The 70530-nt window shown below is 44.9% G+C and overlaps 3 protein-coding genes across 5 annotated transcripts in view; 1 reads left to right on the top strand and 2 right to left on the bottom strand.

Annotated features, from left to right (window-relative positions):
• Window positions 1-9937, bottom strand: part of COQ5 (coenzyme Q5, methyltransferase) — a 15028-nt gene extending 5091 nt beyond the window's left edge. Inside the window, exons 1-3 of one of the 3 annotated variants that reach the window (XM_013970739.2) lie at window positions 9685-9937; window positions 6636-6785; window positions 3682-3903 (exon numbers count right to left, since the gene is read on the bottom strand). In XM_013970739.2, coding sequence (XP_013826193.1) covers window positions 3682-3903; window positions 6636-6785; window positions 9685-9895 — 583 coding nt within the window. In that variant the 5' untranslated portion in view covers window positions 9896-9937. Of the gene's footprint in view, window positions 1-3681; window positions 3904-6635; window positions 6786-9264; window positions 9662-9684 lie in introns of those variants that run through there. The other 2 variants (XM_005691568.2, XM_005691569.3) reach the window with 2 other exon arrangements.
• On the top strand, window positions 13140-47922 carry RNF10 (ring finger protein 10). Its single transcript, XM_018061127.1, has 17 exons — window positions 13140-13781; window positions 24641-24837; window positions 30041-30240; window positions 31274-31364; window positions 33336-33520; window positions 33600-33736; window positions 36400-36560; window positions 38118-38243; window positions 38503-38776; window positions 38986-39119; window positions 40104-40221; window positions 40455-40556; window positions 41512-41667; window positions 43388-43488; window positions 46054-46111; window positions 46209-46367; window positions 46962-47922. Exons 1-17 carry the CDS (start codon window positions 13625-13627, stop codon window positions 47036-47038), a joined length of 2433 nt encoding a protein of 810 aa, XP_017916616.1. The 5' UTR covers window positions 13140-13624; the 3' UTR covers window positions 47039-47922.
• Window positions 48999-51239, bottom strand: POP5 (POP5 homolog, ribonuclease P/MRP subunit). Its single transcript, XM_005691570.3, has 5 exons — window positions 51130-51239; window positions 50906-51048; window positions 49742-49891; window positions 49485-49568; window positions 48999-49386 (listed from the first exon to the last, which is right to left on the bottom strand). The coding sequence occupies exons 1-5, from the start codon at window positions 51147-51149 to the stop codon at window positions 49271-49273; spliced, it is 513 nt and encodes a 170-aa protein (XP_005691627.2). The 5' UTR covers window positions 51150-51239; the 3' UTR covers window positions 48999-49270.

Genomic DNA, 70530 nt, shown 5'->3' with positions numbered 1-70530 from the left:
GCTTCTTTCAGCCCAGCGTTTCTCATGATGTACTCTGCATAGAAGTTAAATAGGCAGGGTGACAATATACAGCCTTGATGTATTCCTTTTCCTATTTGGAACCAGTCTGTTGTTCCATGTCCAGTTCTAACTGTTGCTTCCTGACCTGCATACAGGTTTCTCAAGTGGCAGGTCAGGTGGTCTGGTATTCCCATCTCTTTCAGAATTTTCCACAGTTTATTGTGATCCACACAGTCAAAGGCTTTGGCATAGTCAATAAAGCAGAAATAGATGTTTTTCTGGAACTCTCTTGCTTTTTCCGTGATCCAGTGGATATTGGCAATTTGATCTCTGGTTCTTCTGCCTTTTCTAAAACCAGCTTGAACATCTGGAAGTTCATGGTTCACGTATTGCTGTAGCCTGGCTTGGAGAATTTTGAGCATTACTTTACTAGCGTGCGAGATGAGTACAATTGTGTGGTAGTTTGAGCATTCTTTGGCATTACCTTTCTTTGGGATTGGAATGAAAACTGACCTTTTCCAGTCCTGCGGCCATTGCTGAGTTTTCCAAATTTGCTGGCATAATGAGTGCAGCACTTTCACAGCATCATCTTTCAGGATTTGAAATAGCTCCACTGGAATTCCATCACCTCCACTAGCTTTGTTCATAGTGATGCTTCCTAAGGCCCACTTGACTTCATATTCCAGGATGTCTGGCTCTAGGTGAGTGATCACACTACCGTGATTATCTGGGTCATGAAGATCTTTTTTGTACAGTTCTTCTGTGTATTCTTGACACCTCTTCTTAATATCTTCTGCTTCTGTTAGGTCCATACCATTTCTGTCCTTTATTGTGCCCATCTTTGCATGAAATGTTCCCTTGGTATGTCTAATATTCTTGAAGAGATCTCTAGTCTTTCCTATTCTGTTGTTTTCCTCTATTTCTTTGCATTGATCTCTGAGAAAGGCTTTTTTATTTCTTCTTACTATTCTTTGGAACTCTGCATTCAGATAATTATATCTTTCCTTTTCTCCTTTGCTTTTTGCTTCTCTTCTTTTCACAGCTATTTGTAAGGCCTCCTCAGACTTCATAGGAGGCTTCATAGAGGAAGGTAAATGTAAATAATCTTCCTATGAGGCACACTAACAGTATTTAACAAGAGCCTCAGCAATGAGCATGCCCTTTAACATAGCCATTTGTTTTTTCAGAGGAAGACATTAACAACATTATCATCAAAGCTACTGCTTACTAAGCCCACGATGACGATGACGAGGTCTATGTAATCACTTCACATACATTAGCTTCTACAGGCCCTCTGCAGTGAGAATGTAGAGTCCTAACCACTGGACCACTGGAATTCCCAGGAATTTTTCTTTTTAAGACTTTTTTTTTTAATGTGGACCATTTCTAAAGTCTTTATTGAATTTGGTTACAATATTGGTTCTGTTTTATGCTTTGGTTTTTTTGACTGTGAGGGGTATGAGGGAATCTTAGCTCCCTGACCATGGATCGAACTCCTACCTCGTGCATTGGAAGGCAGTGTGTTAACCCTGGACTACCAGGGCAGTCTCCAGAAATTTTTAATAACATGGAAAAATTTGTTTAATTCAACAAAGCAGAATACTAAATTGTATCTCCAAGATGTTGCCAATATTATAAAAAGGAAATGAATAGGAAAAAGCTAGGGAGCAAATATACTAAAATACTGATGGTCATCTCTGGATGCTGGAACTATGGTTAATATTAACCTCTTCATAATGTAATTCTTCAAATGTTTGATTTCTAACATCCCAAATTTTCCCAAATATATCACTTTTATAACCCATCAAATCTTTTTAAGGGTTCTGCCCTCCAAGCTTCTACTTTGGGAGGAAGTGCTACATGTAAATAAAACACATAAAAGTGCTACGCACAAAAATGCCTTCATACATTAACTTTTATAATTATTAAATCATTTGTAGGATCCTTCTACTTCGTTTCAACTTTATTTTGGCATGGTATGTGTTGTAAAGGCATTATTATTGGAGACTGGCACCTGGTAACTCAGCTGGTAAAGAATTTGCCTGCAATGCAGGAGAGCCTGGTTCAATTCCTGGGTCGGGAAGATCCCCTGGAGAAGGGAAAGGCTACCTACTCCAGTATTCTGGCCTGGAGAATTCCAAGGACTCCATGGGGTTGCAAAGAGTTGGATATGACTGAGTGACTTTCCTTTCACTTTCAAAGCAAGGAGGAAAAATAAAACCAAACTCTGCAGCACCTAATGATTCCTACAACAGGTGGATCTGTCTTGGCTGTTAGGAGAGCCTGAAAGGCAAGCTATGCTATGGCAGAGATGATTCTAGAAGTGGAACGTTACCCATCATTCCCATCTTTGTTCTCCACTCTTCGTAGCTGGGCGCCAGAGAGAAGGGAAACACGTTTCTCAGTAGGAGTAAGAACACAGTGCCTTTGTCTAGAAACACTAGTGACTGTTGGCCTTCTGATCAGTGTTGATGGTTAACAAAAGAGCCCTTCATCTGGGGGGCCAAGTGGGCTGCAGTTCGTCTAGGCAGCTCGTTCTGGGGGTGGAAGTAGGAGGAGGAAGAATTAAGCTAAAATAACCGTAGACACTCGTGGTAGGGAGGTGGTGGGGGAGGAGAGAAGTGCTGATGTTGACCCGAGGGACGTGGGTTTTTTGTTGGGTGCCACTGCTTCTCACCGGGGCTGCCTGCAGTGCTCGACCAGTGTGGAAGAGGGCAGTACAGTGGCTCTGAAAAGCTGGGTAAACATGCTGCAGCTGCCAGATCAGTACATCTACTGAGGCAAAACACTGGGGCAAAAGTATTTCAAAATATTGAAAGAGAAAGCCAAATGTAAAACGTGTGTCTTTAAGCTAGAGCAGAAACTGTCCATCTGGGAGCTGCAGCAGCTGCCTGGAGATACCCAGTCACTTTCCCCTTGGCTGAACAGCAGACTGTGCGAGGGAAGTTTGAAGAGTACCATTTACGGGTGATTCTTCAACTGCATCAGCTGTGCCCTCTGAGAAACCCATGCTGAAATAGAGGTAGGAGAGCAGTTTCATTTTCTGGGAGGTGGGGGGGTGGTGGTTGGGGGGGAGGGGAGACATCCAGAATAAAAATAAAAAGAAGAGGAAGCAAGGATGTGTGGGAAGAGCCATGAGACCTTGATGCAGACCTGAGAAAGCCCCAGCCAACCCAACAGGGGGTTCTGGAACAAAGACTGCCTGTGAAGAGAGCCCCACGTGGCATATGTTCAGGCCCGGGAGCACCATGGATCCTTGGTCATTGGCTGGGTGCCGCCAGGTTGGAAAGCTGAGGCAGAGCTTAGTTTTGGGAGAGGGATGAAATGGCTCAAGAATTGGGGTCATCAGAGAGCTGCTGGGAATTGAAAGCCAAACTTCTGTCTCAGGGTCCAAGAGCTGAGACCCAAAGAGTCAGTCCACATTTCGGCTCTGCCATTTAAACTGTGTGACTTGAATAAGATACTTAACCTCTCTGGGTCTGGGTTGTCTCCCCTGTGACTTGAGGCTGATAACTGGTTGCTGAAATAACACATGCAATAGTATACATGCTGGGCCCGACAAATTATCTCCCACTCCTATGTATCTATAAGTTTTTGAAATCTGGAAGAGAAAGCACTTCAGCATTGTACACGTTCCATCTTACAAACATCTCCTCCAGGCCCACTTTCTGCAGGACTTACCAGCTTTGTATCCTTGAGCATGGGCTTTCTGTTTTCCAATCTTTAGCATCTCCTTGTTGATGTCACAGACCATGACACGAGAACCACCCAAGGAATCCTCTTCATTCTGGTACTTCCTGGCAATTTCTTCCCAGGATAAATTTTGTTGGGCCCTTAACTGCCTCTTCTGCTTTCTCTGATGCTGCGCCTGAACATAATTAAGGAAGCGGAATGCGATGTCACCTGCGGGAAGCCAACAGGAGGAAAGATCAAACACAAACACAACTGCAGCATTTCTTAGACCCAGCACGAGCAGCAAAGGTACAGGGGCTGAGGAGTCTGTGAAAACTGAAAGGCTGTACTCATTTCAATAGTTCATTTTTTTTTAACAGCAATTTTTTAACTGCTAAGATTCTTTAAATTAAAAAACCTTTAAAACCTGTATATGTAATGCATGGACACATTCTTACTCTAAAAGGCTCAATACTTAAATATATAGACTAAAACATGAAAGTTGCCATATCCACACTCTCCAGACATAACAAGTGGGAAGAGCTGAGTGTACTGCTTCCTAGTCTTTTTCTAATAATTTTTGTGACGGTAACATGAAGGTACACTCATAAGCAACAACAACTCACTGCCCCACCACTTCCCATAACCAGCTCAGTTCCCCACAGACCATCTTTCCCAATCCCTTTAGCGGTTTCTTCTGTTGGTTACAGCTATTTCTTTCCTCAAAAAATTTATAGAGCTATCCTGCCCCCATCTCTGCTTGCCTCTGTCCTCCCAATATATTTATATCACTTTTAATAGTTCCTCACAGATAGCTGTGTAACCTGGAGTAATAAACTAATCTAGATTTTCTTTTTTTTAATTTTAATTTTTTAATTAGGAGTACAGTTGATTTACAACGTTTCAGGTATATAGCAAGACGACTCAATTGCACGTATATTTTCATTTTCCGAGTCTTTTCCATTATGGCTTATTACAAGATATTGACTATAGTTCCTTGTGCTATATAGAAGGTCCTTGTTGCTTATTTTATATGTAGAGGAATATATCTGTTAATCCCATTCCAAGTTTATCCCTCTCACCTTGTTTTATTATTCCATCAACTATAGATAGTATCTTTTGATTCCTTTCAACCTTCCATTATATATATATGTGCGTGTGTGTGTGTATATATATATATGTATGTGTGTGTGTATATGTTCTGTCAAGCCTGATAACATTGTATTTGTTCTATAGCTCTATGTTTTCTGTGCTTTGTTGATGGTTTGAGTTTAAAAGCAGAAAATCAAGTGTTTACATTATTGTGACCACGTCATAAATATTGTTTAGGTAAAGCCAGTGCTTTCAGGATCATATTTCCCTTTTTATAATGCTGTTTCCTTGTCTTTGTTTTCTTCTTACACTGTTTGTAAGAAATACAGCCTTAGGTTTTCCATTTTCTCCATCCAATTAGGTATTCTTCAGTCACTTTCCTATAAATTTAAATATAATTATATGTACTCACATGAAACAACTTAAAAACATAAATGAAGGTTATATTATATCCAGTGTATATAACTTTTCTTTTTTTCCCTTTTTTCCCATTTAATATGTCCTTGATACTGTTCTATCAGTATTCATAGGCTTTTCTCATTCTTTTAAATAGCTACCTAATATTAATATTTTATAGTATTGATGTATCTTAAAGTCATTTCTTCGCTGAGGTAGAAATAGGTTACTTCCGACTTTTCACTGTTACTAAAAATTATGCAGTGTGAGCATATTTGTTACTGTATGTTTTAAATGTCTTTTTAAATATATTGGCTTACTTTTTAATTGCATTTTCTAAATGGGCAGTTGTTGGCATGTGGTAATGTTACTGGCTGGGGTGCACTGGAGATGGTGGCAGCTCTGACTGAAACTTTTCTGTAGCTATATCTCTGTGCAAGTTTGTTTTCTTTTTTCAGATTAAATGTCTAGAATTGGAATTGTGGGGCCCTAGACTAAAAAGCATTTTAGATTTTGATAGATTCTGCTAATGTCCTCTACCTCACTGCCCTCTGTGCTTCCTTTTAGGAAGAGGATCACACCAGCAAAGCCAAACATAAACATGAACATTATTCTATTGCAGTTTATTATTATACATTATCCTATTAGTATAGATTATTATATTATATGACATTTTTCTCTCCAAATGCCTAGAGTGCACCAAGAAACAAAGGACCATGCATAAAAAGAGGCTTTTTTTCCCCAATAAAAGAGCTTTTGATATCTGATATGATAGCAGATTAGGCAGAAAAGGCTGCCTTGAAAATTTAGATGATAAAAGCCCCTCCCTTCCTCAGCAAAGAAAGAGGGCAAGTGGGCTAAAGGTTAAACAGAAAGCAAAAATAGTTGTTTAGAAAGGACACTGGAGGAAAAAAATTGGTCAGTTTACTTTGTAATCTTCTGAATTTTAGAAAAATGACAGGCACAAAGTTGATATTCTGTGTTTTTGATTGGCATTCAGTAGGGCTTCCTGGTGGCTTAGTGGTAAAGAATCCACCTGCCAGCAGACAAGAGTTCACTCCCTGATCCCGGAAGATCCCACATGCTGTGGAGCAACTAAGCCACAACTATTGAGCCCACGCTGTAGAGCCAGGGAGCCGCAACTGCTGAGCCCACGTGCTATAACTACTGAAGTCTGTGCACCCTGGAGCTTGTGCTCTGCAACAAGAGAAGCCACCACAGTGAGAAGTCCATGCCCACAACTAGAGAGTAGCCCCTGCTCGCTACAATTAAAGAAAAGCCTGAGCTTCAGGGAAGACCCAGCACAACCTAAATAAATAAAATTAAAAAAAGAAAAAAGTAAATCTTTCTGAGAAGTGTATTGATTTTCAATCACCATGTTCAGCCTTATGGAAGATGAGCTAGCTCATTACAACAAGAGAAACTAGTTTTTATAAAAGGAGCTCAGTGTTACCCAAGGACAAACTGGACATTACCTGTGCCTCCAGCAACATCCAACAGCTGGGTGCCAGGAAACGGGCGCATCTTCCAGAGCAGCAAATCCTTCCAAACACGATGGATACCAAGACTCATCATATCATTCATCACATCATACTTCTTGGCCACACTTTCAAACACCTGATAGACTTGACATGAGAGAAATACAACATGACTGGGCTACTAATATTAACCTGGAAAAGTCCTAAATGTAAGAAAGTTCCCCGTTCCCCCCATAAAATTAACTATCTGCAAGGTGGAGCCAAGACATAATGCTTGATGCCCAAATCTGCACGTTACCGATTTTAAAAAAAGGCTTAACTAGGGACTTCCCTGGTGGTCTAGTGGCTAGGACTCCACACTCCCAATGCAGGGCACCCTTGTTTGATCCATGATTGGGGAACTACATCCCACATGCCACAACTAAGAGTTTGCATACTACAAGGAAGATGGAAGATCCTGCCTGCCACAACTAAGACCCAGGGTATCCAAATAAATAAAGAATTTAAAAAGGCTTAAATTGCTTCAAGTAAGAAATAAGTCAACCTCTTTTCTGTTATCTTAGCTTCACATAGGACCATTACCTTGCAGTAATGCCATGCACATACCTAGTAGTAAATCACTTTCTTTTTTGGCCACACTACATGGCTTGCGGGATCTTAGTTCCCTAACCAAGGATGAGACTCAAGCTGAGTCCTAACCACTGGACCACCAGGGAGTTCCCTGATTTCTATTTCTTAGAGGAAGGGGTGGGGGGATTGGAGTTTTTCTAAAAGTATCATCATTAAAGACAACAAAATCCATTAGAAAGACATGAAAAATGGATGGGAAGACCTCAGCTCATCTCTGCCTGTGTCACTGAGAAAAACCTCAGGTTCAACTTGGTGGGCAGATGAATGGTAGGATGTGAGTCAGGGCCAAGTTGAATTGTAGAGGGTTCTCGTGACTCCACAGGACCAAGGAAGAATGTGGAATATGGACTGGCTGAAGAGTTAAGGAATTTACTATCTAAGATGCTTCAAAGCACAGGCTACATTTAACTTCTTTGCATCTCCATTTCTGTTCATGAGATAACACTATCAGTGCGAGCCTCCTACCTACCTGCCAAAAGGACTGAATCAGGTAAAGAAGGGGAGATATGTTGAGTTCCTCAGATGAAATGTGCTGCTAAGACCCAAAACATTACTGTCCTCTGCTGAATCAGCAGACAATAGAGCCCTCCTCCTTCCACTCAATCTTGAATATCTATTCTCAACCCTGGGATCCTATAAGCTTGCTCTTTGCTTTGGAACATCTGGGATATTTAGAGAGATACTGAGGCTCAACTCACTGAGTATAAGCCCTTCTTGCTTTATGTGGTTCTAATATGTAAGAAGTTTGGTTATTGTGGTTTAGTTCAATAACACCAGTCCTCTAGCAACATCATTCAGTACAATGGTATATTAACTGTGAGTAACTGCATAAAGTACAAATCTTGCTAGTAGTCCTTCAGTCCATAAATCATGCATAAATAAGAGATATGCATCACGATCAGAAACCAATTATGTCACTTCTCTCACAGTTGTAGGGGGTTGGTCACTATACATCCCTTATTCACATGCAGACAGCAAAGCATGTAGCTGTGTTGCCTTCTGATCCCAGCTGGGAATCTCTGTGGCATTTTGCAAACCAGATAACTGAAAGAGGAAGCTGGACTACAAAAATGAAAGTGCAACAAAATAATGAAAAGGGATAACCTTAGAGGTGAAATTTGAACAGAACGTCAATGGAATCATAGGAGACACATGACCACGGGGATGTTGATACTGCCACCCCAGACATTTTGGAATTGCAGCCACAGGAACTTTGGGAAGATGAACTTATGGAATTTACTATCATTTTACCTGGCTCCACTTACTTCACCCCACAACCAGTTATCAAGCTCCTAATGTGCATCAAATGCTGAGAACACAGTTATGAATGAGTCTTAACTTTCTGGGGATTCACAATGAAATGTGTTAATTTAAATTTGATATTCAAGGAATTATAGTAGAGCTCTGTATTTAGTAAGGTTGAGGTGAAAGGTAATACAATATACTAGCCTATAAGAGGATAAAAAATTCAATTGTAGGCTCTTTTTCTTATTTCCTGGGTGACTACAGGCCAAGTTAAGCAACCTCTCAGAGCCTCACCTTATCTATCTGTAATGTGACCATAATACCTTTCTCATTACAAATGGTACAGCTGGAATTTTAAAACAGGTCTTTTCTTTTCCCAAGTCTTATGCTGAAAACCAAGAAAGTGCTGAACAATATCTAACACTTATTGAGCAATTATGAAGTGCCAGGCGTTATTCAAAATTCCTTAGTGTATGAAGTAATGTAATCTTCACAAGAACTCTATGAAAGAAATTACTATCTTCCCTACCTGGCAAATTTGGAAGCTGAGGCACATAATTAATAGAAAATAGTCTCCTCCTTTCTTTCTATAAAGAAATCCCTTTAGCAAGAGATTAACAATATGGGCTCAGTAGTCAGACCGAACTAGGTTGGAATAGTAGTGCCACCACTTACTACGTTAAACTGGGCAAGGTTTTGCTTAACCTTTGTCTCTATTTCCTCATGAGTAAGATGGAATAAAAATACTCACCATCAGGAAGTTGAAATGAGAATTGTAAATAATGTCTGCACATCATAAATGCTCAATTGATCGGGTTCTGTGATAATTACTTGAAAAGAGGAGGCTCTAAGTTTGGCAGCGACAGACTAAGGGTACTCCTTGGAGGTCAGGACTGCACAAGTTAATGCATCAGAGGCGCGTGCGTGCGCGCTAAGTGGCTTGAAGCAGTCGTGTCCGCCTGCCAGGCTCTTCTGCCCACGGGGATTCTCCAGACAATAATACTGGAGTGGGTTGCCCTGCTCTCCTCCAGGGGATCTTCCCGACCCAGTGGATTCTTCACCACTAGCGCCACCTGGGAAGCCCTTCAGCGGAGCTCACAGTACGGTAAATCAACCCTTGGTTTCGGCAGAAGAAACTAGACGGTCAGATCCTCCCCATTCACCCTCTCACCCCTTTCACCTTTGCCCCCCTTCTCCTCTTCCGACACAGTCTCAAATCCAAAGTGCGTTTCGGTTGCCTCCTTCTCTTGGGACAAGAGCCGTGCACCCAGGGGGCCCCTGGGCGAGGAGCTACGAAGCCCGGGGAGCCTGTAGCCCGACACTGCCCGCGACCACCCACGGCCGCAGAAGCTCCATAGAGCCCAGCTTCTGGGGGCTGCCATCTTGACAGTCGGGTGACCGCTGTCAGACAGGACGCAGCGTTGCATCACGGCTGACGGCGGCCGACCGGAGACATTATTAGCTGAACGCGTCTTGAACCCTGATGTTAAGTAGCTCTGCAGGATCTCTGGGATCCTGAGGCTGTTTCGTCTTTGAGTACGCGAAATCCCTTTCTCTCCGTCTTCAAATTAAATATAGAATTCACAAGGAATCAACGGACCTTAGGGAGAGCCCCTAGTCACTCCAGATGCCAGGTCTCTGAATCCTGCCAATCTGTAGTGTGTGTTAGTGTCGTGTTCGACTCAGCGATCCCACGGACTGTAGTCCGCCAGGCTCCTCTGTCTATGGAATTCTCTAGGCGAGAATACTGGGTAGCCATTCCCTTCTCCAGGGGATTTTCCTAATCCAGGGATCATACCCCGATCTCTTACATGTCCGGATCGAATCCGCGTCTCTTGCGTCTCCTGTATTACAGGCGGATTCTTTACCATCTGAGCCATCAAGGAATCTCTAATCGGTAGTACTAACTCCGGAGATACCAGGTAGCTCCCTTTTTCCGGTGCGGAAGAGGGCAAAAGGAGCTTTTGAATCAGTAAATGATACTGAGAATGGATTCTAGGAATCTTTTTGATCGAAATTCTCTGGTGATTTGTATGAAAGGGATGTGCAGAATAATCTTGAGAAATTTATGCTAGATTACTCTGAATGATAGACATAGGAAAGACAGTTCTCTGGTCTTTCCATCTTATGAACCTAGGAAGTTCACAAATGGGAAGGAAAGCTCTGGTATGTATTTAACCTACTTTTATTTATTTACTTTTTTGGCTACGCCCTGCAGCACGCAGGATCTTAGTTCCTGGACCTGGGATCCAATCTGTGCCACCTGCAATGGAAGCTGGATTCTTAACCACTGGACCACCAGGGAAGTCCTTCTGGTATCCATCTATTTAGTAAGTCACAACTAAGCACCATTCAGCCTGTCTCCTACTATTACAAAACTACATTTCTAGCTCCAGCTGGCACAGAATGAGTGCTTTACTTTAACCTCAGACTTTCCCATTATTTTCTATGGAAAGGGTAATGTAGACCATCTTGCGGAAAAGAGGATGGAGGTGGTGAGTTTTATTTGGATTTCTGTGTGTTTTTGCTTTACTTCTCTGTAAATATGTTTCCTGTAAATGAGAAACATAGGAGAATGAGAAACTTTCTCACAAGGAGAAAGTGCCAAGGCCCCTGAGAAACTACTTTGAAAGTGAAAAATCTTTTCTTGGCTTAATGTAGCCTAACAGATGGACACCTACTGCTTTATTTGGGAAGAACTGCACAGGGCTTTCTCTCTTTTTCTAACTTTTAAGAGTGATAGAAGAAAGAAATGATTTACCCAGGTCATCAGAGTTCCCACACCTTTGTTAAAGGAGATAAAAAATCACCTAGGAATCTTAGTGTATCTTCCAAATCTGGTCATACATAAAAATGGACTTTTAGGATTTTCTAGACTTAATTTGATGTATTATGTAGCCATTCTCTCATTTCAGTATGATTTGTGGGGGAAAAAACTGAAAAAGAAAGATAAGGGCTGGTGGAGGGCATTTAAGAAACGTTAGAAAATATGAGATTAGTATCTAATTTCTTTTATCCCAGCTAAAACTGTTAAGTTCAAGAAATTGACTTCTATATACTTATTAATGTTTTGTATAACATATGATGATTAAAAAGAAACCCCAAAGGGCCTAATTAGGAGATGTCTAGGATTTTGTCTGTTTATTAATTTGTTCATGTATGACTGCTGAAATTCCACTCATCTTTCTATGCTCAGCTCAAATAACATCACCTCTGGGGAAGTCCTCCTTTACTCCTCCTTTTTGTACTTCTCTCCTTTAGGCCTCTCCTCTGGACAGCATTTTGTGTTAACTTTATTATAGTCCTTATCACATTCTCCCATTAATGTATTTTGGAATTCTTTGTTCTCAGCACAGCGCCTGGCATATAATAGGTTTCAAACTAGCTAAGGTTAACCTTATTTACTGTTATAAGAATTATTTATCTTTTTCACAGTGTTTTCCTGTGATCCTTTGAATCTCAAACTGCTATGGTTGGAAGGAATCATTTATAATGTTTCAAAGTATGGATGGGTGTCATATAATTTCTAAAATACCTATATCATTTTCTAAGTCTCAGTGTCCTTATCTGTAAAAGGGAGAATTGCTTATCTTACAGGTAGTTGAGAACATCATTTATTAGCTGTGTGATCCCATTTCCTCATCTTTGAGTTATTGTGAGGAAAGATGTGATACTTCATATAAACTGCACAGAGCAGTGTCTGCTAATAAGAAGCACTCATTAATAACTATTAGGGCTTCTCTGGTGGCTCAGGTAGTAAAGTGTCTGCCTGCAATGAGGGAGACCCGGTTTCAATCCCTGGGTTAGGAAGATCCCCAGAGAAGGGAATGGCAACCCACTCCAGTACCCTTGCCTGGAAAATCCCATGGACAGAGGAGCTTGGTAGGCCACAGTCCATGGAGTCCCAAAGAGTTGGATAACTATTATTATTAACGACGAAATTAAATATTAACAATGATTTATATTAATAAGTGACAACAATAAAATGAAGTAATTGTATGAGGAAGTGATATTAAATGTAAAGTATTGTCATTATTGTCACTATTATCATTATTATTAGGAGATTGAATAAGAGCCATAAATAAATTGATATTAATATTAGAATAAGGACTATAAAATAATGAGTCAGTAAAGGAATTCCACAGGTAGTCCGATGTTTGGATGCTTTATTATAAGGACTGATGCTGAAGCTGAAGCTCCAATACTTTGGCCACCTGATGCAAAGAACTGACTCATTAGAAAAGACCCTGATGTTGGAAAAGATTGAAGGCAGGAGGAGAAGGGGACGACAGAGGGTGAGATGGTTGGATGGCATCACCGACTTGACGGACATGAGTTTGAGCAAGCTCCGGGAGTTGGTGATGGACAGGAAAGCCTGGCGTGCTGCAGCCCATGGGGTCGCAGAGTCGGACACGACTGAGCGACTGAACTGAACTGATTAGTAGTTTATATTATTATTACGTGCATTAGTGTAATAAGACTAAAACCTGGACTGCAAGTCCAATCACTCTAAGCTCTCTCACACTTTGAGAAAGGAAGAAGGAAAAAAAAAAAAAAGCACTGGACCCGGATGTAGACAGAAAACTACATCTCCCAGCATGCTTCACTCTCACACCTCCACTATATATATAGTCCATCCGGGTTCTTCGAGATGCTGTTTGGCGACTCGTCGCCATTCCCGGAGCAGCTCGGCCTCGGCCCAGAGGCGAGTGTCGGTAGCTGTGTCGGAGACATCTGTCCCCGACACCAAGACAGCCAGCCCTCTCCGCTGCCCCGCGGCGGGAGAGCGTGTCCGGCCGGCCGGCGGGGCTCGCGCACCCTCCCTCCTCGCCTCCCCTTCCCCCGCAGCCTCCGCCCCGCCAGGCCCGGCCCGGACCTCCGAGCCCCGGCCTCCTCCTCCTTCTTGGTCCCCGCCGCCGTTGGGCTCAACAGCCCCTCCAGCCGCTTCTCCTTCCAGTTTGAGAAGCCGAGAAAGGAAACAGGGAAAAATGTCGCCATGAAGACCGAGAACCGCTGCCGCCGCCGACCCCCGCCGGCCCCGAACGCCATGAGCCTGGGTCCCCGCCGCGCCCGCTCCGCTCCGACCGCCGCCGCCGCCAAGGCCCCTGTTGATGCCGCAGAGCTCTCCCAGCGCCGCCGCCACCGCCTCCGACATGGACAAGAACAGCGGCTCCAGCAGCTCCTCCGCCTCTTCGGGCAGCAGCAAAGGGCAACAGCCGCCTCGCTCCGCCTCGGCGGGGCCGGCCGGCGAGTCTAAACCCAAGAGCGGTAAGGGCGGGTTCCCAAGGCGGTGGGCGGGGGGCGACTGCCCCTAATACTGGGGTGGGGGTGCGGAATCTTTCCTCGGATGTCTGCTGGGTCACCCAGGGACAGGCTCCGCTTTTTACTATTCTGGTCTCTTTTCCATGGTTTCCATTACTTCCAGTTAACATTTAATGAGAACTGCCTGGTTTATATAAATCCTTGCATTAAAGTTGGAAACACCTCGGGGATGTAGTTGCTGTTTCTGTTCCCATTTTGCGTATGAGTGAACTGAGGTTCAGAAAAGGTGAGGTTACCCAGCTAATCTGTACAGCCAGGCCCGAAGACCGGTTTGTCTGACGCATCAGTGTACAACTCCTAAAACCACCAAGTTGATCTACCCTTTAATGTTAAGTTAGCATTGGATAATATTCAAGTATAAACACAGGAGGCTGGCCTAAATATTTGTTAAACTCAGGTTTTCATGTTGAATAACGACCCCAGATTCCGCTCAGACGAAGAGGACTCATCTTGGAATGGCTTTGTTTAGTATGGAGTAGGTAAGAGTACAGGCTCTGGATTCAGTCTTTTTAGGTTTAGACCTTGAGTGAATGTCTCAGTTTTCTTACGTGTAAGTTGGAGATGGTGAGAAAATAAATTAGCCAGCAAATGAACTAACTGATGGCTCAGGAGAGTACCTGATGCCTGGTATGCACCAAATGTGCATGGACACAACCTGTTAGGCTAGAGTTGTGTCCTTTTAGGGGAAATGTTTTGTCATTTCTGTAACCATGTCTCTCAATACTGAATTTCGATCATCATGATCGTTATAGCTACCATTTATTGAGGGCTTGCCTTGTGCCAAGTGCTGGACTAGGCTTTTACTTGTGTTCTCCAATACTCCAGTCACTAACCTGTCCATCAGGGTGGAGTTGTTCACATCTAAAGAAGGAAAAAGGTGAGAGGCCAGGAGTTGGCAGAGTCTGGAGTTGAATATTCTCTGCTTTACTTCAAAGGCAGAGACACTTGTCTGCTTTTTTGTATTTCTGATTATATTAGCAGTAATAGGAAAATTTTTCCGTGGGAATAGGTGGGATGTGTGGCAGAGAGGGGAACATTTGGAGCCCTAAAATGTGGAACTCCAGTTGTTTAAAGTGTAAAAAGATTAAGAAAAAACTTAGAAACCACATAAACAGCCGTAATGCTGACTTTGGTTCAGAGTTAATCCACTCGGTAGAGCAAACTTGTTTACCTGGTATGTTGAGGGTTTGTAGAGCTTGCTTTTGGAACTCAGGTAGAAACCCTAAGAAATGAATGCTTTTAATATCTTAAGCAGAGATTAGTGTAGACTCTCGGGCCACGTCAGGCAGTATTATGGAGACTACGTTTGGAATTTTGCACATGTGTAGGTTTATCACAGATCCCGCAAGATCTAGAGATTTGCCGGTCCTCTTGGCCCATGTTGGAGCTGGTTTAGAGTGAATGGTCTGTCTATTTTTCAGCGTAGTTGATAAATTACTTTTGCATTCTGCTCTTAGATGTTAAAGATTCTGGTTCTATAGCTATCTGAATTCTCAAGTAATTTTTCGGGGGGCTCCTGTTTAAGCCACTAACATAGGTCATGAGTCAGTTGCAATAAATGCCTGAAGTTGTTCAGTTCAGTAAATAAATGCCTGAAGTTGTTCAGTGAGGCAGCAGGTGAAAGTGTGCCAGAACCTAGACAAAGTAAACTGGAGAAGGAAATGGCAACCCCCTCCAGTACCCTTGCCTGGAAAATCCTGTGGACAGAGGAGCCTCGTAGGCTACAGTCCATGGGGTCGCAAAGAGTCAAACAGGACTGAGCGACTTCACTTTCTGACAAAATAGCAACAAAAAACTGAGGCATGTAAGACATTTCCCTCATGTGATCTCTGACTTTGTGACTGTGTTGACTAGTCCAACTGTCGTTAACCAATAGGATAATGACAGTTTTGTTGTGGTTTAACCAAAGCAGGTATTTGTCAGACTTGTACAGAGTAAATATAAGTTGTTGGGTTCATTCTGACTAAAGTGAATTTTTTTTTTTAACAAATACATAAAGAGACTTCCCTGACTGTCCAGCGGTTAAGACACTGCTTCAGTTGCAGGGGCACGGATTTGATCCCTGGTCTGGGAACTAAGATCCTGCATGCCATGTGGCACAGCCAAAAATAAAAAAACTGCCGCCCCCCCCCAAAAAAAATACTCTATAAAATGCTCTTAAAACACTATTCAGGTTATTATTTGAAAGCTTCTGAGGAAGGAAGTAGAAACTCAGTTCAAGGAGTTCTTTGCTGGGTTTTATGCAATACACAGGTGTCCCCCTGTAGCATTAGTTTTTGTTTAATGTGTTTGTGAGAGAGCTTGAATGTTTGCCATTGCTATTGCCTACTTTTCTGACTACTCTTATTTATTAATATATTCCCTTAGCAAAAAGGAAGGATAGGTCTGTAGCTAAATAGAATTCTTCATAGCATATTCTGCCTTAAGAACATTGCAGCAAAGACCAGTGCTACCACAGCAGATACCACTCAGAGCCTCTTACTCAGTGACTTCTAGGTGGCCACTCTAACAAAACACTAGATTCAAATTCAGCATAATTCTGAAAAGGATTTCTGTAGGATTTCAAAAGCTGATTCAACACTTGATGTACTTTATTCAGCCGGAAATTGTTGAAAGGAACTCTTGAGTTTAAGAGTACTAGGTTGAAGGAAGAAAAGGGAAAGGTGAAAAGACATAACTTGTCTTTCTGTCACTAAAGTAATGAGAACAAGTTTTTCAGTTTTTAACTATTTAATTCCCTTTTCCGCTTCCCTTTCCCTGCTTGCCATGAGAAAAAAAAACAACTTTGGTTTCTAGTCTCTAAACCATGCCTGTCATAAATGGTTATTTGCTTCCTAGTTACGTGATTAATATACTTGAGGTTTTGTTCCAGTGATTGGCTTAAGTTTGTCCTTCATGTACACAGGAAATAAGTCAGTTTGGCTACCAGGATTTACTTGATCTTTCTGGCCAGATTGGCATACCAGTTTCTTTGCTTTGATTAATTGCTTCAAACAGTCACATAATACTTCTTTTCTTGGCTCTCTTCCTACAATTTTGTTCCAGTAGGGTTAAGAATGTAGTTCTAAGAACGTTCCACAGTGAATATCCCAGTAATGTGGCCCAGAGGAGAGAGGTGGGTTAGAGTTTGGGGAAGGTTGTTTAGAAAGAGCAAAGAAAGCAAAAAAAGGCGAGAGAGAGACCTGGCTCTCTATGGGCAAACGATGGACCCTGGCCCAGAGCCAGGTTCTTGCTCCATCCTCCTGGGTGGGGGATGGTACTGCCATGGAGGTTAAAGGAAGGTCAGGTATTATGAAGCAGTTATTTTGAGGTTGGCGATATGAAGCACTGTCCTGACCCTCTTCCTCTTGTTCTGGTACCAGAAGCCAGGTGGCTGGTGGTAATCTACCTTGAAGAAAGCCTTTGAGCTGTAAATGGACCTGGAGGTTTAGATGGATTTGAAAATTGAGGTGACCTGAAACCTTCAGTAAACACCATTTAGGGAAGTTACAAGAGTTTGCAAGCTGTAACAGTAGGCTTTCCAAAAAAAAAACAGGGAAGACTTTCAAATGACAGTAGCAACTGTGTGCCAGCCACCATGGTAGGCATTTTACAGAAGTTTTCTCTTAATCCTTACACCCAATGAGGAGGGAGGAAAGAGGATTAACCCTATTTTAACTGATAAGAAAACCAGGGCTTAGTTAGAGTGCTTGTCGAAGTAAGTTCCTAGGAAATCCCAGGCAATATTCCTGAATACACTTAGCAGGCATGTGACTTACTGGCATATGCATATTCCTGATATCTGCCCCGCCCCCTTCCTTTCATTCAGAATGACTAATTTCAGCTGGAGTCAGTTTGTTATCAGTGGATTCTGTAGTAAACCATATGCTGCCCCTCTGGAGGTGCTTGTCAGCCACTCTGGATGATGGGTAAGCAGTCTGCTTGTGGCTACAGTATGAATCAGCAGCAGAAACTTCCTGGCTGGTATTCTGACCTGTAGGTTGTGCCACCTGTTACAACTAGGAATGCTGATAATGCCAATTTTTTTCACTGAAAACTTTATGGGTTGTGATTTGGTAATGGGGAAGAGACTGAGATACGCTTCCTTTTACCTGAAGAGACCTTTCTCGGAGGGAAATGTGGAACAGCTGAGACACACCGATTAAGTTTTCAAGTCTCTTGTTGACTCTGGGATCCTGAGTGCTGAATTTGAGCCATTTAACTAATGGTCCGGTTTGGAATGTGTCTCGACAGTAGTTTTTGGCAGTTCTCAGCTCTGGGTATGCATTAGAATCTCCTAAGGACCTTTTTTTTTTTTTTTTTTTTAAGTATATGTGGGAATATTCTGTAGCAATTCTTTCTGATTCTTACGTCTAGGTTGGGCCCTGACATCCATAGTTTTAAAAGTTTCTGCAGGTGATTTCTCTTATGCAGCCAGGACTGAGAACAGCCGCTTTGAAATCTAAAACTTTCAACAGAGAATATGTTTGTCCTAGGAGCTTTAGTTTGACTGTTTTCCAAAATCTAAAGCAGATCACCTCGTTGCTATCTCCTATCATAGAAGGGAGGCCAAGTTCAACCCCCAAGTTATTCACATGAAGATTCTGGCAAGTTGCCTATAGGACACCTCAAAAACAACACTCTTGAGTTTTATCTCTGGGGCCCAGGCCTGACTGTTCACCTTCAATCTTTAGCTGCCTGTAGCCTGGCTCTAGAGATAAGAGCCAGCCTCTCACTATAGATGTCTGACTTCATTGTTGTTGTTCAGTCATTCAGTCGTGTCTGACTTTGCGACCCCATGGACTGCAGCACGCCAGGCTTCCCTGTCCATCTGATTTCATACCTGTAGGTAAATATAAGATGAAAGATTTGGTTTTAGCAACTAAAATCATGAATCTTCATGTGGTCAGTTGTTGAAATGTTTTAGGAGTGAGCAGTTTTCACTGTCGGAGAAGGCAATGGCAGCCCACTCCAGTACTCTTGCCTGGAAAATCCCATGGGTGGAGGAGCCTGGTGGGCTGTAGTCCATGGGGTCGCGAAGAGTCTGACACGACTGAGCGACTTCACTCTCACTTTTCACTTTTCATGCATTGGAGAAGGAAATGGCAATCCACTCCAGTACTCTTGCCTGGAGAATCCCAGAGATGGGGGAGCCTGGTGGGTTGCCATCTATGGGGTCGCACAGAGTGAGACACGACTGAAGCAACTTAGCAGCAGCAGTTTTTACTGTCAGAGAGGAGTTCTGTAAGCGTTACGAAACTTTCCTTCCCAGTGTGGTAACAAGTAGAGAAATGAAAACAGCCCTTCTTCAGAGTGCCAGCTTGCTTTCTTGAGCCCTTACAGTGTAGAACCTGACTTAACCTAAATCTGCACAGTCTAAATTTGTTAAGTTTTGGAAACAGCAGGGTCGAATGCCAGGTCATCTGAAACAGTCTTGGATAGTAAGGTTTGGGGAACATATGTCTTCTGTATATGCCTGTCCTCTTCATAAAACCTCACTTATTTTCATGGTAAAGTTAGCTGGAGTTCTATATCCTTGTGAATTCTCTGTTTATTTGAAATGTTACTATGAACTAATTCCATGGGTTGAGAGCAAGGCAAAATTTGTATGAGATTTGAAGCCTCACCTTCTAGGTGTTACTACCGAGGGCCATGTTTGACAGTAACTGTTGCTAACTGCAATAGTAGGTAAAAGTCTGTTCTTAAATTCTAATTTAAGATTAAACTCTGGTCACTTTCCCTGACTGGGATTAAAAGGTGACAGACAGGAGTGAACCCTAGGCCTGGCAGTGTTTCTTGGACCATCTGTTCTCTGTTTATAGTGCTGCCATCTCACAGGACTGTTTGGTCAGGTTTGAAGAGGATGGCGTACCTCTCATTTATTTTCTGTGTTGCTGGCAAACTGAGTGTGAGGTGGTTGCTTTCAAAATTTGGACTCTGGTTTGTCAGCTACCATTTCCTTTTGTCTGAGGATATGCTTCACTTTGGATTTATTTAGTATGCTGTAAAGAAGCTGGTCATCTTGTTAGAAATAATTTCTTCTAGGTACTTATAGTTACTAAATTATCCAAATGATTATTATACAGAACAGTAAGACTGTTTTTTTAGTCAGAATCTTAGAGGGTGAGGCCTCAGCACAAGAATCCCTTAAAAGCTCATCTCTGTGATTCCTGCCTACTGTCAGGATTGAGAACCATTGTATTAGGCCAAAGTGAATAGTTTTGTTTCCCAAAGGTTACTGTCATCAACAGCCTGCTGTGTTGTCTTTGCAGACATGTTTCTATTAATTGTACATTTTAACATAAACAGGATTAAACTATGGGGGGTGAGGATTTGTAGTTTCTGAGGCTCATGCTGGAGTCTTCTTGACGTTGAAATGAACCACCTCCTTAAAGTTTGAGGGTAAGCCTAGTGGATTTCATTAATTGTCCCTCCAACTTCTGTTTTCTCTGTTTCTGTTAAATTAGAAGAAAAAAATTATTGAAGTATAGATGACTTAGAATGTTTCAGGTGCACAGCAAGGTGGTTCAATTATACAAACACACATGTTATTTTTTAAAATTATTTTCCATCATGGGTTATTACAAGATATTGACTATAGTTCCCTATGCTATATAGTAAAGCTTTGTTGCATATCTATTTTTTAATTAGTAATCTAGCATTCTATTCATACTAAGTCAAACAAGTGGAGTCAAAATGTCATAACTTTTTTAGTTAGGCAAAAATTGGTAAGTTTTCTAAAGTATATATATTATACATATTTATATATGTATATACAAAAGCTTTTCTACTACACTTGATAAAGGCTTGAGAAAAAACATCAGAAAAAGAGAGAAATTGGAGAACATAAACTAAATGAAATGGGAGCACTGAATATGAAATAGAAAAAATGAAACAAATTAGATAAAAGTAAAACATCATTATGTAGTCCAGTTTAAACATGACTGCTCATTAGGAACATATCTGGAGCTCTGGAGAAAAAAGCAGTACCTGAGCGTTTGTATTTTTCAAAAGTTTTTAAGAAAATTCTGAATCAGTTTTCACAATCAATAGCTAGAGAAAAAATGAGAGATAATTACAGTTGCAGGCCATAATGAGAACATGATTAACTTAACAATATAATTACCTACAACTTGGAGGGGGTCAAGCAGAGTGCTGTGGTAAGTGGGAGTGCATACATGCACATGTTTTCATCCACCCAGCTGGTCTGTGTCTTCTGGTTGGTGCATTTAGTCCGTTTACATTTAAGGTATTTATATTATATTGTATATGTGTATGATCCTATTACCGTTTCCTAAAATGTTTGGGGTTTATTTTCTGTAGGTCTTTTCCTTCTTTTTTGTTTCCTGCCTAGAGAAGTTCCTTGAGCGTCTGTTGGAAAACTGGTTTGGTGGTGCTGACTTCTCTTAACTTTTGCTTGTCTGGAAAGCTTTTGATTTTTCCATCAAATCTGAAGGAGAGTCTTGCGGGGTGGAGTCCTTTTGGTTGTAGGTTCTTCCCTTTCATCACTTTAAATGTATCCCACCATTCTCTTCTGATTTGTAGAGTTTCTCTTGAGAAATCAGCTGATAGCCTGATGGGAGTTTATGTTGTTTATAGCTTTTCCCTTGTTGCTTTTAGTATTTTATCTCTATCTTTGATTTTTGTCAGTTTGATTTCTTTGTGTCTCCATGTGTTCCTCCTTGGGTTTATACTGCATGGGACTCTCTGTACTTCCTGGACTTGGTTGACTATTTCCTTTCCCATGTTCGGGAAGTTTTCAGCTCTTACCTCTTCAGATATTTTCTCAGATCCTTTCTCTTCTCTTCCTGGGACCCCTATAATGTGAATGTTGGTGCGTTTAATGTTGTCCCAGAGGTCTCTTAGGCTGTCTTCATTTCTTTTCATTCTTTTTTCTATATTCTGTTCTGTGGCAGTGATTTCCACCATTCTGTCCTCCAGGTCATTTATCCATTCTGCCCCAGTTACTCTGCTGTTGATTCCTTGTAGTGTATTATTCATCTCTTTGATCTTTAGTTCTTCTAGGTCTTTGGTAAACATTTCTCATATCTTAATCTTTGTCTCTATTCTTTTCCCGAGATCCTGGATTATCTTCACTCTCATTATTCTGGATTCTTTTTCTAGAAGGTTGCCTATCTCCACTTCATTTAGTTGTTTTTCTGGAGTTTTATCTTATCCCTTCTGGGACATAACTTTCTGCTTTTTCATCATAATTAACTTTCTGTAATATGGTTTTTGTTTCAGCTCCTGTGAGATGGTGCTTCTTGCTTCTTCTGTTTGCCCTCTGATGGGTGAGGCTAAGAGGCTTGTGTAACCTTCCTGATGGGCGAGGGACTGGTGATGGGAAAAACTGGGTCTTGCTCTGGTGGGTAGGGCCTTGCTAAATAAAGCTTTAATTCAATTATCTGTTGATTGGTGGGGTTGCACTCCTTCCCAGGAAGTTGTTTGGCCTGAGGCGACCCAGCCCTGCGGTCAACGGGCTCTACGGGTTAATGGCAAACTCCAAGAAGGTTTACTCCAGGGGGGACCTTCCAGTGGCCCTGTCCCTGTGGTGAGCCCCTGCCAACCCGTGCTCCACAGGAGGCCCTCCAGCACTAGCAGGTAGTTCTGGCTCAGTCTCCTGTGGGGTAACTGCTCCTCTCCTCTGAGTCTTGGTCAGTGCAGAATTTTGTTTCTGCCCTCTGATACTGGAGTCTCTGTTTCCCACAGTCATGTTGGAGTCCTATAATCAAATGCTGCTGGCCTGCAAGGTCAGATTTCCTGGGGATTCCCAGTCCCTTTGCCGGATCCCCAGACTGGGAAGCCTGACTTGGGGTTCAGAATCTTCACAGCACTGCGAGAACTTCTTTGTTATTACTGTTTTCCAGTCTGTGGGTCACCCACCCATAGGTAGGTATGGGATTTGAGTTTATCGTGATTGTGCCCCTCCTACCGTCTCACTGTGGCTGCTGCTTTGTCTTTGGACGTGGGGTATCTTTTTTTGGTGGGTTCCAGCGTCCCCCTGTTGATGGTTGTTCAACAGCTAATTGCCGTTTTGGTGCTCCTGCCAGGGAAGAGGAATGCACGCCCTTCTGCTCCGCCATCTTGAACCAGAAGTCCTGCGTTTGCTTCTAAAGCCATTGAATTAGTGTGCAGAATTGATTTGGTCAGATCTCTATGTTGAAATAAAGCAAACTGGAGTGCGTATTGAAGGGACAAGAAAAAATTAGTCTTTTTTTTTTGGTCCAGAGACTAATCTCGGTTCCTTCTACCTTTATCCACCTTTTCTTACTTGGTGTGGTTCTCAGGTTTTATTTTGCCCCCCTTTAAGCTAGTAAACTTCGGCACATGTTAACTGTGTCTGGCCAGGGTTCTTTGTTCAATTTGAGATGAAATAATCTATGCAGTTCAGCTCCCCAGTAGAAAAAAATGGGGCAAAAAATACAAATGAAGTCTTTACACAAAATACAAACGGTTAATAGAAAAAATGTTTGCTGCTAGTCTTCAGAAATTCACGTTTAAAACAAATTAGTTTGACCTTTCAATTTAGCAAAGTTTATCCAACTCAGTATTATAGTGTAGTAAGATATTCTCTTTTGTAGGGTTGTTAGAATATAAATAAACTGGTATGGTGATTCTAGAAAGCAACTTCAGTTTGTAAAAGGCTTTATGATCATACTTCATCTGCTAATTCTGCTTTGAGACTTTGACATAATCATGTGCACAGGTCTGTGTATGAAGAGGCTCCCAATACTGTTGATGGCATCATGGTAAAAGAATCCACTTGCCCTGCAGGAGATGCCAGAGATGTGGGTTCAATCCCTGGGTCAGGTCCCTTGGAGAAGGAAATGGCAACCTACTCCAGTATTCTTGTCTGGAAAATTCCATGAACAGAGGAGCCTGGCGAGCTACAGTCTATGGGGTCACAAAGAGTTGCAGTCAAAAGCTACAAAGCAAATTGGTTATGTTATGTATGTATGTATGTAAGCATACAGTAGGTACAGTGTGGCCATTAATCTTGCTTTTGAAGCCTAGGGCTGCATGAAATAGTTCATGGGTTAATAAGTGGAAGACACTATATCTTATATGCTTATCATTTTGTGGAAGTGTGTGATGAGTGTATAAAATGGAGACTAAAAGGAAATTAAACACTATAGTTTGGTATTCTGTGGGCACTGGCAAATTTTTTCTTTCTGAATTCCAAAATTGAACATACGTTCTGGTAACTGGAGAAGAAAAAGCAGGAAGCAGTTTTTAAGAGGATATAAGTTAGGCTGATATACTGTTAGAGTCCTTCGTTTGTGAATTTAGTAGCCTCTCAGTTTGACCTTTAAAACATTATGTAATTATTGTTTTGTTTTTGTGCCTCTGGAATATATATGTGCTGGAAACTAGACCACACCATTGCAGTATAGGATCTAGCTGTGCTGCAGTAATTTAAGAAGAATGTTTTTTTTTCCTGCCTCTGGATAAAGTACTTTTTCCTGATATAGACAGACTTTTTCTGTTCCTTTTCTATTACTGTGTCTGAATGGACTTTTGCAAGAGCAGTGGTTAAGCTCTGTTATAAAGAAAGACATTGTGAACTGAGTCTACGGCTTTGATCTGTAGTGTGTCCCTTCTGAGGGAGGGACCCTTTAGGCTTCATTAAAATAAAAAAGGAAATCCACCTTACTGTGTAATGTCTTGTCCAAAGCACTAATGGTCTGGGCCAGCCCAGATTTCTTGGAGGTCATGGAAGGGCCCATTTACCCTTGTTTAAACACAATTTCGTTGGGAGGTGGAGGGTAATTGGCCAAGTATGTGTATCGTTTCTTAACTAATTTTTTCACATTTATTGCTTTCAGATGGAAAGAACTCAAGTGGATCCAAGCGTTACAATCGCAAACGTGAACCTTCCTACCCCAAAAATGAAAATTTTATCAACCAGTCCCGTCGCTCCAATTCACAGAAAAGCAAAACTTTTAATAAGATGCCTCCTCAGAGGGGCGGCGGCAGCAGCAAACTCTTTAGCTCTTCTTTTAATGGTGGAAGACGAGATGAGGTATGGAATTTTAGAATGTCCTTTCTAGAGCATGAGAAGCATGAGGTCTGACTCCCCAGCCCCCAGTTTATTAGTGGTTGGAGAAGATGTGGAGCAAGAGGTCCGCGCTTCTCAGACTGTTTGAGTAGTTGAAGAGCCAGAGGAGCAGTCTTGAGTAGTTGAGGGTTAACTTGCTTTGGAACTTTGCCTCCTTTCTTCTCTTAAAGATTATGAAAATTTCCTTAGAGGAAGAAGACATTATAATCACGGATTGTGAGACATTGTAGCAAATTTGTTGTTGTTGCTCAGTGCCCCAGTGGTGTCCGACTCTTTGTGACTGCATGGCCTTCAGCACGCCAGGCTTCCCTGTCCTCTACCGTCTCCCGGAGTTTGGCCAACATCTCACGTTCATTGCATGGTGATGCCATCCAGCCATCTCATCCTCTGATGTGCTCTGTAGCAAGTTTAGGGTACCTTAATTTGTATCAAGCTTTTATTACTACTCTTGATTTGTAGGTACCCTTTGGAATATTTAGATAATAAAATAGCATTACTTAATGACATTAATTTACCATATGAAGTGAAGTGAAAGTGTGGCGGTCGACTCTTTGCGACCTCGTGAACTAAAGTCCACCAGGCTCCTCTGTCCATGGGATTCTCCAGGCAGGAATACTGGAGTGGGTAGCCATTCCCTTCTTCAGAGGATCTTCCATGACCTAGGGGTTGAAACTGAGTCTCCTGCATTGCAGGTGGTTTCTTTACCATCTGAACCATGTATAGTATCTAGCAGTCCCAGGTATCTAGGAGTTCCTTAGATATCTTCTGAAAGTGCATGAAGACTTATGTACAAGGGAGTTCACTGCCACATTGTAATTGCATGATTTAGGAAACAGCCTAACTGCTATCAAAGTTAAATATATTATTGGTTAAATATATTATCCTGCTGTTCCATACTGTGTGTCATACATAACATTCCATACTGTGTAGCTGGTATAGAATAAGATTTAATGGATGCACTCATGGAATAATTCATTCATTCACCAGAGATTTATTCCTTACTTACTGTGCACTAAATACCATTTAGAGCTTGAAATACAACATTGGGTGGGGTTTATATTTTAGTTTGGGGAGACAGATCGTTTTGTAATAAATATAATGGTAAGTGCTTATTAAATTGAAGAACAGTAGACTGAGAGGGAGAGGGATAGAGAGTATTAAAGACAAGTTTTAGGAGGTGAGTGAGGAAAGCTGCCCTGAGGATTCTGAGTCCTGAGGGAAGCCAGGAGCACACAGTGCAGTTTTGAGGAAGGGTGTGTTAGGCAGCGAGTTTACACGCGCATAGGACCAGAGGCGGTAGCATTTCTGCTGCGTTCAAGGCAAAGCAGGCAGGCTGCCGTGGATGGGGAAGTGGAAATGAAGCCAGAAGGGAGAGAGGGGCCAGATCACATGGGCCCTTGAAGGACATTGGCTTTTGTTCAGAGAGATGGGAAGCTGCTGGGGGCTTCAGAAGAGAAGTAAGGTATCGAACGTGCCCTTGAGTTTAAAGGGGAGAGTGGGAACAGGGAGACTGGTTAGGAGCTTATTAAGGTATCCCTGATTCAAGTGATTGAAACAGAGTGATAATGATTAGAGATGAGTAGACTTGAGATATTTGCAGAAAGAGCCAGCAGAATTTTTAAATAGACTAGATGTGGGGTCTAAGCAGAGAAATAGTGACTAATGTTTTTGACAGGGGCCCAATTCAGGTACCATGTGCCGAAATGGGGACAGTTTCAAGAGGTACAAGGTTTTGGGCTGGGGAGGAGACACGGGGTGTTGAGATAAAGAACTTCATTTAGAAGTGTTGTCTATTGGATCTCTAAGTATAGTTAGGCTCTTAGTAACTGAATCTAGAGTTCAAGGAGAAGACCTTGGCTAGAGAGCTGACCAGGTACACTTGGTGTTTGCAGCTGTGGAACTAAGTGTGATCATGAAGGAGTGAGTGTTGCAAAAAGGGAGTGGATTCAAGGACTGAGCCTGGAGTCAGTCCTGCAAAGGAACCTGCAAAACAGGAGAAAGAGGACTAAAAACCATTTGGAGAGAGTGATCAGTTTTTGTCTTGTGCTTCTAGGCTAGGTAAGAAGATTGAGTTGGAAAGCTGACCATTAGATATTGGAAATATGAAGGTGGATTAGGTTGTTGGCCTTGTGCTGCTTTGGTGGAGTAAAAGTGAAGTCGCTCAGTTGTGTCCAACTCTTTGCGAACCCATGGACTGTAGCCTACCAGGCTCCTGCCTCCATGGGATTCTCCAGGCAAAAATACTGGAGTGGGTTGCCATTTCCTTCTCCACGGGATCTTCCCGGCCCAGGGATCGAACCTGGGTCTCCTGCATTCCAGGCAGACACTTTAATCTCTGAGCCAACAGGGAAGCTTGGTGGAGTGGGCAAGGACAAAAACCTGATTGACATAGATTTAGAGAGAATGGGAAGAAGAAAGAGCAAGTTTAGATAATTACTTTCTAGTGGTTTTGCTCTTGTAGGGGACCAGAGAGGTGAGGCAGTGGCTTCAGGGGAATGTGAGCGCAAAAGAGATTTTAAGGTTCAAGAAATTGCAGCATACCTCTGCTCATGGAATTGTTCTGGTGAGAGGGAAAAGGTGATGAAGAGAAAAGGGAGAGAGTTGCTGAAAGTGACCTTGAGTTTTTTGAGGAATTGGCTTAAGAGCTTCCCCAGTTCATCCACAGTAAGAGAGGAAGGCAGGCGGCCTAGGAGTTCTGTAATTGTTCTTACTGTCTCAGAGACATATCAAAGAGGAGCTGAGAGAGAAGGTTTGGAAACCTGAGGACTGGAGGAGTTGTCTCGGGGACCGGGGGGAATCAGTGGAGCACAGAAGTGTAATTGGATTTTAGTGTGACTGCTGGGCCGCACAAAAGTCTGCTTTACTGAGGCTGGTTGGCATGGTATGGTTGGCACAGCACAGCTTCAGCCATGTTTACTTGCTCTGATGCTGGTGTGGATTAATCAGGGGAAAGTTTTGCCAGATGAGTACAGTCAACAAAGAGAATGGGGCAATGGATCGTGAAATCAGAGCCAAGGAAAAAAACTTTGGGGAGAAGGGGATTGGATCACTGGTTTGGAGATCCCAGTGGAGGTGAAATTGTTGTCAGAATCAGAACTAACAGAAACAAGCGGGAAAGGAGTGAGATTCTGGTAGAGTGCTCAAAGCTATGATGGTGGAAGAGGTGGAATTGTTACCACCACGGTCTGGACTGTAGAGCAGTGCCGTCCAGTTGAGATGCTAAGCCATTGGGGGAGGGGAGGGAGGGAGGCTCAAGAGGGAAGGGGTAGCTCTATACTTACGGATGATTCATGTTGTTGTACAGGAGAAACCAACACAACATTTTAGAGCAGTTATCCTCCAGTGCAAAAAAAATGAAAGGCTAAATAAGCCACATATGTAACAGTTTTCTAGTTGCCACAGTAAAACAGTAAAAACAGTGAAATTAATGTTAATATAGGTAATCCCATATAGCTAAAATGCTGTTTCACAATGTGGTACTGGCCACATATCAAATGCTCAGTAGCCAACGTGCCTGGATAGCAGTGGCTGCTTCATCGGACAGTCCTGCTCTAGGTGGGATGCTCATGGGAGTGTGTAGCAGAGGTAGGGTAGAGGGTAAGCAGATCAGAGGAGAAGATGTCAAGGAACCGAGAGGCAACAAGTTGGAAGTTGCAATCAGGAGTTATGATGGGCAGTGTCAGAGACGGGGGGCCAGTTAGAGTAAAAAGATGAAGGTAGAGGATGAGAATGTGGGGGGTTTTGTTGAGTGAACACAAGCTCTTAACCAAGTTTGGGGCATTGGAGTAGAACACTGATTAGGGGAAGTGGAGCCAATTGGAGATGAGAATCTAGGGAGTAAGAGATAAGGGATGACCAGGAAGTCCTGTGCTTCCTGTGGTGAGTTACATAAATAGTGATGGGGTGGAGGTGTGTGTGTGTGGAGTGTTGATTCTGAAGATATATTGTTACTATAAGAGCTTGTCTGACTATATCTTGTGCTGCTGTATTCAATCATAAAGGTTATATGCTCTGATTCCATAAGCATAAAAGATCTCAAGAGGGTATATTGGTTGCCTCTGGAATGGAAGGTATCTTTGACTGTGTCCTATCTTGTACTCTTTAGATTTCTTTATCACATGTGCAAGTGCTGCATATATACTAATAAGCAGCAAAACCCTTAAATTTGAATTTCCTTTGATTCAATAATTCCTACTATACATTCAAAAGAAGTAATCGTAGGCACTCAAATATTTGTGCACAAAGATCTGTCAAGTGTATTTATCGTTGCATTATTTTGTTAGCACTGGAAAAGCCATGAACAGTCTGCATCCGATACTAAAGCATAATAGGAGACTCATGTCATGGTATATAGTCTTGTAAGGCAACTGTTTACTAGGATTTAGTGACAGGGGCAAGTGCTTTTGAAATTTAAGTGGAAAAGTGGGGTTAGAAAATGCACTGGCTCAAAGCAGGTACCTGTACCACTTCAGTCTGGGAATGTCAGGTGGACTGAAAAAGCCCCGGCATGATAAAGATTCCATCTCTGCATGCAGTGGCATTTCTCATAGCTGGTTTCTTGTTAAACTGTTTTGGAATGTGCTGATTGGATTTATTTCTGGACACAGAGCTAGTGTGCCTACGTGCTCTAATTCTGTCAGTTTTAATAACAGTGAATAGCAGCGTGTGTCTTAGATGGGAGGTCTCTGGCAGGATCCTGAAGCCTTTGGTAGTTAGCAGCTGCCTGCAGGCCGCCTCCAGAGTGTAGTTCCACAGACTCAATGTTGGCCAGAAACAGACCAGGGAGCAAGTAACTAGCAAGAGTGAAAGTATCGGAGTCTTGTGGGACGGTGGAAGCATTAATCCAGTAAGTAAATCTCTGTGTTCAAGATAGCTAGAGGAGTTCGTGCTGGGTTTTGTCATGTAATGGTTAATTGCCACTTAGGGTAGACTAAATAGTTTATAAGTATCTGTAATTGTGTGTTAGAGGCTCTTTTTTTCCACCCCTGTCTAGATCTTGGGTGGCCTTTTCATTACCCCTTCTAGGAAGATTGTTTACTAAATAAAAACCTGTGTTTTACTTAGCTCATAGTTTAAGCCGTGTAGGAGGAGGGGTGCTGGCTTCTACTGTCATGTAGCAAGTGTCATCCTAACTGGAAATCCTCTGCTTTGCTCTCATTCTCTCTAGGTAGCAGAGGCTCAACGGGCAGAGTTTAGCCCTGCCCAGTTCTCTGGTCCGAAGAAGATCAACCTGAACCACTTGTTGAATTTCACTTTTGAACCCCGTGGCCAGGCTGGTCATTTCGAAGGCAGTGGACATGGCAGCTGGGGAAAAAGGAACAAGTGGGGGCATAAGCCTTTTAATAAGGAACTATTTTTGCAAGCCAAGTGAGTACCTCTGCTCTTAGGAGGGGAGTGAAATTGAGCCTCTGGGTGTTTGTGGTACTGAGAGGCTTCCTTTAAGCAACTGTGGGAGAGGTGGAAAGGGAGTTGATTGCTCCCTCTCTTTCTCACCTGGTCTTGAAAACACAGATGTGTTTCAAGCATGTGTTCTTGGTGTTTAAAAGAATATAATACTTAAATAAATTAATGCTTCAGTATTGTGATGAGGTAGTAAAAATGTTTCCTTTGGAATTGAATCCAGATTTAAATCTTATTTTTGCTTTAGACCTTGAGTAACTTACCTAACCACTTTGCTGTTCCTCTTACATATAGAGGAGGAGGAATTACTTAAGGGAGAATTGAATGCCACGCTGGAGTGTTTGGCATGCATTTGTTCAAATACTGATTCTCTTTTATTTTCCTTTTGTGTGACCTTAGTTCATGTAAAGTTTGACCTTGGGTCTAGACTGAAGTAACCATTTAGTAGTTTATGTAAAAAACTGGTGGGAGTTTCTGGTGGTATAGTGGTTAGGATTCTGGGTTTTCAGTGACGTGGCCTGGGTTAAATCCCTGATTGGGGAACTGAGATATCCCCAAGCCACACTGCATAGCCCCCAAAAAACCCCAAACAAACAACAACAAAAAGTCCTGGTACTCAGATGACTGAGTGGGGACAGTCTTTGCTGCTGCCTTGAAGACTGGCGGTTTCTGGTGGTGAGGAAGGACATCTGGTTTCCTTCTTGCTGATGGAGCCACCGTCTGGGCTAATTTTAGTTCAAGGGGAGGGCCTGCAGGCAGCTTGGCTGGGCCTGGGAGTAAGGAAACAGAGTTCATGGATTTGGACTCCTACCCGCTGAGTCTTTTTTGAATTCCCTCCAAGGCCAGGACTTGGAACTCAGGCTGAAGTTCTAGTTCAGTGCCTCACAAACCTTGGCTGCTAATTCCTGCGTTTGATTTCTAAGTGAAGAGATGGTGACTTTCTGCTGAGGGCTTGTTGGTGATTTCTGACAGTCTGCCTCTTGTCTCTCCCTGTTTCTAGCTGCCAGTTTGTGGTGTCTGAAGACCAAGACTACACAGTTCATTTTGCTGATCCTGATACCTTAGTCAACTGGGACTTTGTGGAACAAGTGGTGAGTAGTTCAGCTCAGCTTATGAGCTGAGAGTGGCAGAGTGAACTCAAGAGAGGGACCGTGGTGAAAGCAGCTTTTGGCTGAGTTTGCTGCTGATCCAGCTTTCTGTCTGGCCTTACTGTGGGCATTTTCCAGAGATCACTGCTGGTTTCGTCTAAAGTTGATTTTCTGCTACTTGGCTCCTGCAGGACTAGGCATTGGAGGGCAATAGGGTAATAGCAGTCCTGTCTGCTACTTCCTCTCCTCTGGGAAGACATAAGCAGGGGAATAGAGAACTCCGGTTATCCTCCTGACCCTGCATGGGCTCATAGGATGTACACTGCTTCATTGGTAGCCATGTGTAGTCATCAGTATGAGATTTGGCCTTGGCCTTGTGACAGGTGAAATGAGCCCCACAGCTGTACTTCTGTCCAAGCTACTGCTGCATTTGTCTTCTCTTGAAGTTACAGGCTCTGGGTATCCCTTTGTTACTCCTAGTTATATGATGTAGAATACCTTTCAAAGTGATAGACTCCAAGGCCTGCACTCTCATTACTGTGAAAATTCATAAAATCATCTGAAAGTGACATGGAAAGCCTATGAAACTTAAGTTCTATATGCATTGGTTTAGGGAAAAAACAGACATAATGTGGAAGTCTCACTGACTCCTGTTGGAAGTTCAGTTCAGTTCAGTCACTCAGTCGTGTCTTGACTCTTTGCGACCCCATGAATCGCAGCACGCCAGGCCTCCCTTTCCATCACCAACTCCTGGAGTTCACTAAAACTCATGTCCATCGAGTCAGTGATGCCATCCATCCATCATCTCATCCTCTGTTGTCCCCTTTTCCTCCTGCTCCCAATCCCTCCCAGCATCATAGTCTTTTCCAATGAGTCAGCTCTTCACATAAGGTGGCCAGAGTACTGGAGCTTCAGCTTTAGCATCATTCCCTCCAAAGAACACCCAGGACTGATCTCCTTCAGAATGGACTGGTTGGATCTCCTTGCAGTCCAAGGGACTCTCAGGAATCTTCTCCAGCACCACAGTTCAAAAGCATCAATTCTTTGACACTCAGCTTTCTTCACAATCCAACTCTCATATCCATACATGACTACTGGAAAAACCATAGCCTTGACTAGATGGACCTTTGTTGGCAAAGTAATGTCTCTGCTTTTGAATATGCTGTCTAGGTTGGTCATAACTTTTCTTCCAAGGAGTAAGTGTCTTTTAATTTCATGGCTGCAGTCACCATCTACAGTGATTTTGGAGCCCCCCAAAATAAAGTCTGACATTGTTTCCTCTGTTTCCCCATCTATTTCCCATGAAGTGATGGGACCAGATGCCATGATCTTCGTTTTCTGAATGTTGAGCTTTAAGCCAACATTTTCACTTTCCTCTTTCACTTTCATCAAGAGGCTTTTTAGTTCCTCTTCACTCTCTGCCATAACTGGTACATTACTTCTAGACCCTTTTCATGCATGTGTGTGTGTATGTGCGTTAGTCACTCAGTTGTGTCCAATTCTTTGTGATTCCATGGACTGTAGCCCACCAGGCTCCTCTCTCTGGGATTCTTCAGGCAAGAACACTGGAGTGGGTTGCCATTCCCTTCTCCAGGGGATCTGTCTGATCTAGGGATCAAACCCAGGTCTCCTGTATTGCAGGCAGATTCTTCACCATCTTAGCCACCAGGGTATCCTGCCTTTATGTATGTGTACATATAAGTCTTCTTTTGTTAATGGGATCTATATTGATTGTCATTTTTTCCTTTTGATGCCGAACCCCGAAAATACCTGTTATATGGTGGTTTTATTATGTTGTTATTTTGGTTTCCTTAATGATTTGCTTGAGGTGCTCTTGTGCATATACCTGCACTGTTGAACAGTATTATGAAGATGTGTTAGAGATGTATAGGGATGAGGAGGGGGATGGAAGAGGCTTTGACAGTCCCTAGTCCATTCTGAAAGCAGTTTAACCTGTGGTGACGTTTGTTTCAGCGCATTTGTAGCCATGAAGTGCCATCTTGCCCAATATGCCTATATCCACCTACTGCAGCCAAGATAACCCGTTGTGGACACATCTTCTGCTGGGCATGCATCCTGCACTATCTTTCACTGAGCGAGAAGACCTGGAGTAAATGTCCCATCTGTTACAGTTCTGTGCATAAGAAGGATCTAAAGAGGTAAGATGGAGGTGTTTGCTAGATTAGACCTCAGTCTGCCAACTGCTTGCCCTTCTACATATGAATGTCCATGTTACAGTGTTGTTGCCACAGAGTCACGTCAGTATGTTGTTGGCGATACCATTACAATGCAGCTGATGAAGAGGGAGAAAGGGGTGTTGGTGGCCTTGCCCAAATCCAAGTGGATGAATGTAGACCATCCTATTCATCTTGGAGGTGAGTTTGGTTAATTTGGGGAACACATAATGGTGGGTATATCCGTTAAGGCTACTTGAGTATGTCTTTCTACTGTCAAAAACTGAGCCTTTAAGCTAGCGATTTCTAGCATTTCCAAGTTAGACATAGGATTCCAGTAGGTTGGGGGTGAAGTTTGCAGAAAATGATTTAACTCTTGATTTTGAGTTCAGTTCACTTGTGAAATGAAAAATTAAAATACACATAAGGCTTTGTTGAGTAGTATCTAGCGCTGTGCCCAGTTTGGGGGGGATTCCACAGTCAGCCAGTCTTGACACCCGTCATCAAGGAACTCGGTAGTCTAATCGAAGAGACAGACTGGTAGCCAGGCATTTGGACCTAGAGTGTGGTCAGTGCTTAATGGTAGGGAAGTGCAAGGGGTTGTATTCTCTGTATTCCAATGGAGATGAGCATTAAAGTGACATTTCAGTTTGGGGCAAAAGAGGATTTTCAATAAATGGTATTGAAACAATTGACTCTTACGGAAAAAAATTAGATCCCTATCTCATAACATTCATAAAAATCAATTCCTGATGGATTGAAAAATCAAGAATAACAAAATTCAAAACTTTTAAAGGAAAATATCTTTATAAATCCTTGGGGTTTTACCTGGGAATGTGTTTGAACCAAGCTGAAACCATCAATGCTATAAAATAAAAGATTGATAAATTTGATTTTATGAGAATTAAGATTCAGCAAAACTCCTTAAAGTCAACAGGTGATAAATAAGGGAAGATTTTCATGTTTAAAATACTGATTAATGTCTAGAACATACAGATGTTCTATAAGTTAACAGTCTAGTAGAAGAATAGGCTAAGCCTGTGGCAAAGTATTTCCCAGGAGAGGATATCTGGATAACCTCCCAAGTCTCTACAGAGGTTTAACTTTGTCTAGAGTTACACAAATGCAAATCCAAATGCCTGTAACAGTGACACACACACACAGAGGATGAGGCAAATACAGGCATACCTCATTTTACTGTGCCTCACGGACATGCAGCTTTAACAGGTTGAAGGTTTCTGGCAACACTGCATGGCCAGATGATGGTTAGCAGTTTTTTGCTTTTTGACTGTGCTGGGTCTTCACTGCTACGTGGGCTTTTCTCTGGTTGCGGTGCATGGGCCCCTCCTTGTGGTGGCTTCTCTTGTTGTGGAGCACATGCTCTAGGGTGCTAAGGCTTCAGTAGTTGTGGCACACGGGCTCAGTAGGTGCAGCAACCAGGCTCTGGAGCACAGGCTCAGTGGCTGGGGTATATGAGCTTAGTTGCCCTGAGACATGTGGGATCTTCCCGGACTAGGGATTGAGCCTGTGTCTCCTGCATTTCCAGGTGGATTCCTTACCACTGAACCACCAGGGAAGCCCATGGTTAGCATTTTTTAACAGTGTTTTTTAATTGAAGTATCTACATTGTTTAGACAGAATGCTATTGCTAGCATATAGACTACAGAATAGTGTAAGAATAACTCTTACATGCACTGGGAAACAAAAAAATTTGTGACCTACTTTATTGTGATGCTTACTTTATTACAGTGGAACCAAACAAGCATATCACTGAAGTATGCCTGTGCTGGGTTTTGGCAGGGGTGGGGAAGTGGGCACTCTTGTTCTTGGTAGGAGTTCAAATTGATACAGCCTTTAGTGTGTATGTGAGGGGGGCAGATAGTATATAAAATAGACCCAACCTTTGATTCAGTATCATAAAGAAATCATTTGTACCAAAAAGCATGTATTGGGATTTTTTTGTTACGGTTGTTTTTTTGTTTGTTACAGTCGTAATAGAAATTGGCAATAACCTAAATGTCCACAAGAAACTTACTCGTTAGAATATATCTTCATTTCTAACACAATATAGAAGGTAAAAAAAGAAATAGATCTAGATCTTTATTTATGAACATGGATATATAAATGTATAGGAAAAAGTGTGAAGGACACACATTCAGATTTATAAATAGTTATCTCAGGGTTTTTTAAGTCCATAAAATATGGGAGATGGATGTGAAGGAAGTAAATCATCCTTGATCCTTTTACCCAGAGGTACCCCAAAATGTTAATTGTAGAGTTTTTTCCTATACCTCTATATTTTTGTGAGATTGGAATTGTTTTCTTGTTTGGCATCTGTTTTTTTCCCCCCCAATGTAATGTGGATATTTCTCCATGTCACTAAATGCTTCCTTCTTAGAAAAGCATTTTTAATGTCTGCAAAATTCTCTTTAATGAGTATACCATCATGTCACTGTCTCTTTATTGGACTTACTAGTTGGTTGCAGTTTTTTTGTTACTGAAGTTTTTTTTTTTTTTTTTGCGGGGCGGGGTTGGGGTGCGCATCATATTACTTTTTGAATCTTAGTTCCCAACTAGGAATTGAACCCAGACCTTCAGCAGTGAAAGTATGGACTACCAGGGAATTCCCAGAACATTAATTTTTTTCTACATCTTTGGTTGTCTTAGGATAGCTTTCTTGTGTTACAGAGTCGGAGTTGTAAACTTCAAGTTAAGGGTCATTGCTAAATATTTTTCTTATAAGGAAAATACACTAAGTCATTCTATTTTCACCTTAGGAAAAAAGCTGTATATGAAAGTTGCTATTTAGCTACACAGCCGTGAGCTCTGAGTTTTGCCTCTCTGTGATCTCGTTGGCGTTGCAGATGAACAGCACAGCCAGTACTCCAAGCTGCTGCTGGCCTCCAAGGAGCAGGTGCTGTGCCGGGTGGTGCAGGAAGAGAAAGCAGCGCTGGAGCGACAGCTGGCAGAGGAGAAGCACACGCCCGAGTCCTGCTTTATTGAGGCAGCTATCCAGGAGCTAAAGGTGAGGAGAAGCCCTGGAAGTGGGGGCAGGGGTTGGAAATTAGCTACTTCAGCACCACCCACGTTTGAGATGATGAGCAGGGAATAGCTAAGAAAGCAGGTTTGCCCTGGGCTTTGGTGATAGGAGGGAAAGGGTGACCTAGTGGTTCTTCAGGAGCTTCCTGGAACTGAAAAGATCAAGTCAGGGTGATTTTAAAACGCTGGAGTTTCTTAGATTAGCTGTTTTCTTTTTTGGTTCTAAAATTTATTTATCTTTGGCTGCTCTGGGTCTTCATTGCTGTGCGTGGGCTTTTCCGTAGTTGCGGCCAGGAGGGGCTACTGAGGCATGTGGGCTTCTCATTGTAGTGGCTTTTCTTGTTGCCGAGCACAGACTCTAATGTGCTCAGGCTTCAGTAGTTGTGGCGCACAGGCTTAGTTGCTCCGTGGCACGTGGGATCTTCCCTGACCAGGGATTGAACCTGTGTCCTCTGTATTGGCACATGGATTCTTAACCACCGGACCACCAGGAAAGCCCTAGCTGTGCCCTTAATTAAGCAACATAGGCTTTTGTTTGTTTTTTAGGAAAGCGCCTGGATTAATTTTTGGAAATGTTTTATTTAAGGAACGTTGTGAAGAAATTATTATGGCCTCTCTAGCAGGCTCTACCAATGCCTGCTGAGGGTTTTGGGAGCAGCAGTATCCAAATACAGCATTCCCTATGCCCTGTGTCCTCTACAATAGGAATTCTTAAACTTTAAGAGGCAGCAGAATCGCTAGATGTTGGGCTCTGCCCTGAGAGACTGATTCAGTAGGTCTAGGCTCATTAAAGTTAATAATTCGCATTATAACAAGTTCCAGGGGAGTCTGGTGCTGCTCACCCCCAGATCACACTCTGAGAATCACTGGTCTGTTAGAACAATGAAAGCCCTGATGAAAGGGCCTGTGACAGGCCCTGTGCTGACGTACTGCTCTTGTATTTATTTCATGTAGCTTCATAACTGGGTGTGATAGAACAGATGTCCCCTTTCACAGATGAGGAAAGTGGAATCATGGGTTAGGTAATTTACTTGAGGACATACAAGTAGTAAGAGGTGAAGCTGGTATTTGAATTCCTCTCCCTGACTCACAAGTCCTCTTTGGGCAGGATTCTGTATTTACTTTTTATTTTCTTTCTGTAATGCAGGGCATTAGTTCAAATGCATTTCAGGGAGAAGGAAAGCTTCATATGAGTAGATCTGTCCAGGTTGAGGTGGGAGTTGCACAAACCCTTGTTTCCTCCAGTGGTTCTCTCTCTCTAAGCTTAGTTCATAAAAACTAGAAGACCACTTCTGTGTCCTTGAATTTCTGTTCAGGAAGCTTTTGTGTAGTGTTGTCATTATCACTGTCAGAGATGCTAAGCAGAATACCATCCCATTGCAGTACCAGGTACCTTTTGCTTCCTGCTTGCTTTAAAGATTGAGAATTTTAAGTACTTAGACTCTTCCTTTTTGCCTTTTAACTTTTGCTCCTGTCGAGGGGCCATTGTAAACTTTGGTCCTTCAGACTCAATACATTTCTGGTTTTCTCTCTGGTGCTCTAGGCTCGGGAAGAGGCTCTGTCAGGATTGGCTGAAAGCAGAGGGGAGGTCCCTGGTGTCGTGGCTGCTCTGGAACAACTGGTGCTGATGGCTCCCTTGGCGAAGGAGTCCGTTTTTCAACCCAGGAAGGTTGGTGTCCTTGTTACCGACTAGTGGCCACCATTCTTCTCCAGCTGGTAGGCACTGTTAGATCTGGAGAAAAGGGAACTATGAGTATTTCCTATGTGCTTTTTTTTTAAAGAAACTATTTAAAAAGTTTTCCTATGTGCTGTCCCCGGTGTGTTCTTCCTCGGCAGTGTTAAGTCAGTGGCAGCTAAGATAGACCTTGAGAGCTTGGTTCTTGCCTTTGCCACATGTCCTTCCTATAACCTGCGGTTTGTCCCAACAGGGCGTGCTAGAGTACCTGTCTGCTTTTGATGAAGACACCACCGAAGTTTGTCCTCTGGGTCCTCCTCGTCCTGTTGCTCTCCCTGTGGTAGAGGAGGAGGAAACAGTGTCTGAACCAGAGCCTGAGGGGTTGTCAGAGCCCTGTGAGGACCTGGAGTTAGCAGAAGACAATCTTGGAGAAGGGACCATTTGTACCGAGTCCAGCCAGCGGGAACCCGTCAGCAAACCAAGCGTCACACACCTGAGCAGCTCTCCTTGTTACTACTTTTACCAAGGTGAGCCTCCCTGAGGGGGCCTGCTGGGTGCCGCTGGATGTTTCAGAGAAGTGGTCTGGCTCTCTCAGCAGAGTGAGGCAGCGGCACAGATCCTGGGTGGCTGGGCCTGTTGTGCCTTTCAGCCTGGGGAGGGAGAGTCGGGCTGGGTACGAGGAGGGCCCCGACTTGACTGGCCGAGAACATGGTGTGACGGATCTGCGTGTCTTCAGCGGAGGACGGGCAGCACATGTTCCTGCACCCTGTGAACGTGCGCTGCCTCGTGCGGGAGTACGGCAGCCTGGAGCAGAGCCCTGAGAAGATCTCGGCCACGGTGGTGGAGATCTCCGGCTACTCCATGTCTGAGGTGAGGGCCTGCCTTGCGAGGTGGAGGGGCAAGGAGCTGCATTAACCTCATCTCTCTGTGCTGGGCCTAGCCAATCCAGGTTCACAGACCTTCAAAGGCCATTGGTTTTTGTGTGTGTGAGTGTGTTTGTGTGTTTTGGAGCCTGTGAATTTTTAAAAACTCAAATGGGGCTCCCCTGCCATGTGGGGGTTCTATTGGGTCAGCCCACCACTGCTGTCTGTATCACCGGCTCCTTGATTGTGCTTTGGGGGTAGAGAGGTCTCCTGCTTTCATTTGAGATGTTTGTTTTTGTTTCTCTTTCTTCCTACTGCTTGGGAGAAATGGCCAAGAAAACAAAGTCCTTGGAGGCTTTAAGGTAGCTTATGAATTTTGGCTTAGCAGATACCTGTGAATTATTGTCTGATAATATATGTGAATATTTGCCCTTTGAGAATCACCCTTGTATTGATCACAGTTTAAAAGCTAAATATGAAGAGACTTTCTATGTACTATAACCTTTCTATCAAATGTGAAGAAAAAGGATAAAAAGAAAATTAAATCAGCTTCATTTTTATTGTTTCAGGCCAAGCTTTGTTCAGTAGGGAAACCTGCTTTGTCTGCCTTCCCAGTTACCATTAATTCTGTCGGTGGTTCCCAGATTTTTTGCCAATAAATAACTCTTGTCTTCCTTACTCTACCTGTTTTTTGTGGACCCCCAGAAAATCAGAAACAGCTGATCAGCTTTGTATCATTCATTACTGGGCTCAATTAATTCATTTGCATCACAAACCCAATAATTGCTTTTGGTTGCTTATTCTACCTTACTGTAGGGTAATTGACAGTTTCTGTTCAGCTTTCCAAAATGGCGATAACTTGAGCGCTGCTCTGAGCCGCAGTGCCATCTGAGCGAGTGTGTCTCCCTGCTGGGTATCTGGGTGGGAACCTCTACTCTCAGAGTCATGGCTGGTCTTACTTAGTTGAGCCTCAGCCCCTTTTCCCCTGCAGGATGTGCGACAGCGTCATAGATACCTCTCTCACTTGCCACTCACCTGCGAGTTCAGCATCTGTGAACTGGCTCTTCAGCCTCCTCTGGTCTCTAAGGAAACCCTAGAGATATTCTCAGGTGAGAATGCTCTGTACTTTGCTTTCCTTTTTTAGTGGAGTTCAGGGATTCTTATGACTAAAAACCCAACGTAGAAGGAAGTAAGGACTTCTGTCATGAGTCTCCGAATCTCCTGATACTCTCCATCCAGTCCAGCTGGGCCCTCCCTTGTGCCCTTAGCGGCTAGTCACCTGGAAGGAGTTAATTGCCACGTTGTCCTGGGTCTGCTTCCTGACCACCTCACCACCCCGCAGATGACATTGAGAAGAGGAAGCGGCAGCGCCAGAAGAAGGCCAGGGAGGAACGCCGCCGAGAGCGCCGGATTGAGATGGAGGAGAACAAGAAGCAGGGCAAGTGTAAGTTCCGGAGCGCTCATCTGTGACTAGCGCAGCTGTGCATCACTGTACAGAGGCCCAGGCCCGGCCCAGTCATAGCTCAGCTCTGCCACTTGCTTTCTTCAACTCTTAAACGTGAGTTGTAAGAGTACCTCCCTTATGGGCTTCCTGAGAGAATTGAAGTTGGCGCTGGTCAAAGTGCATAGCACATAGTAAGGAGTAAAAGTGAGTTCATCCTTGGCAAAGTGGGTGGAAAAAACCCAGGGTGGGGGTGTGGCTAGGGAATTGGACATCTGCTGAATGCTGGGGATAATTGGCCCATGTGCACTCTGGGTACGTCGTTGGCCTCGCCTTCAACTCTGGAGACATCTATACATAGCTAGTTTACCAGGAGAGTCTGAAATAGTAGAAACCTGTTGACATACTAGGAAATACGTGCAGGGAGTTAGACTTGAGCTCTAAGTAGAGTCTTTTAATCTGGTTCCGCAACATAAGCTTCACTGAACTAAAGATTTTGTGACATGAGGGCCTGCTTAACCTCCAGAAACAAGGAGTTGAATCCTTGGCTAGGGAAAAGACTTGACTATTTTGAATCCACATGGTATGGTAAATACAAATTTTACTTCTCTAACTGGGATAAGTATGTAGCTGGCATCCTGGTGTGTGTAGCTGTTTGGCACAAGTCCTAACAGGTGAGGAAACTGATGTTTCAAGAACAAAAACTTTTTTTTATTTTATGGAAATCTTGAAAAATTATATAGAGCAGTATGATTAACCCCCAGGTTTATCACCCAGCTTTAACATGAATAGTTAAAACAAGGGTTTTATATTAAAGACATAAAGTGGCAGATATTATAAATTTGGTTTTTAAAGCTGTCTCCATCCTTCGTATACCTGGGAGATTCGTATTGACCATTCATAACTGTTGGAAAAGAATTCTGTAAATGGGCCTGCTGTTCTCATCTTGTCTTTGCAGACCCAGAAGTCCACATTCCCTTGGAGAATCTACAGCAGTTTCCTGCCTTCAATTCCTACACCTGCTCCTCTGATTCTGCTTTGGGTTCCACCAGCACTGAGGGCCATGGGGCGCTCTCCCTTTCTCCTCTTAGCAGAAGTCCAGGTTCCCAAGCAGGTAAATGGAGTTGGGATTTAGAGAATAAAGTTGACCACCAGCCGTAGACCTTAAGCCGAGCCCTAGTGTCTGAATTTACAACAGTGACCTCAGCATAGTGGGTCTTTAGGGGACTGATTTTATGAGGGTAGTTAATAGATTCCTGAGATACACTAAATTTGTAACATTTGATTCACTTTTCCATTGGCTGTACCGACTGCTTTATGCCCTGCTAGCTTCTGAATACCTCAGGCAGCCCGTACAGCAGGACAGTTAAACCTAGGTTCTTCTCTGCAGCCCAGCTGTTTTATTTCTAGTTCTGCCTTCGAAGTACTCCCTCTGTATGTGTGAACATCTTTATTTATGTCTTATTGTAACATTGTTTATGGTGGAGGATGGAGGAAACAGCCTACAAAGTCTACTGGTAAGGAAATGGCTCAATTACAAATTTTTACTATGAAATTCTTTACACCTACTGAAAAGGAAGATAGCTCACCTCCCGAACCTGTAAGATGAAAGGAATTTGTGGAAAAAGACAAGGCATGACACCATTTTGGGGTTAAAAAACCCACATAAAACAAAGCATTTCAATGTAGGTTTGTATATCTAAATGTATAGACAAATCCTGGGATGATTGTGTTCCAGACCACTAACAGTGTTCCACTCTATGAACTGAGATCAGGATTGAGAGGCTGTCAGCTTTTTAAAAACAGTTTTGCTTATATATAGAATATATTACTGTGTTATGAAATTAAACAGTTACAATTTCATCCACCTGGCAGATAGTTTTTGATACTTAAAATTTATTTTTCTCAGGTATTTTCAGTGAATTGTCCAAGATCAGAACATTTGGTGACTCTTGTGATGATTTGCCTGTCACTTCGCAGATTTAGGAGCCTGAGACGAAGGCCGGGGCTTGGCTAGTGGCAGGGACTGGGACTAGAGTCTAAGGGCCACACAGCCATCACGCTCTTGAGTTTAACTGAGACGAGAGCCACTGTACAAAGGAACGTGGCAAAACATTGACTGCGTCATCTGTGACTCAGAGATTGCATTTTCACAGACTAGCTTTTCTGAAGGTTTGTGGGCTTTAACACATTCAGGCAAGAGCAGGTGGATGGGCCTAGAAATAAAAGTACCACAGAGCCCTGGCTGACTGTGGAAAGGCCTTTCCCTACCAGCAGTGATCAGGGCAGTGAGTGGGCCGATCTGTGGGAAATGTTCAGCTCTGGGTCAGCAAGGATGGAGAAGAAGACAACCTAGGGAAGGGAGTAGCAAGGAAAAGCTTGCATTTTGCTGGATTTTGTTGCTGTATGTGTTTTGAATTCTAACTGAATATTCCCCAGGTCATAGACATCTGCTGGCTAGGACATAAAGGCTGACCTGATTACATTTCATTTCTTTTTCTTAAAGCTTTTTATCCATATAAAACTAGTCCATGACATCCAATACCTACACCTTGAGAGCTGGCTCACGTGGAAAGGGTTTTTCTTACTGTGGGAATGGATTTCGCAATGCCTTCTAGTGTTGTCATAACCTTGAAACTTTTCTCTCCCTATTCTGATCACTTGTGTGAACAGTAGGCCATGTTCTTGGCTTTATTAGCACATGGCAGAGTTGAAGGTAGATCATGGTTTAGCTTTTTGAGGCAGTGTTGCTAATTATCCAGACCTGATTCGGTGCTAATCTCTTCTGTTTTATTAAGTTGACTTGTATAATCAGGTCTCTGATTCCCTTTCAGACTTTCTGCTGACCCCTCTGTCACCCACTGCCAGTCAGGGCAGTCCTTCATTCTGCGTTGGGAGTCTGGAAGAAGACTCTCCCTTCCCTTCCTTTGCCCAGGTAAACCCTCTGCTTGTAAAGCAGCCCATGGGCATTTAACATGAATTCTGCTGCTTGTTCTTGCTGGAAATTTCTCTGCTGGAGACAGGAAGATTTACAGGCTAATATCGCACTGACTTTGAAAATCATGGAAGGCTCTTTTAAAGAGAAGCTCATGGATTTAGTCTCAGATACTATCATAAACTTACCAAGGACAGAAGCCAAGAATAGCTGAGGAAGAATCAGAGTTTTAATTATTTAACAAGTCACTGGATTATTCGTGTACTAACACTGATCTAAGGGCTGGGGATATATCAGTCAATTTTAACTGGCCCCTAGTTCTGGGACCTCTGACTTAGGTGGTATGTATCTGTTACATATAATAAACCATTCTTTGCTTTGCGAAAGGGAAGGTTGTTTTGGTTATCCTATAACTAACTAGCCAAAGTGGCTTCTTGAGATGGGTTGAAGAGAGCACCAGGCTAGTAAGATTTGATGTCAAATCAGTATCAGTCTTTAAGCAGTCAGTCAGCATTCCTGCATTTGATAACTGAGGAAGATGGACAGACAGGTTGACAAGCACCCCATTAGGAAGTTAGTGTTCACTTTTTGGGGACTAGTTTGGACTCATTTACTTAACAGTTCTTTAAAGCAGGTAGTTGATACAGATGTTTCTCACATATAGATGGCAGTTTGTGCTGAGAAATAAGCAGGAATTCAACTTTGGTGAGGAGAGTCCTTGAAGTCAAGGATGAAATAATTGAGACTGATCCTGAAAATGAACTACTTGGTTTCAGAGGTATAAGCAAGTGGCTCCCAGGAGTTAGGTCAATGCCTGAGTTGTTTTTTTAGCTAGGTTTTACTGCCATTGTGTTTTTCATCTTTATATTTTGAAAAACTTCAAACTTAAGGAGTTGAACGGATAGTGTAATGCATAGTACTTTTCCCTCAGATTCACCAGTAGTTACTGTTCTGCTATATTTGCTTTTTCTCTTTTTGGTGCGTTGAAAGTAAGTTACAGACCTCATGAATGACATTTCACCACTAAATACTTGGGAGATACGTACCGCTCAAATGGCATTCTCCTGTATGCCCACAGTTACCATTGCTGCATCAAAGACATGCAGCTGATTGACACCATCTAAGATGGCACGCATTGCTGTCTGCCCATTTGTCTCGGTGCCCTGTATTGTTTGGTCAGATTTAATCAGACTGCTCGTTGCATTTAGTGTGTCAGCTCTCCTCAGTCTCCTTTGACCCATAACAGTTCCCCTGGCTTCTGTTTTTTTTTTTTTCACATGTGGCATGGATATTTTGGGGGCTTCCCTCATAGCCCAGTTGGTAAAGAATCTGCCTGCAATGCAGGAGTCCCTGGTTTGATTCCTGGGTCGGGAAGATCCCCTGGAAGAGGGCATGGCAACCCACTCCAGTGTTCTCGTCTGGGAAATCCCATGGACAGAGAAGGCAGGCTACAGTCCATGAGGTCACGAGAGATGGACACGACTTAGTGACTAAACCACATGGGTATTTTTGAAGCATCCAGGCCTGTTGCTTTATAGATGATCCTACACTGTAGATTTTCTGATTGTTGCTTCATGAGTGGACCCAGGCTAAACATTTAAACATTTTTGGCGAGATTAAAATATAGGTGATTTTTAATGATCTTATAAGATGATTCAGATGTTGTACTGTTAGACCCCAAACTCTTGGGGGCCAAGGGAGATTTTCACAGTAGTACATGATGAAGAAAGTTTATCAGTGAAATCAGTATCTGCCAGTTGAATTATCTTGCACAATATACAAGCCCCAGTTTGGGACACATTCAGGACAGGCATGCTGGTGTGAATCTTGTGGGGTTTGTTTCTTGGTACAATGCACCCTGCTTTAGGTGGCGTGGCATGTGTGGTAGATAGGATGCAAAGTGACCTTCAGCACTTACAGAGCTGGCCTTGGCCAACTGAGATGAAAAGTTCCTCTCTCGGGAGGGATCTGATGTTACTGTACTTCCAGGAATCTGGTTTATGGCTGAATCTAAACGTTAATAGTTAAGGAGCTATTGGAAAAACAAAGACTGAAAGGTAATGAGGGCTGTGGGAGCAGTTTCGGGATAAAGTTAAATTGGTTTTTGTGGCCTTAGGTAAATGAGGTTTGCTCAGCAGGTGGTTTGTTTTAAACTTGGAAGGTCCTGTACACTCCTTACTGCAAGAGGAGTAATGTTGATGTTTTTAGGCATCTCCAGAAGAGGAGGAAAATCTTGTCCAGAAGAAAGGAATGACACAAAGTCGGGATTCCCCACTTCAAAATCAGAGTATAAATCTCTTGTGCCTTCTTTGCAGTATTCTTTACCTGTTTCCTAAGGAACAGAACAGGTTCTGGTTTCCCACTTCGTTAGTTTCACTGTCAGTTCAGGATAATAGGTGACATGACGAAAACACTGTGTTAGGAAAAGAAATATCCAGAAAATTTTTTCCCAGTCGGGGTAGTTGATTCTTTGTCCCCTGTACCAGTCAGTGTCAAGGTAGGAGTCTGGAGAAGAAATAGGATCAGTAACTTAAATTCTCTCCCTTCCTTTTCCCACTTTGGCAGATGCTGAGAGTTGGAAAAGCAAAAGCAGATGTATGGCCCAAAACTGCTCCAAAGAAAGGTGAGAATGGCCCTCTGATAAAGGGGAAGCTTGGACCCCTTCAGAAAGTAGAAGGCTCTGGAGTTGTTTCTGCAATTTTAACACTGATCTTTTTTAGATGAAAACACCTTAGGTCCTCCTGCCCCTGTGGACAGCGATGGGGAGAGTGATAACTCAGACCGAGTTCCTGTGCCCAGTTTCCAGAATTCCTTCAGCCAAGCTATTGAAGCAGCCTTCATGAAACTGGACACACCGGTGACTTCAGATCCACTCTCTGGTAAAGGCACAGGAGCGGGGTGCTCGGCTCGGGGCTGTTTCCTCCTGGATCCACGGGCACTGATCACTAATCACTTGTCGCTTTCCCTCTGAACCTCAGGGCTCGCATTCTAGTGTTAACTAACATCCCATCTGGTATATCAGATGGCTCCTTTTTGTACCCCAGACTAATTCTTGAGGACTTTGTGAAGTTCTGTATAACTTTTTTTTTTCCCCAGCCTTACAGATTTCTGAATCCTGAGGTGGTGAAGGTGGCTAGTAGATAGATGGAGGTCAAACTCAAAGCACACCCCCACTCTGTAGTATTCACGACTAGCATTTATGATGTGCTTCCTACACGCCTAGCATTGTGCCAATTTTATTCTCCCAGTAACCCTATTAAATGGGTATAACTCACATTACAGATGAGCTGGGCTAGGCACCTAAGTGATGTGTCTGAAGACAAACACCCAGAGAGTGCAAGGTCCGGTATTTGAATCCAGGCAGTCTAATTCCAGAACCTGCACTGGTGTTCCCTGTGACTCCCATCAGTGGAAACTGGCCAGGGGGCAAAAGGGTGGCATTCTAAGCTAAGTCCTTTCTGTTTTTTGTTTAGAAGAGAAAGGAGGAAAGAAAAGAAAGAAACAGAAACAGAAGCTCCTGTTCAGCACCTCCATCGTCCACACCAAGTGACACTACTGGCCCAGGCTAACCTCTCCATCTGGTTTTCTTTTATTTGCGCTTTTGTTTTGCTGCTGTAATTTTTAAGTATTTGAGTTTGAACAGATTAGCTCTGGGGGGAGGGGGTTTCCACAATGTGAGGGGGAACCAAGAAAATTTTAAATACAGTGTATTTTCCAGCTTCCCGTCTTTACACCAAAATAAAGTATTGACACTCACAAGAGAGCTCTTCCTGCCAAGGTTTTTAGTTTGTTGCCAGGTAGTCTTTTTGACCCATGTGTAATTAGTTTTTCTCAACCCCAACTTAAGTTTTAGTCTCTTGGAGCAGCCCAAACCAGTGTTAGGGCACCTTGCTTTCAGCACACCTATTGGTGTGTCTTTTAAAAATAGTTGAATCTTTTTCTATTTGTTCAGTACTCCTCTCGTTAAAGAAACAGAGGGATGGGAATAAAATGGATGTAGGATACCCAGCTTGAATTATAGTTTTTCTTATGACAACCAGGCTGTGGTGTCAGACCCAGGTTGTGCTTGTATGTGTGATGGAGGGTTTTACCTTCTGTTTGGCACAGAAAGTTGTAACTGTAATTGACTAAGGAGGCCCTAGGACCTGATAGCCTTTAGGTCAAACTTGTTTCAAGTGACAGTGGCCTGCATGAATTACAGAAACAGAGGACTCTGGCACACCCGGAGGCAGAGCAGGACAGGTTTGAAAGCAGTGGGGATGCCTCCCCCAGCCCCTGCCCCCCACTGCCTCCCTGTTGTCTAGAGCAGTCTTACACCTTGGTTTGAGCTGAATGAATTTGAGTGATGTGAATTATTTTGCTGCTTAATAAAGTGACCTCTAGGTATAATAGACTATGAAGGCAAATAGTTGAAATAAATCACCTGCATAAGCATTGTGAGCTTTCTGGTTTCTTTTAAGATTTATTTCAGGTCAGCTAGACATATATTTCTTAATAGGTTAAGGTAACAGCTGCTGTGAACTTGAGCAATTCTGTTTTCATGGAGTCATGTGTTTAACTAGTGTCAGGCCTAAAGGGTTCTTGATCTGGGCTCATTAGTTCTACCCTCCCATTCTTAAAATGACAAATGTTTGTTAAATGTATTAATATGTAAGGGACTTTTGAGTGATGTCCATTTTATGAAGGAGAGAGTATCTCCTTGAAGTGTCTTTAGTAGGTAGTAGATCAGAACGGGTCATGTCTCTCGTCTCTCGTAATTCCTGTGAGTGCATTGTCTCACCTACCTTCGGGCGCCAGGCAGGTATAAGGCAATAGAGAAGGGTGGAACTGCAGAAAACAACCAGATGTTGGCAGCTGCTATTTGACTTTGAATAATGAGTGACATCATTATTACAAAGATATTTTCCCCCACTCAAAAGTGTAAGAATTGTATTATTATTTTTTGTCAGGTTACCTGGTTAGGTATTGGCAAAGAATCTGTTTATTTTTAAGGTCCTTTGGGTCATTGAGACCAGCTCTAGATCTGTGCCGGTTTAGTTGCTGTGTCTCACTAACACTATTACTCTGGGGACTTCCCTAGATGTCTAGTGGTTAAGACTCTTGAGTTTCCACTGTGAGGGACCTGGGATCAATCCCTGGTCAAGGAGCTGAGATCCTACATGCCCCGCACTGTGGACAAGTAAACTTCAAAACTGCTTCTCTGAATGACCTGGGTTGCTTAGGGCCCAACCGAGGGCAGGAATATTAGGTCTCCAGTGGGAGGCTATACATCTAGGACCACACAGGGAGCTGGTCTTGCTACTGAGGCCAGGGATGGAAGAGGAAAGAGACTAGGCCAACCATGAACTTCACATTCACACTAAATGCTCCTGCTGCTAAGTCACTTCAGTTGTGTCCGACTCTGTGACCCCATGGCAGCCCACCAGGCTCCCCTGTCCCTGGGAGTCTCCAGCCAAGAACACTGGAGTGGGTTGCCATTTCCTTCTCCAGTGCATGAAAGTGAAAAGTGCTAACAGAAGCCAAATACATTTATTAAACCTGCTGTTAGATACAAAGATGCGTATAAGGACAGGGGCTTCACAACTGCAGAACCACTTAACCAGGCAATGCTGGGTAAAGGTGACTTCGGTTAGTTTTAAGTAAGTCCATTTTGAGCTGGTCACCTGGCCTCTTGGTCCGCAGTCATCCAGTTTGGGAACTGCAGAAGATGCTGCTGCCTCTCAGAATGTCCCATCCCAGTGGGTGGACCCCAAGGCCTGGGCACAGCACAGTGTGCAAAGGTTCACTCCATTGGCTCAGCAGTCTCCTCGCCGCCGCTATCGGAAAGCTCCTCCCCAGCGGACTCCTCCTCTAGTAAACAGCTTTTAGTGACAGACTTCTGGATAGCCTCCCGCTCTCCTGCAGAAAGAGCATGGTGAAGAGCATGAGTGACCTCTCATTCAGCCAGAGGCCATGGGCAGTCCCTGCTCAGTGGGCACAGGGCTAGCATCCCTTACCTTCATCAGTACAGTTCTGCAACAGGATCAACAGCTGTCTCCTGTTGTACTGAATCAGGAACTTCTGGCATGTTCTAATTGTACCTGGCACAGGTAAGAGCTTTGTGGTCAGCAGCTTGTGGAAAGTATTTGCCTCAGAGTCTAGCAGAGCTCGGAAAAAGTATCTTGCCTTTAGCAGGAGAGCAGGAATACCCACCTACCACAGAAGATCGATGCTGAACCTGTTACAAACCCAGCCATATCCCATGCACCCCTACCTCCCACGTGTAAGGTGTTGAGAAAACATGGGTAGCGGTGTCCTTTGTTCTCCAAGTATGTAATGAAGGGAAGAGCTGACCACACAAGCCGGTAGAATTCCTTCCTGCATCGGAGTAGCACTATTCCGGTATAGGCGTTGAGGTATCGCACTACAGCAGGGGGAAAAAAAATCATTTGGGGAACTGGACTGTCAGGGATGGGTTAAAAATCTTTGGATGATTGAACGCCTACATGCTAGAGATCAGAGATGGCTCAAGACAGTGGCACTTAGAATGCATCAGTAAGTAAAAACTTCATTTCTGAAGGGGAAAACAAATTAGGACAGCCCATTTACAGATGGTAAAGAATCCCCCTATAATGCAGAAGACCCAGGTTTGATCCCTGGGTTGGGACGATCCCCTGGAGAAGGAGACAGCTATCCACTCCAGTATTCTTACCTGGAGAATTTCATGAATCGGATAGAGAAGCCTGGGACGGACAAGACTGAGCGACTTAACACTTCATTTACGGAAGGGAGAAACATCCAGTGCCCTACACACCACTAAGAATTGGTGAATTTAGAATTTAAAACGTTCTTCTAATGCACTGACTAGTGCAGAGATCCACCTTCTCCAGCCCCTGGATGAAAACCAAGTTGTCCTATAACTGGGTTATGTAGGTTTTTCAGTCATCTGAGTCTCACCTGAGGTGGGACAGCTATGCCTATGTGGATCACCTCTGGAATTCAAAGAATATGGTAAAAGTGAATGACAGTAGTGTGGATGTTGAGAGGGCCTGCTCCTATTTACATACAACTGTGTGTCCTGTAGGAGAAGGCAATGGCACCCCACTTCAGTACTCTTGCCTGGAAAATCCCATGGACAGAGGAGCCTGGTAGGCTCCCGTCCATGGGGTCGCTAAGAGTTGGGCACGACTGAGCGACTTCACTTTCACTTTTCACTTTCATGCATTGGAGAAGGAAATGGCAACCCACTCCAGTGTTCTTGCCTGGAGAATCTCAGGGACCGAGGAGCCTAGTGGGCTGCCATCTATGGGGTCTTACATAGGACAGACAGTACACAAGGCTTGGCAGTTCCCGGGGTCCTTCGTGCCCCTTTCTCCCTCCTGTGGCCACTGCCCCTTCCAAGCCCCGCCGTCCGCCCGGTTCCCAAGCACCCTCGCACCCGCGAAGCCGATGGAACAGGCGGCAGCACCGAAAGTCCCGTGCACGCGGGCGATCGTGTCCCGTACCAGGGTGCCCAGCACTCGGTCCTCCAGAGTCAGGCGGCAGCGGGGGTCGTCAGACACCACTTCGCAGAGCAGGTACCTGTGGCGGGCGAGAGGGAAGTGAGCACGGGGCTAGGCCCGCGGGGACCGGGCAAGGGGCTGTTGGCAAGAGACTGCTTACCTATGCTTGAATCGCACCATGGCTGCCTCCACCTCCGGCGGCCAGACACGCAAACCGGATGTCTGCTTTCTCCTCGGCGGCCAATAGGAAGTTGGCCTGGCAGCCACTCCGGGAGGCGGAGCTAGAATGTAGGCGGAGCCCTGTGTCAGTCTCCCCTGAGCTCCGCCTCTCTCTACAGTGCGCAGGCGTCCTGCTCAATTCCGAGCTGATGGAGTTGTTGGGAGCTAGGCTGAGCGATCGGAGAAGGCAATGGCACCCCACTCAAGTACTCTTGCCTGGAAAATCCCATGGGTGGAGAAGCCTGGTGGGCTGCAGTCCATGGGGTCGCTAAGAGTCGGACACGACTGAGCGACTTCACTTTCACTTTTCACTTTAATGCATTGGAGAAGGAAATGGCAACCCACTCCAGTGTTCTTGCCTGGAGAATCCCAGGGACGGCGGAGCCTGGTGAGCTGCCGTTATGGGGTCGCACAGAGTCGGACACGACTGAAGCGACTTAGCAGCAGCAGCAGGCTGCGTGATTGATGCATTTTTGTGCCTGTGATAGGTGGTTGTGCCCACTCATTAATTTTGTAGGATGCTCCCGCGGCATTTGGAGCCTCCACGATGTTTACTTTCTATTACTTTGCAACACAGTCGTGCGTGCATTTATATTTTCTCCCCAGGCTGGAAGATCTTGAGGGCAAGATCTTGCACACACAAGCCAAGGATTCACAGAGGGGAAATCAGGACTCTCATATTCAGAATACAGCTCAGTTCAATTTCCCCTTACAGCCAAATATGTTATTACTGTTTAGGCCTTTCAACAAACTTACGGAGTCAGGTGTATTGTCTCACTTTTTGTGCAAAACCCATCTGTGATCATTGTATTTTGTTTCTGTTTATTCTGTGTGTACTCGTTTTTTAAACAGAAAAGCACAAAGAAGCAAATAAAGATAAGTTATAACCCCAGCATCAAGAGAGAATAATTTATCATGTAGTGCGTTTTCTTCCCTAGTTTTCCCCTATGCCTGCAGTTCTCTTTGTGATGTCCAGGAACCATTGAGTTTTCTGAGATTCTTTCAGAGAGTCTCCAGGATCAAGTTACTTTCTTAATACTACTAAGATGCTATTTGTTTCACTTTCTCAGAGCGGACAGTAAAGCTTTCCAGAGGCCACATGACATGTACTGACATTATTGCTCTGATGGTGAAAAGAATTGTGCATTGTGTTTTAAATATTTCTCAGTTTTAATAAACATGGTAAATATCAACATATTCCACTAAACAAAAGCTCTTTGGGATCCTCAATAATTTAATGAGTGAAAAAGTGTCCTGAGGCAAAAAAAAAAAACAGATGAGAACTTCGGCTGTATGTTAAATTATATTTTTTTCTTTTATTTTCTTTTTAAGAATAGAATCATATAGTTTAGTATTCTTCCCCTCCCCTGCCCGAATATCCTTTAAAAAATAAAGGTTATCTTAGTGAGGCATAACATACATAAAGGGCATATTAAGTGAATTTTTACATATGTATAGACTTTTGCAACTATTGCCTAGATAGAACATTTCCAGTGCCCAAGAAGTTTCCTGTGCCCTCTTCTCAGCCAAAAACCTTCCCAGAAGTGACCTCTATTCTGATTTCTATCATGATTGATAAGCTTTGCCTGTTCTTGAACTTTGTGTATGTGCGTGTGTTAGTCGCTCAGTCGTGTCTGATTCTTTGTGACTCCATGGACTGTAGCCTGCCAGGCTCCTCTGTCCATGGGATTCTCCAGGCAAGAATACTGGAGTGGGTTGCCATGCCCTTCTCCAAGGAATCTTCCCGACCCAGGGATTGAACCCAGGTCTCTGGCATTGCAGGCAGATTCTTTACCACTTGAACTACAGTTTTCCCATATTCTTGAACTTTATATAAATATAAATCTCCAACAGCGTGTTTGTGTGTGTCTGTGTGTATGGCTCCTTTCTCTCAACATATTGTCTTTAGATTCATTCTGTCATTTGACTATATTTTCATGTCAACTGTTTATGGTTTAGTGACAGCCACAACAACAATTCTTCAAGGTTATTTTTCAGCTGCCCCAGATGGCACTGTTTAGAGGTAGCACTGCTAAACAGGTCTATATTTCCATTATGGACATTTAAATTTGTTCCAGAATTTCTTGTTATACCCAGCGCTTTGATGCTCAGCCTTATATCTAGCTCTTTGTAGCCATCCTTGACTATTTATTTGTAGACCTGTCAGGGACCTGGCAGGCCCTGTGAGAACCATGAAGGGAGTCAGATTTCACAACCGACTGTTTGCAGTATTTGGAATGAGTTCTCAATTTTTCCATCTCACTCTAAATCACCTTAAAGAGGGGACAGCTGTGGCCCTGCCCAGGGCTCTTTCCTCCTCATCCAAGAACCACCTCATTATCTAAAAACGGTCCCCGCCAGCGTCCTCCTTTGGCCAGCAGGGGGCGGCAGATGCTCGTAATGTGTGGAGAAAGTCTCGGCCTCTGCGTTTCCCGCCTCCCCTGCTGCTGCTGCTGCTGCTGCTGCTGCTAAATCGCTTTCAGTCGTGTCCCCGCCTCCCCTTCCATCCTTAAATAAAATAACTCCCCTAACTCCAGCCTTCAACTCATTTAATTCCCCAATCGCGCCATTTCATAGATGCAGCTGGGGCTCTGACCAAAGTCACACGTTCAATAAGAAGCAAGATCAGAATTCCAACTCCAGGACATCCGACTTCGGGGTCCTGGCTCTGGTCTAAACCGCTAAAGTCTTTCTGTGAGCGGTTTCGCCGTCCACTTTGTATATACACTGGAGAGACTACAGGTGTAAATTAGAATCTCTCCGTCGTTTACCAGACACGTGCTGTCGAGGCGATTAATTCATGTCTCCAGATCTCAGTTTCCTCATCAGTGTGATGGGATAATAATGGTTTCTCCCTCGTGCTTGGTGCATATGAGATTTAAACGAGATGCCACGGGCAAACGCCTAGCTAGCACCTTGAGTGCACTGTAAACGTGATTTTGAGCGAATGACTTACTGCCACCCGCAGGCACAGCCCCGGGGGAAGCACACCGGGTTCGTGCTGGGCCTCCTCTCCTCGGATCCTGCCCGGCGCCCTGCGTCCAGGACTGACCAGGGTCCCGACACCCGCGGGCCGGGCTGCAGGGAGGGGAGGCGTGGGCGGCAAGGGCCGCTCGCGGCGGTAATTAGCCGGTGTGGGCTCCCGCCTCGCCAGCCGCTAATTACACGTCTCCTAATGAGGCCGGCGGCTGTTTGCAATCACTCGGGTCCCCGCCGCGCGGCGCGGGAGGCCGTGGGGGAATCCCCCCGCTGGGGCGTGGACGGCGGTTGCAGCCCGCGACCGCGAGATCCGCTGGGCGGCGGCAGGGGTGCGCCCGAGAGGCGTCTGCTCTGCAATGTGCGCCTGGCTCAGTCAGTCTTCGGAATCATTATCATCCCACTTTACAGATGAGGAAGGGGGCTGAGGCTCGGAAAGGCGAACTCAGGCGCAAAACTCACGCTGAAATAGTCTAATCCAATGCTCTTAACACGGTGCGGCCTGGATCAGTGGGGTACGTGGCTGTTGTGACTCCTGGGACTTTCAGATGCTTGCGTCCCAGATCAGATAAAAGAGGCGGGCGGGGGGCGGGGGGTGGGGAGTGCGGGCGTAGAGGGGGACTTCCTTTGAGCTCTTTCCCTCCTTCCCATTTGAAGGTTCTCACCATCAATTTGCCCTTTCGGATCAGACACAAAGCCGAGTATCAGCTCCAGTAAGGCCTTTAAAGTTTACTTGGAAAGGTAAGTCACAACCCATTTCACAGACTGGGAAACCTGGTCCATTTCCTAGGAGGTGGTTGGGGCTACTGTTAGAATGCTCCCATAGTGATGCATGTGGGTGCATGTGAGATTTAAATGAGATACCGTGGGCAAACACCTAGCACCGTGAATTCCCTGGTGATCCGGCGGTTGGGACTTGCTGCTTTTACTGCTGACAGCGCAGGTTCAGTCCCTGGTCGGGGAACTAAGATCCTGCAAGCCATGTGGGGTGGCTAGGGGGACAATAAAAGCTCCCATAACATCAAGGTGGGCTTCCAGGATGGCTCAGCCTAAAGAAAAAGTGAAAGTGAAGTCGCTCAGTTGTGTCCAACTCTTTGCAACCCCATGGACCAGGCCCCTCCCACCATGGGATTTTCTAGGTGAGAGTACTGGAGTGGGTTGCCATTTCCTTCTCCAGGGAATCTTCCCCACCCAGGGATCGAAACCAGGTCTCCCACATTGTAGACAGATGCTTTACCATCTGAACCACCAGGGAATGCAGGATCCCTGGGTGGGGAACATCCCCTGAAGGAGGAAACGGCAACCCATTCCAATATTCTTGCCTGAAAAATCCCATGGACAGAGGAGCCTGACGGGCTACAGTCCATGGGGTCACAAAGAGTCAGACACAACTGAGCACACAGTTCAGAGGTTCAACACGAGGGTTCAGGTCAGTTCAGTCGCTCAGTCGTGTCCAACTCTTTGCGAACCCATGAATCGCAGCACACCAGGCCTCCCTGTCCCATCACCAACTCCCGGAGTTCACTCAGACTCACGTCCATCGAGTCCGTGATGCCATCCAGCCATCTCATCCTCTGTCGTCCCCTTCTCCTCCTGCCCCCAATCTCTCCCAGCATCAGAGTCTTTTCCAATGAGTCAACTCTTCACATGAGGTGGCCAAAGTACTGGAGTTTCAGCTTTAGCATCATTCCCTCCAAAGAAATCCCAGGGCTGATCTCCTTCAGAATGGACTGGTTGGATCTCCTTGCAGTCTAAGGGACTCTCAAGAGTCTTCTCCAACACCGCAGTTCAAAAGCATCAATTCTTTGGTGCTCAGCCTTCTTCACAGTCCAACTCTCACATCCATACATGACCACTGGAAAAACCCTAGCCTTGACTAGACGGACCTTAGTCAGCAAAGTAATGTCTCTGCTTTTGAGTATGCTATCTATCTTGTTCTCCTCTGGGATGGGATCCAGTATAGCTGCTTTCCTTCTTTTTTTTTTTTAAATTTTTATTTATTTTTAACTGCATCAGGTCTTAGTTGCACTGCCCAGGCTTCTCTCTAGGTGTGTCCTGAGGGTTTAGTTGCCCCATGGCATGTGGGATGGAACCTGCGTCGCTTGAATCGGAAGCAGATTCTTAACCACTGGACCACTCAGGAAGTCCCTAGCTGCCTCTATTCTTCATCCTTATGTTCTGGGCTACCATTTATTGGACTCTCACTATGAGCCAGACACTGTCCTGAGCACTTTGTGGGCTTGACTTCCTTTAGTCCTCACAATAACCCCATGAACATAGACCCCATTATTCTCTGAGGCTCAGGGAGGAAAGTGATTTGCCCAGGTCACCCTTGCAGGGCGCCATTGCTGTGCCATCCATTAACAGGCAGTGGTTATCACAAGACCAGTAACGTGGGCCAGTTAGAGCGGTGGTTAGAAGTCCCATCAGCCACTGGGCGGCACCACAGTGGGCCCCTCTCCCAAGCGAGCAACTGTCACCAAGCGACCTTCATGGGCTATTCAGTCGTTGGAGTGGTCGTCCGTCAGGAGGAGAGTAACGTAAGAGACTGATCACCGCCTGCTCTCCGGGGCACTCCAGCTCACCCGGCCTCAGGCCAGTGAGCAGGGGACCCAGGGGACAGGCTGTGTCCTGCAGGGCTCCAGAACCCTCACTATGGCCGTCCATGGCCGGGCCCAGGGCTTGAGGCGGCGGGGACCCTCTCCCCCTTCCCTGCCTCTACGCTGCGACCTACTGGCGGTGGCCAGCTGTGTGTGATGCCATCTGTGGGACCTGGCCCTGGCCATTTGGGTGGCCTGAGGAGCCTGAGGGCTGGCTGGGTTGATGTTTTTGAACTGTGGTTGGAGAAGACTCTTGAGAGTCCCTTGGACTGCAAGGAGATCCTACCAGTCCATCCTAAAGGAGATCAGTCCTGGGTGTTCATTGAAATGACTGATGCTGAAGCTGAAACTCCAATACTTTGGCCACCTCATGCGAAGAGCTGACTCATTTGAAAATACCCTGATGCTGGGAAAGACTGAACGCGGAAGGAGAAGGGGACAACAGAAGATGAGATGGTTGGATGGCATCACCAACTCAATGGACATGAGTTCTGGGAGTTGGTGATGGACAGAGAGGCCTGGCATGCTGCAGAGAATGGGTTCGCAAAGAGCTGGACATGACTGGAGGACTGAACTGAACTGAGGAGCCTAAGGACTGGCTGGGTCCGGATGCTTGGGTCCCTCAGTGATGATAGCTTGGCAGGGCCTGGGGACCTGCCCCTGAGGGTGCCACCAGCTGAGACCTGCCTCCTCAGCTGGGCCTGAGCACTGGTGGGAGGACCCAGACTGGGTGCTGGACAAAGGCTTTGGGACAGGGTGACAGCTCCTCCAGGGACCCCTTCCTCTCAACCAGGGCCTGGACCTTGGAGGGTGACAGGTGTGCCTTTGGGACCTTGCCCTTTCTTGTCAGAACAGAGAATAACATTTGTTTGGCGGAGATTTATAGGAACGTTGTTACCTGATCTCAGGAACAAAGGATCTGACACCGAGACATTTGCAACTCACCATGCCCCTTCCTTACCTTTCCTAGAAAAGGGCTTTGCTGAGAGCTTTCTGGGAGTTTGGGGTTTTAAAGGCACGAGCCACCGGTCTCCTTTAGGACCCTGCCCCAAACCTTTCTCTGTTCCAAACTCTGACGTTTCGGTATCATTTGGCCTCACTGTGCGTTGGGCACATGGATTTGAGTTTCCGTAACAATTTCAGCAGAGACCTTTTGTTTTACCCCTCAAACCTGTGCTCTTGACCTCTTGCTTTCTACCTCTCCTGGGATGTCTGGGACCTAGAAGGATGTTCAAAGGAGGTATATGCAGTTGGGATGCCATTCTGAAGTATCTTTGGCATCCAGGGGGTCCTGACTGGAGCCTGCATGCTGCCACAGTGGATGGTGGCAAAGAAAAATAGTTCCGCGTCAGCATCTTGTTAAGCAGCCGCTGCTCATTAGGGGCTCCTGCTCTTCTAATCCAATCAACCAGTTACCTATAAAACCTTCACGGGGACAACCTGGATAAAATTAAACCTTCCATCGCCTTGGCCAGGGGCCTGGGGGGCTGCTGCATACTCTGGGTTGCTGGGGCAGGGACAGCCCTCCCTGAGCCTCAGAGACAGAATATCATGCTTGTCCTTCATCCTCCCTTCCTTGTGGACCTCCTTCCCTTTGCCCTGCCTGCCATGAGGATTCATTTATCCCCACATTCATTGAAATTACAAGGGCACTACTGTTTGACCCAGCAATTTCTCCACCAGCAATTTATCCCATTGAGATTCTTGGGCTTGTACCCAATGACAAGTAGCCCAGGGTGTGTCTTGCATCATTGTTTGTGATGGTAAAAGGCTACCTTAGTGTCCACCAGAAAGGATCCACTGTATGTCTACATTTATTGGACAACCATGTGCCAGAGAATTTGCTAAATGCTTCACATCAGTTCAGTTCAGTTGCTCAGTCATGTCCAGCTTGTTGAGACCCCACAGACTGCAGCAAGCCAGGCTTCCCTGTCCATCACTAACTCCTGGAGCTTGCTCAAACTCATGTTCATTGAGTTGGTGATGTCATCCAACCATCTCATCCTCTGTCATCCCCTTCTCCCTCTGCCTTCAATCTTTTCCAGCATTGGGGTCTTTTCCAAGGAGTCAGTTCTTCTCATCAAGTGGCCAAAGTATTGAAGCTTCAGCTTCAGCATCAGTCCTTCCAGTGAATATTCAGGACTGATTTCCTTTAGAATTGACTGGTTTAATCTCCTTGCCATTCAAGGGACTCTCAAGTCTTCCAAAAAATAAAAAAATTAAAAAAAATAATTTAAAAATAAATAACATAAAAAATAAATAAATAATTAAAAAAAAAAAACATAAAAAGAGAGTCTTCTCCAACACCACAGTTCAAAAGCATCAATTCTTCGGCACTCAGCCTTCTTTATGGTCCAACTCTCATATCCACATGTGACTACTGGAAAATCCATAGCTTTGACTAAACGGACCTTTGTCAGCAAAGTAATGTCTCTGCTTTTTAATACGCTGTCTAGGTTGGTCATGGCTTGGTCATATGCATCACATAGATTGACTCATCTAATCCTCACAGCTACCCCGTAAGGCAGGGACTTAGCTGTTTTTTCCTTTTTTTCCATCGTATTTATTTATTCATTCCTGGCTGTGCTGGGTCTTCGTGGCTACTTGGGCTTTTCTCTAGTTGTGGCAGGCAGGGGCTACTCTCTAGCTGAGCACGGGCTTCTCCTAGCGATGTCTTCTCTTGTTGCGAAGCATGGGCTCTAGGGTGTGAGGGCTTCAGCAGCTGTGGCGCATGGGTGCAGTAATCGCAGCTCCCCGGCTCTAGGGCTCTAGACTATAGTCTCAAGAGTTGTGGTGCAAGGCTTAGTGGCTCCTTGGCGTGTGGGATCTTCCCGGACCAGGGACTGAACCTGTGTCTCGTGCAATGGCAGGCAGATTCTTTAACCACTGAGCCACCAGGGAAGCCCAGGACTTAGTTTTAGTAACCCCTTATGACAGATGAGGACACCGAGGCTCAGGGAGAACTAGGAACTTGCTGAAGCTTCACATAGCTGGTAAGGAAGGTTGGCTGAAGATGGCAGAGTGGAAGGACATGTGCTCATTGCCTCCTGTGAGAACACACAGCTAGCTGGTAAGCAGCAGGGCCAGGCTTGGACCCAGGCAGTTCTTGTCCTTAACCACTGTCCTAGTCAGCTTCTCTGTCTTTATGGGCTTGAAAATTTTCCAGAAGGTGACACAAAAGCTTTAACAGTGGTTACCTCTGGGGAGTAGAATTATAGGTGCAAAATAGAAGGGGAATGTCCCTTTTTACTGTGTCCCTCTTTGGACCGTATTATTTTACCATGAGCATATGTTAGTTTCATAATTTAGAGCACTTATTGAGCCCCAGTTGCCACAGTGTGTTATTAGTAATCCTTCCCTCAACTCTGGTCGTGGATTCTGTCATGATCCTCGTTTTGCAGGTGAGGAAGCTGAGCTCACCTAGGTGGTTTTGCTCAGCAACACGTCTGGGAATGGCAAAGGACTGATTGTCATATCAGTGCTCATTCCCCTAATTTTTATTAGCCTCTTGGTGAAGAGGGAAGGGAAGGTCCAGAGGGCAGAAAAGTAGTTAAAAACAGACCCCAAAGCCTATGGAGTTCAAGTCCAGACTCAGCCACTCATTGTGTGCCCTTGGGCAAGTCACTTCTCTCTGAACCTGTTTCCTCTCTGTGAGAATTAAATGACTTACCTCCATGTTAGGGCTTCCCTGGTGGCTCAGACAGTGAAGAATCTGCCTGCAATGCAGGAGACCCAGGGTTAATCCCTGAGTCAGGAAGATCCCCTGGAGAAGGGAATGGCAACCCACTCCAGTATTCTTGCCTGGAGAACCGTATGGACAGAGGAGGCTGGCAGGCTACAGTCCATAGGGTCGCAGAGTCTTTCACACACACATACTTCCTTGTCAAGTACTTAGAGCCCATCTAATTGTAGACACTCAAGAAATGCTGAATATTTTTACATATTGTCCTGAATGCTGTCTCCCCCAGTTTCAAGCTCAGAGCAGTCCTGTCTCCCAGCTGGTGGGTTCAGCTCTGGCTTTTCCAGCCCCCACCCTGAAGGGAGAGGCCCAACCCCCGCTGCTCCCCAGCCTCCAACAGACGTCCTTCAGGATTGGTTCTCCTGGGTTATCCCACTGTGGTGTGTTGTGATCAGAATTGATCACATCACCAGAGCTGGAAAAAGGGGCAGAGCTGCAGGGCTGGTGTGGCCCAGATCCAGGGTGAGGCTGAGACGGGCAGCCTCCCAGTTCGGGATGTTCCCAGCGCCTTCCCACCGCTCATGCTTGGAGGGAGAAGGGTCTCAAAATAGCTGTTGCTTCCCCAGCACGGCGCTAGGCCAGGGACAGGAATAGACATCTGGGGGTGGCCGCCTCAGCTTCCCTCAGGAGCCCTAAGGGACCGGGAATAGGCAGAGGCCAGCCTCCCCCCAGGGTGGGGAGGTGGATAGTGCAGCTGTCAATATGCAGCGACCTCCCTGTGACAGTCCAGCCCCTGCAAAGTGTCACCCCAGCTGGGCTGGGGGGTCAAACAGGCCACCAGCACTGGCTAGATACTGGCCATGGCCTGGACCCTTAGACCAATAGGAAGTGCCCTTCAACATTGACTCCTGCAGTCCTCTCTTGACAAGCAGGGAACCTGAGGCTGGGAGAGAAGTTCACATGCTTGAGATCACAACACTGGTTAGAAACTAAAGCTGACAGAAGAGGCAGACCCTGGGGGTTTGAGTGGCTTTATAGCATGGTGATTGAAAGGTTAAAGGACTCAGACTACCTGGGTTCAGATCCAGCCTCCACTACTTATGACCTGTATACATTCTCTTGGACCTCAATTCCATTGCCTGTAAAATGGGCACGATAATAGTTCCCATCTTCTTTAGTTGTTCTGGAGGATTGAATGAATTCGTACTGGTGGCTATTATGATTCTTAGTGTTTCCTCATTCGTTTCCTCACTTGTTCATCCCTAAGGCATAGGCCTACATTAGGGTAGCTCATGGTGTGGCAACAGGAGATTGGTTGATATTTCAGGGAACCTGCCAGGTGCCAGCTACTATACAAAGTATTTTTTACCTCATTTATTCCTCATGGCAACAGAAGAGGAGCCATTGTCATGCCCTATTTTATGCATGAAGGGAGTGAGGCTCAGAGAGGTGAGGTCCCTTCTCCAGCGTCACATTGCCAGGAGGTTGCAGAGCTAGGATTTGAATTCTGGACTGCCTGCCTGCAGAGCTCATGCAAACGAATGCATGACGCTGTCTCTTTACTGGGGAGATGGCCCAAGTGTTCAGTAGGTACTGTCCAGAGATTGGGTATGAGGTGTTTTTTTGGTTTTGGCCACACCTCACGGCCATGCAGGATATTAGTTCCCTGACCAGGGATTGAACCTGCGTCTCTTTAAGTCGAAGCAGCATTTTTAACCCCTGGACCACCAGGACCATCTGGGTAGAAAGTGTTGGGTGCATGGAGGAGGGCTGCACTCTGCCAGCCTTTAGCTTATCACCCCTGCCCCTAGCAGCCTCTCCCTGACTTCTTTCTTCTCCAGGCTGCTCCTAGTCACCAGGGCCTTTTCATTTAAAATTGCAATTAATTATAAAACAGCAAGCTATTATTTTTCATGATTCTATGACAGTACAGTTCTTTGTGTGGCTGGGGGCACTGGGATAGCTGGAAGTTTCTGAAGTGGCCTCACTCACATAAGCCTGGTAGTCGGTGCTGGGGGGGGGGCCTCAGTTCATCTCCATGTGGCCTGTCCATGAGGCTTGGGCTTCTTACAGCATAGCAGCTGGCTTCCAAGAAGCGGAAGTTGCCTTATTCCTTAGGCCTGGCTCCGAAGCCCCAGAACATCACTTCTGCTGCATCAACATGGTCAGTCCTAAGGCCAGCCTCATTCACGGGGAGAGGAAGTAAGCACTCCGTCTTTATTATTGCACAATTTAGTGCAATTAGTGCAATTTAGTGGCTTTTAGTGCATTCACAATGTTGTGCAACCAGCACTTCTCCCTAATTTTAACTTTCATCATCTCGTAAGAACTTTCATCATCTCATTGCTCTTCATTCCCCCTCTTTCCAGCCCCTGGCAATCACTAGTCTGTTTTCTGTCTCTATGGATTTGCCCATTCTACATATTTCATATAAAAGAAATCATAAAATGTGACTTTTTGTGTCTGATTTCTTTAGCCTAATGTTTTTGAAGTTCATCTATGTGCAGCAAGTATCCGTGCTTCATTTTTTTTAATGGCTTAATTGTATTCCATTGTATGGACATAATGCAATTTGCTAATCCATTCATCTGATGGACATTTGGGTTGTTTCCATCTTTTGGTGATTATGAATTGTGAATATACAAATGATCATTTGTGTATAAATTGTTGTCTGAATAGCTGTTTTCAGTTCTTGACCTGGGAGCTGGGCCATATGGTAATTCCATACTTAACTTTTTGAGGCCCCAACAAACTTTTTTTCACAGCAGCTGTACCATTGTATATTCCCATCAGCAATGGGAACTACTATTTCTCCAGATACTTGCTAACATTTTTTTTTTAATTGAAGCAATCCTAGTGGGTGTGAGGTGATAGTCATTGTGGTTTTGATTTGTATTTACTTAATGACCAGTGATCTTGAACATCTCTTCATGTGCTTTTTGACCATTTGTTTATCTTCTTTGGAGAGATGTACTTTGTTCATTTTTCAGTTGGGTTGTTTGTCTTTTCTGTTGCTGAGTTTAAGAGTTCTTTGCATATTCTGAACACTAGACCTTTCTCTGATTTATGAATATTTCTCCCATCCTATAGGTAACCTTCTCACTTTCTTCGTCCTTTAGTGCACAAAACTTTTTACTTTTCATGAAGTCCCATTTATTTTTAATTTTCTTTCTCATGTTTTTGGTGTCAAATCTAAGAATTCATTGCCAAATCCAAAGTCATGAAGATTCACCCCTATATATTCTTCTAATTGTTTTATAGTTTTAGCTCTTTAGGTCACTGATCCATTTTGTGTTAATTTTGAGGCACAGAGAGGTTGAGTAACTTACCCAATGCCACCTAGCTAATAAGCAGCAGAACTGAGACTCAAACCCAGGCCATCAGGCTTCACTGTGCTGACTAGTGGGGAGAGCATTAAATAGGGCAGTTTGTTCAGGGAACAATACTCTAAAGGTGACGGTTGAGAGGAGACCATAGACATCAGTCATGGGAAGTCCAGGAGGGGTCTAGCTCCATGCTTTGGCATGTGGTTAAGCTCTATCCCTTGGCAAATAGTCAGCATGCCCTTACCAGAAGGGGAGGGATAGTTAGGAGCCATCTTCGGAGGCAATCCAACCTAGCAGGTCTTGGTGATGAGTTGGCCATGAAGGCTTGGGGAGGGAAAATGGAGGAGAAGGCAGGATGCCATCCATATTTCTGGACTGAGTTACTGTCATTGGGCAGATGGGGAAGGCTGAGGGAAGAACAAGACATAGGCGAAGGAAAGAACTCAGTCCTGGACATGTTGAGTTTGAGCCCCCTGAGTCATCCAGGCACCAAATGCTAAAGGAAACATACAAGGATGCTAAGGTTTTCATTCATTCAACGAATTGCTATGGGACACCTAATACTAATACCAGGTAACATTTACGTGGTGCCAACCATGGGCCAGGCGCATAGTACTTTTTTTTTAACATTTACTGTGTGCTCATTGCCTGGTACTTGACAAATATTATCTAAAATTCTTAAAAAATTCAGAGTGATGGATATTCCTAGCTCCATTTTTCATGTGAGAAAACTAAAGCTCAGTTGGCTCCTTAACTTGTCCAAAGTTGCATAGCAAGTTAGCAGCAGAGCCAGAATTTAATTGCAGACCTTCTGTCTTTAAGATCTGAGCTTCCTCACTTTTCAAAAAATTGAGCTGTAGCCCTTCCCTGTGTTAATCCCTCAGTTGTATCGAACTCTTTGTGACCCCTTAGACTGTAGCCTGCCAGGCTCCTCTGTCCATGGAATTCTCCAGGCAAGAATACTGGAGTGGGTTGCCATTTCCTTCTCCAGGGGATCTTCCCAACCCAGGGATCAAACCCTGGCATCCTGAATTGCAGGCAGATTATTTACCATCTGAGCCACTAGGAAAGCACCCCAGGTGGTCCATTGGTTGAGAATCCACCTGCCAATGCAAGGGACTCAGGTTCAATCTCTGGTCTGGAAAGATCCCACATGTCACGTGACAACTAAGCCTGTGTACCACAATTACTGAGCCTGAGCGCTGAAACTACTGAAGCCCAAGTGCCCTAGAGCCTGTGCTCCACAACAAGAGAGTAGCCCCCACTTGCTGCAACAAGAGAAAGCCTGCATACATCAATGAAGCCCCAGTGCAACCAAAAATAAATAAATACTATTTAAAAAAATTGAGCTATAATGTACATACAGTGAACTGAACAAATCTTGAGTTTGTTCATCAAATTTAGTATATGCCACCTCTCAGGTACAGACGTAGAACATTTCCAGCCCCCTAGAAAGCTCCCTCTCAGGCATATTTAATTCCTATGGTAACACTAGGAGGTAGGTATTATTATTGTCCCCATTCTTCAGATGAGGAAACTGAGGCTCAGAGAGGTAAGACCACATGGCCATGACCCGCCCCGCACCACGGGAGGGGTGGTGGTGGAATCTGGATTCTAACTCAGACCTATAGGACTAGGAGCTTAAAGTCTTTTCTACCTCCCCTCCACCCCAAGATTTCTCCCGAAGGCAAAAGCCCAGACCCTCAGGCCCTCTGAGGCCACACTGAGGACCACCTCACCCCTCATGGGGCTGGGACTGGACTCAGACCTAGTAGGGGGTTGGTTCTTGAGGGCAGGAGCTGGCCTCTGCTGAAGGATGAGAGGCCCTCATTTGTGGCTTTGTGGGGCTAAGGAGGAGGCGGATTTAGGATGAGGAGAGAGGAATGCAATGAGCTCTTCCTCGTGCCCCATCCCCATCAGTCACAGAGGATGAACAGTGGGCAAGAGTCCAGCTGGGGCCCTTGCCCAGCAATAGGCCCAGGGGGAAAAAGTTCAGCTGTCTGGAACTGATTGGCCTAAAGTGAGGGGAGGAGGGGGCTCTGGACCATTTCCTCAGCATCCTTGGAGCAGCTGGGAGGACCCCAGGAGTGTCCTCGGCACCTCTTCCCACCTCCATGTGTCTGCCCTGCAATGCTCCCCGCCAACCCTGACCTCTTCTCCTGTCCCTCTGCTTCAGCTAAAACTGACCTCCTTGCTTTCTCTCCAACCTGTCAAGCTCCTTCCCGCCTCAGGGCCTTTGTACTCAATGTTCCCTCCATCTGGATCCTTCTGCCTCCTGGACTTCCTAGGGCTGGCGTCTTATCATGCATCTCCACTCAAATGTCACGTTGTCAGAGTGATCTTTCCTGAACAAGTTGCCCTACTTAATGCCCTTCCTACCAGCCAGCACAAAGGAGCCAGATGGCCTGGGTTTGAATCTCAGCTCTGCTGCTTATTAGCTGGGTCGCACTGGGCAAGTTACTTAACCTTTCTGTGCCAGTTTCCTCAGCTATAAATGGGGCTGATGACAATAGTGCCTAGCTCATAGTGTTGTAGTAAGGATGATGCTTTCGAAAAATGTGCTGCCCATGTTAGATGCTTTATAAAAATGTGCTGTTATTCACAGAGCACTCATCCCATTCTGAAATTATCCCTATTACTGATTTACTTGTTACCCCAATTAGAATGTGAGCTCTGGACTTCCCCGGCGGTCCAGTAGTTGGGAGTCTGCCTGCCAATGCAGGAGACACGGGTTTGATCCCTGGTCCAGGAAGACTCCAGATGCTGCAGGGCAACTGGTCCTGGGCGCCATAACTACTGAGCCCTTAAGCCCTAAAGCCTGCGCTCTGCAACAACAGAAGCCACGGCAATGAGAAGCCCACGCACCTCAACTAGAGAGTAGCCTCATTCGCCACAACCAGAGAAAGGCGGCATGCAGCAACATGAAGATCCAGCCCAACTGAAAAGAAATAATAAAAATTTAAAAAACTATAAGAAAAAGAATGTGAGCCCTGCACCTTGAATCCGTCTATGTTGGTTCACTGCTCTGTGCCCAGTAAGGGCCTGGCCCACAGTAATGCATGTGGGTTGAATAAATTGAATGGACAAATAAGCCAGGCTGCTAGATGACTCTGCTCGCAGCTCCCTGAACATGCCATGCTCCCTCTCACTTCTCGACCTTTGTGTCTGCTGCTCCCTCTGCCTGGAGCCATCCCCCAGAGGGAGGGAGGGGAACAATGAAGAAAGACTGCCTTGCAGCCATCCAGGTTTCCCTCTTAACCCCTCTTCCACCACCTTCTGCCTGAGGCACCCACAAGAGAGCCTCGAGTGAGAATCTAGACTCTCTGGAACTAGAATCACCTGTTACTACCTTCTTGTTCTGGAGCTGGGGAAACTGGCCCAGAGAGGAGAAAGGACTGGGCCAAGGTCTTGTAGCCAGTTGAGGGCTACATTCTCACCATTGGATGTCCCGGTATGTCACCTGGAGGTCCCTTCCAGTGTCCGCGCTGGTCCTGCCTCCCCGCATGGGGCCAGAGACAAGTGGCGAGTAAGGGGCTTTGGCTACTACCTTCTGCCCCTGGGAGGAGGGGCCAGGGCAGCTGGGCCTAGTGAAGCGACACGCTTCTGGCTCTTCTACTTCGTAATCTTGTGGCCTTGGACTCTCGGAGCCTCAGTTTACACCCCTGGAAGATGAGGAGATGGAAACCCACCTTCTGGGGTCGCTGGGAAGATTTGCATTAAAAGCCCTCATGCATCGAGCACATATTCGCAACTACTCCATGGGGCAGGAATGAATTTTATGCCCAGCTTCCAGATAAGGAAACTGAGGCTCAGAATGGGGGCAAAATGATTTGTCCAAGATCCTAGAGCCAGCAAAAGAGAGTGCAGGGATTCGAATCCAGCAGGCTGACAACAGAGCTCCCATTCTCAGCTGGGCACTCCATCCTAGGCAGAGGGTAGGCACCCAACAGAGGGTAGCTACAGGTAGGTACCCCCTGATTGAGCTCCTAGGAAAACCTCGTTTGAGGTTGGCACCATCTTCGAGGACAAGAGCATTGCAAACCACATCTTTCCTTCATTTTCCTCCCCTCCAGTCCCCACTTGGAGGGCTCTCACAACCTCTCTCTGATGAGATTTTCGGATTATCCCCTTCTTGATTAGTTCCAGAGTCTCCCAGCAGAGGCACAAGTTATTTTGGGGACTTGATGGCTCCCTCTGGCTGCCTCTGACCTCCCCCCACCGCTCCCCCGACAGTTGCAAACACCTCTGTCAGTTCGTTTAGGGTTCATTAGCTGCCTCCCTGCCGCTCACTTTCTGCCCCTGCAGCTCAGACTCTAGCCCAACACCTGCTCTCTGCTCCGCTCTCCCGCCCCACAGCTACTTCTGTTTGGTAGGGGTGGAAGAATGTCAAATCTCTCCTAATCCTTGGCCCCCAAGACTTTGCCCCAGGGCGGAGACCCTCCCTCCAGTTTCGGGGTTTTTCCAGCCAAACCTCACATACCATTTGGATGCAAATATTTTCTCCCTGTTCCTTTTGGAATTGAGTCTCCAGTGTTGTTCAGCATGCGGTGGGAATAGCTCAGAAATTTCCAAGACTAAATTTTATGGTATGTATATTTTACCACAATTAAAAAAAAAATCCCCAAAGGGACACAGGATGAGGGGAGGGGTTGCCCGCGTTATGTCGCAGAGCGTGGGGTCGGCGTCACAGGGGCGTGGTGTGGGTTCTGCTGTCGCTGTCTGTCCTCTCTGCTTCTTGCTCTCCTTTCCAGCTCTGAGCTCTGCCAGGGCCGCCCGCAGGCCTTGCTTGCTTTTCAAAAATAACTCCAGAGTTTCTTCCCGAGGTGGGGGGGCTGCTTCCTTGGTGTCCCAGGCTGTGAGTTAATCCTTACAAGGCAAGACTTCCTGAAGCCAATTCAGGTTGGGCCGGTTGGGGGGAACGTCTTCGGTGGTCTGTCTGAAGTAGTTCAGATGCCAGCATCTGGGTCTAGCACCTGTTACCTTCAAGGAAGCAGGGTCCTCCCTGGTGCCCAAAAGGTCATTCATTCTTTTGTTTAACAAGCATCATTAGTGCTTGCTGGCTGCAGAACTCACCTCTGGGTGGCCGCTATTCTTCCCTCCTTTGTTTTTGCTTCTCTTTGAATTCCCACTTCCTTCTCTAACGTAGGGGATCTTAATTAGGGTGGCCAGTCGTCCCCCAAGGAAACAGATGGCGTGCTCAAAATTGGGCAACTTGAGAAAGACCGAATAAAGGACAGCTTAGGTGTGAGCAGAGGGTAGGGAAATTGCTGCCACCTTGCTAGGAGCAGGCTGAGCCCAAGGAGCAGTTCTTCCCAGAAAGAGCTGTGTGCAGAGGGCCACCTTTCAGAGAAGCTGTGACCTTCTTTTGTGGGGGCAGCCAGCCTGAGGTGGCCTGCAGTTGAGAGGGGGTTGGAGGTGCAGAGGAATAAGCATCCGACTTCCTTTTCTCTTCCCATCTCCACCTCCTGGGGGCTCCGCATTGGCCAAACCTGATTAGAAGCCAAAGGACATGGGAGATTGTTGAGTCTGAAGTGGTCGGTCTCCCTGGGCACAAAGCAGGTTGGGGGAAAGTGGAGCCTGCTCCTGGATGGATGGACGGATGGAGGGTCATCAACTTGATCACCATCTGGGAGTAAACAGTAGGAGTCACAGTAGGTCTCATGACACACGCTCAATAAATGTCAGCTACTATTATTAGCGGTTATATTTAGTTATTTACTGTTGTGGAACAAGTTATCTCAGAGGACTCCATGGTGGTCCAATGGTTAGGACTCCACGATTTCCACTGCTGAGGCCCCGGGTTCGATCCCTGATCAGGGAACTAAGATCCTACAAGCTGAACGGTGTGGTGTAGCCAAAAAAAAAAAAAACAAAAAACAAAACCCAAACCGTTGTCTGATAATTTATACATGTGAATTTTTGCCCCAAACAAACAAACAAACCTCCAAGTTACTGAACAACTTAGTGGCTTAAAACAAATACATATTACCTCACACAGTTCCTATGGGTCAGCTGGGAGCAGCTTCGCTGGACGGTCCTGACTCTGTCTCTCCTGAGGTTACAGCAAAGCTGTCGGCCACTCATCTCGAGCAGTTCACTCCTGAGGCTGGCGAGGCGGTGCTGGCTGTTGGCAGGAGGCTTCAAGTTCTTTGCCATCCAGATTTCTCCACAGGGCTGCTTGAGAGTCCTCATGGTATGGTGGGTGGCTTGCTTCCCTCAGAAAGAATGAGCCAAGAGCACAAGTCCTCAAGATGTTTTCTGACCTCGTCTGGAAATCCACAGACCATCATTTCAACAAGACCCTGTAGGTTTTACAGGTCAGCCTATTCACTGTGGACAGGGGTGGGGTGCCGGGGAGGGGCAAGGGGGAAGGAATGCCAGGAGGTAGGAATCACTGGAAGCCTTCTTGGAGGTTGGCCACCACAGTTCCCAATGCATTCACTCAATCCCTTCCAAATCCCTGATGTGAAGAGCCGACTCATTAGAGAAGACCCTAATGCTGGGAAAGATAGAAGGCAGGAAGAGAAGGGGACACAGAGGATGGATGGCACCACCGACTTGACGGTCATGAGTCTGAGCAAGCTCCAGGAGACGGTGAAGGACAGGGGAGTGTATAGTCTATGGGGTTGCAAAGGTCGGGCACGACTAAGTGACTGAACAACAGCAACGGCAAAAATCCTAGGAGGCTATCTAAAGAAAATGAGGCAGAAACCCTCTGAATACTATTATTATCATCACTTTTCTGTTGAGGAAACAGAGGC

Source organism: Capra hircus, chromosome 17 (genome assembly GCF_001704415.2).
Source record: "Capra hircus breed San Clemente chromosome 17, ASM170441v1, whole genome shotgun sequence".
Taxonomy (NCBI): Eukaryota; Metazoa; Chordata; class Mammalia; order Artiodactyla; family Bovidae; genus Capra; species Capra hircus.
The sequence above is the reverse complement of the archived record's forward strand: the minus strand, read 5'-3'. Positions and strand labels throughout refer to the sequence as shown.

Coding starts and splice junctions, on each gene's coding strand:
- RNF10 (XM_018061127.1), top strand. CDS start 13,625: ATGCCGCAGAGCTCTCCCAGCGCCGCCGCCACCGCCTCCGACATGGAC. Junction 24,838..30,040: donor ATGGTGGAAGACGAGATGAG/GTATGGAATTTT, acceptor CATTCTCTCTAG/GTAGCAGAGGCTCAACGGGC. Junction 33,737..36,399: donor CCATCCTATTCATCTTGGAG/GTGAGTTTGGTT, acceptor TTGGCGTTGCAG/ATGAACAGCACAGCCAGTAC.
- POP5 (XM_005691570.3), bottom strand. CDS start 51,149: ATGGTGCGATTCAAGCATAG. Junction 51,049..51,129: donor ATGGTGCGATTCAAGCATAG/GTAAGCAGTCTC, acceptor CGCCCGCCACAG/GTACCTGCTCTGCGAAGTGG. Junction 49,387..49,484: donor GCAGAACTGTACTGATGAAG/GTAAGGGATGCT, acceptor CTCTTTCTGCAG/GAGAGCGGGAGGCTATCCAG.